This window comes from Gossypium hirsutum, chromosome D06, assembly GCF_007990345.1.
Source record: "Gossypium hirsutum isolate 1008001.06 chromosome D06, Gossypium_hirsutum_v2.1, whole genome shotgun sequence".
Lineage (NCBI taxonomy): Eukaryota > Viridiplantae > Streptophyta > Magnoliopsida > Malvales > Malvaceae > Gossypium > Gossypium hirsutum.
In genome coordinates, this window is record NC_053442.1 from 31906509 (window position 1) to 31978597 (window position 72089).

The window sequence follows — 72089 nt, forward strand, 5'->3', positions numbered from 1 at the left end:
ACAATTAATAGGCGAAAACCCAAAACTTAATTATAAATCATTTGATCCATAATTATATAATCCAATCGGTCCCTTCGCTAGCTCATTGAAACTAGAAATGAATTACGAGTTTGAATATAAATGAACAGAATGAATAGGAAAAGAGAAATGGAAAACATTCATGAATGATTATGGTTTTTTATGAAATGAAAAAATGGAGTCATTTGGAAATTAATATGGGTTTCCAAAAATGGAAATGGACATGGAAGTGATTCATTTTCAATTCTATATAGATTACTTAAAAATGAACGGAAGAATGAGTTTATGTTTTTGAGATGTTTTGAAGCCAAAAAATGATAACAAATAATTTAGTCACAGTGAACATGTTGAGTTATGAAATATTGAACTTATTTTCTCAAAGTTTTACCACGGGTAAAGTCATAAAAATTTTACTGGGGGTAAAATAGGGATGAGGAAATTGTTTATAATAGAATATTAAAGTTTACTTTTGGAAATAGAAAAATTAAATCGGGTTGGATCACATTAAAGAGTATTGAGTCAAAAGGCCTAGAAAGTACTTGTAATGAGACCCGATGTGAGAGAGGCTCGGATCCCCATCATAATACATATGAGGGGAAGCACACCCTATTAGCCCCTCTCCCTCTCCTATTTGGACTAAGAAGTCATTTTTCTATTTGAAATAAACCTCTACAATTTAACAAGGGTTCTAATTTTCTTAGTATAAATAGATGGCACTGGTAGAGCTCTTTACACAACTTTGAGAGATTATTACTCTACCGAAAAATTGAGAGAATTTATTCTCAATTGTTAAATATATTTTTCCAGAATAAAAATTCTACATGTTTCTATTAAGAAGAGAGAATGTTCGTTTTCACCCCAAAAAAGGAAAGAAAACTTTTTCTAGTTTTGTGTTTCAAATCAATTGGTTTGAGCCCACACTCGAAGCAATTCATGGCATGAGAATAATGGAGAAGATCATTTGGTTGAAAGCTGAAAAACACCAAGGATCCGCTTATCCAAAAACACAGGTACAATTTCAGTTTAAGGTTTATTACTATAAATATCACAAACCATGTTAGTTTTCATAATTTTAATTTTTTGCTGAGCAAGAAAATCATTTTCAAACTGAATTTTTTCCAATAATTGGTATCAGGGTCAAGTTGTGTTATGTTTATGGTGTAAATCGATACCAAATCTCTGCTTTCATCTTGTTTGATTAATATTTGTAAGATGTGGCATTCTTGTAATTATTCGCATGTTTAGGGGAATGTATGTGAATGAATGTGTTATTATATATTTGTTATATAATTATTATTTTTTTACCAAGGTTGTGGTTCTTAGGAAATAGATCGTGGACTATCATCTCCACGTAGGATTATTTATTTTATATAGAATTCTTGTAAGCTACAAACGGGCATAGGACATAACAAGGAAAAGATGGGGCGTTGGCGGTTGAAGACATAAGGAATGCCTTGTGGTGAAAAATTGTGTAATTTTTGGTTTTTCATTTCTTTTCTAGAAATAGAGCCGTGGAAACCTTGGCTGGCAATTTTATTTAATTAGTCATCTCATGTTTAGTATTTGTTAATAATATAATTATGATATATATGTATGATATGATCCACAGTTAACCAATTAAGATAAGAAGTGTGATAATGAGAAGGTGCATGTCTAGGATTTAATCTAGCAAGGAAAGACTTGGTTCTTAAGCGGTCGAATATGACTCACCTCCCTTTTCTGGGACCCTACCTGGTGCAAATTCGCATTCACTTCATCGTTTTTTTCTTAAATGAAAAACTGTGGAGAATCAAAATTGTTGATTTTCATAAATGTGAATATTATAAAATTTTCATAGCATGTCATGCATATATGAGAGAAGCATACCATATAGTTTAGGGAAGAATGGCACATGTACTTGTCGTGCATATGTTGATCATTCATGATTGAAACCAGAAATTAAAAACCTTGCATATTTTTAAAACATTGAGTGGGAGAATGACACTAAACAAGACCTACATCCATCAACGGTCACTTGTGATTGCATGAAATGGACCTACCCCAAGGCACATGTTATCATGCGGAATTCATTGAGGAGACTTCCTGAAAGTAACAATAATTATATTATGATCATATGATAGTCGGACCGGCCCCTTTGGTAGGTTTTATTATGCGATACATAAATAAATTATGTTTTCAAAGAGGACAACTAATCACAGCATGCTGCTCAGTGAGATTGTGCCAATATGACTCATTTGTGGTGCATGATGCAATAGGTGTTGAGTTGATTGTTATACACTCAAGACCATCTAGTTAAGTAACTCCCCAAGAAGCTATGCTTAAGTTAGAATGATTGTCAAATCTTACATGATTATTAGTACGTGTGAATGCCTAAGGAATTAGGTTCATTTACTAATTTGATGGAAATCCATGTTCTTACTAGTTGATCATGATCACCCAAGGTTTCTTGATTCAATAGGTGTAGGAACTATCATTGCAAAGGCTTACAAATGTTTCCAAGGTTTAATGTAAGACGCATGCATCATCTTAATGCATATTGTAATATTGCAAAAATTTTTCAAACATTTGCTTAATACAAAGATATTAATATATTAATATTTTATTTTTATTTCAAAAATGACATCAACTCCCTTATTAAACATACTCACTAAAAATAAACTGAATGGAAATAACTATAAGGAATGAGAAAAGAATCTAATAATTGTCCTGAGCTATGAGAAATTTAAAACAGTTATTGTTAATAAGTGTCCACCGGCCACTTAAGCTGAGGCTAGAAAACGTTGAGAGGAGTCTGATGAGATAGTTTGTTGCTATATGCTGGAAAGCATGACCAACACCCTATATAAGCAACTAGAGAGCTATAAGACTACCAAAGTGGTTCTAGATAAGCTAGAAAACATGTTTGGAGGTTAAGCTATCTTGGCTCGACAGTCTTTGCTATAACTAGCTTGATAAATGCCTAGCAAAAACCCGACACTCTGGTCAAGGACCATATAATCACTCTTATAGGCTAATTTTCTAATGATGCAGATAATTAGGCCAATTTGGACTAGAACGGTCAGATTGAGATGGTGTTCAAGAGCTTGTCTAAGGACTTTGCAGGCTTTTGGACCGCATATAATCTTGGGAATAAGAACATAACATTTACACAACTCATGAAGGAGTTACAATCCTATGAGTCGATGTTGAATGGTGATCAACCGGTCTGAAAACCAAAAGCAAACATAGATGTCACTTCTTCCTCAAAAGGGAAAGGTAAGTAGTGCAAGGCTAAGATCTCTGGCCACCACAAGTGGCAATGAAGAGAACCAAGAAGCCGAAAGACTTATCTAAGTCTAAATGTTTCTTAATACAAATTATTTTATTTTAAAATAAGTTAAATTTACTTTTTAGTATGTATATTTTTTATTAGCTATAATAATGTAAAACAAAAAATTGTATCTTAATATATAACTTATTTTCAAAATATGTAACATCCTCACCTAAATCGTTACCAGCCTGAATAAAACATATTACATTTGATACCAAAAATATCTTTCGATATTTTTATTCACTTTTCTAAATTCATTATATACAGTTTTTATATTATTAACTCCATTTTAATATTGTGGCCATCATCTCAATTTCCTTACTTTCATATCAACTTTCTTTTTCACTTTATTCACATCACATTATAAATTCAATTGCAAATCTCAAATTTATATATATAATATAAAATCAATCCTATGGAACTCATTAGGAGTAAATAAAAGAAATTTAGGTATTAAAAATTACAACTACAGATAATTTAGGTATTTAAAGTTAAGGGTAATCTAGATAATTTGACAAAAACTAATCAATTATTTTAATTATTTGTGCTTTCGATTTTTTTTTCAATTTGTTAGAAGTTTATGTTTATAGTATTTCTGTAACTTCTCCAATTCGGCCTAAGAAAATTATTTTCAAACCGATTTTTTCCAACAATTGTTTCATTCATTAATAAAAATTTCAACCTCTAAGTTAATTTCTTTCATGCAAGTTTGTTTTCTTGTAGTTTTAGATGCAGTTTTTCTTCTTGATTTTCTCGAAGGAGTCATGGGAATCCATTCTTCATCTTTCAATTTGCCAATAATAATTTCTTGGAGGGTTGATTAGAGCCATTAATTGAATTTATTGGAGTTTAACTAAAGGCTCAATTCGAAAACTATTTTCTATCCATATCCATCAGTTTATTCTATCCATCTTCCACATTTTAATTTTCATTTTCTTTATTTATCTATGTTTCAAATCTTTAATGTTTTTATTCTTGAATTTCTTATTTTAGTTGTTTTCATTTTCTTTGTTTCTAAATTTATTTTTTCTTTTCACAAGTTAGATCTGAATCTTTTTTTAGTCGAACAACTTAAATACGATCTTGTTTCGCTGCCCCTATCAACTTGAGTTTGAACTTCTATATCTCCAAATGATCATTTGAGTATGTGTTATGATTGTTTTGTAAAAAGGTGAATTAGAGTGTGTTAAAAGTGTTTTAAATTTAATTTTTTTGGTCCTCTGCATCAAGGTTTTAGAACCTTGATTTTATGTAACAGAACTTTGCAACTCAGTGACCAAAATTTGGTCACAGGAATCCAAGTTCTGGAATAAATGCTTTATGTATTGGAACTTTAGTTAACAGAAGCTAAAAAGCTACAATACAGGGCATATGTTTTGATCCATTGCCTCAATATACCAATACTATTTGGTCACCAAAATGCCTCATGGCGCAACGGAAAAAAATATTCTAACGATCCAAACCAAGAATCTGTGCACGAGGAATGAATCAGAGTGAAAAGGTTATGAACGATTACCTTTAATCATCTGAAAACTGAATATAACTATTGTGTAACTAATTACACAACTGTATGTCGATTCCAAGCCACTACAAAAAGTTTCGGCCTCTACATAATCCACTCGGCGTGACAACGAACGGCAAGAGCTCTCTAAAACTTTTTAAGAGATAATTCACTCCCTCATGGCTGCTAGACCTCACTCCTTTTTATTTAAGGTATAGTAGGTTTTATTAAAAACCTTATATTTCCTAATTCAAGAATAGTTGATATTTTAGTAATTAACCGAATATTATAAGTATAATTACCATAATTATAATAATGTTTGACCCAAAAAATTACAATTACAATAATTATAATAATATTCTATCAAAAATTATAATTACAATAATTATAACAAGGATTTCAATAAATTATGTTTAGTTAAATTTTATACGAATCAAATTCAAATATATTAATTTAACCATGTTTTCATTATATGTACAACATACTTGTACATATAACTCATATGATATTTAACTGCCCAATTAAATTAATTCTATAATCAATTTAATTCATGTAATAGCTAAAAACAATACCAACCATGTATGGATTCCGTTCATTTCAACCATAGGGTGTGACCCTTTAGGTTCTTGTAACATTAGCAGTAATACTAGAACGATTTTAATATTACAAACAATGAGTGGCATCTGGTAATGCATCACTGCTACCTAAGTTACAAGAAGTCATGATTTGACATAATCTCTCTATGATTAACCCTTCATGTATTAAATCTTTTTGTCCTTTATATCTAGAATGAACACAAGTCATGGAATAGTCACACTTGCATAGTCCATCTAATGTTTCTTGATATCCTGAGTAGACTATCATAAACAAATAAGTATGATATCTCATATCAATTTATTTGAGCATGGTCATGCATTTCTAGTCTCACTCAATCAAGTGGCCTATAATATTTCTCTCATTATGTAGGAGGATCAAATCCTATATTGATCAACCATATCCCTCTACATAGATTGTGGTATATCCAATATCAGCCTTTATAGAACAACTAGTTATGGTGGACGTTTGACTGTATCAAAATATATGACTCACGGTGTTGGGATAATGATGATCTCAAGTCTGAGGATCATATACATAGTAATCACTATGAGTAATGTTGTGACTATTACATAATAATCTAAGAAACATACTCATAACGGGTCATTCCAATATGTTGTTCTTTAACACACATACTCATGTATTGACTTTCACATCCCATGTTAATGACAACACTTTATCATCAATAAAGTACATGTTAGTCTTAATGCATTATTGTTGTCCAAGCCCACAATAATATTCAACTAAGGACCTTTTAAGAATAATCATATTATTCTCAGGACATTATTATAAAAAAATTATTTATATGCACAAAAAAGAAAATGAAATAATAATGGCAATGCCTTATATTAATAAACGAGGTAAAACAAGTATGTTACTATAATCATCTTATGATTGGTCATTGGGCATACTCTAACAGATACATACCTTTAGGTACCAGTACATAGCTCTTGGATAGTGCCACTGCACTGCTTTGAGTTTTTACGTTATCCAAAGCTCGTATTTGGTTCAATACACCTCCAATTACCCATGAAATTTTTCTTAATGATATTAGGATGATTATAAATCCTTCAAAGTGATTTTATCTCAATTTTATAATTTTATTAAATTTTTTCGAACTTTGAATTCCTAAATATTTTTTAGATTTGTATATGTATGTGCTCAGGTCGCATCTCTCATCTATATTAAATGTTGTGATAGGAGAGGAGTGTTACATTTAGTGCTAATAAAGCTTACATATATTTAATTCTAGGACTAAATTGGGTCTTACATTGAGCCTAGAAGCATATGCCAAATAGGGGATATGATAATGTGATGAGATTCTATCTTAAGCTAACTTCAATTTCCATTTAGATTTATGTTGTCAATAGATTCGAGACAAATGGTTTTCATAGAGGTAGAAAACAATGCTTCTACCCCCAATTCTAGTTCCTTCTTCGTAACTACTTCTCAAGCTCCCCAACCCCAAGCATCAACTCCACCATCTATTGCACCCTCTGCTCCTGTAGCTGTTCATCGGCCTCTACTCGGGAAACTCTATAAGTATCGATTAAAGGAATTCAAAGGTAAAAAAAACAAAGTGATGATCCATCTTTCGGGAGTATTTGTTGGAAAATACCAAAGGGTGTTAGAGGAAACATAGTGCACACTAGAGGATAGTCTGAGGTGTTCAATCTCATTGTTAAAGGAAGAGGCATGCCAATGGTGGGCTATCATGAATAGTGTAACTCCATGGGACCATGTGAACTAGGTTCCTTTTTGAACGAGGTCCAAAAAAAGTATGTGAGTCGCCCCTATCTGAAGAAGAAAAAGTGAGAGTTTGTCCAATTGAAACAACACAACATGTCCTTAGTAAAATGTGAAAGGATGTAACACCCTAAAAAATTTTGATATTGTTTTGGGATTGGATATAGTGAAGTTTCGAGAAAAATGTAAAATGAGTCAAATAGAGAATATTCATGGAAGTAAAATTTATATTGGAGATAGAAATCAACGAAAGATATTGTGGATGTGAAAATGTGTCAAAAATGATTAAAATGTAAATTTTGAAACGTTGGAAGACTAAATTACTAATTTTAACAAAAAATAAATATGAATTATAATTAATTATTTGACATGAGATATAAATTGAAAGATGAATTGGTGTGATGAAAACACTTCTGGACCAAATTTGAAAATATTTAAAAGTACAAGGACTAAATTATAATTTTTCCCGTTCTTACTAAGAAAAGGACATGAGTATAATTTTCACCACTTAAGGAATAATATTAAGATTCAAATGTGATTTTATGAGGTTTGAATTCGATAAATGCCTATTTATTGTTAAGAAATTATGTTAAGACGTAAAAAGGGGTAATATGATAATTTTGTCCCATAAAGGCATTTTGATCAATTCTCAAGTATTTTTTATTGGAAATATTATTTTGAAGAATTATTTGATATATGGAGTAAATGCACCATTGGATATGACCAAATTAAGGTGATTAAATGTTGGTCACGTAGTATCTTTTACTTGGACTTTTAACCAAACATTGACTTAGTCCTTTTAACTGCTTTAAAAATTGAAAAACATAAGAAGGAAATATTTTCCCAACCCTGTTGTCGTTGGAACGACAAAAATGTGCAAGTGTACACAATTGCAACAAGTAATAAAGTGACAAGTAAATATCGAGTTATTGTACCCACAAGAACTATGAAAGAAAAATATTTATGAAATGTAAATCAAACACTTTGGTGATTAAAAATATTTTGATTTTAAGGAAGTGATTAAAAACTAAAATTTAACTAAGTAAACTAAAGTAAAATAAAAATTTTAATGCACGATTTCAAAAGATGGTTTTAATAAAGATGACATAATTGTGTTAGATCAATTACATTCCTTAACTTAGAATTACTAAAATTATGTTCATGTTGTTACAGATATTTTCACAGCAACTTGGTAATTTGCTAACTACAGCTCATATGTACTTACTAAATCAACTCACCAATGCCTATAACAACACAAACATTATTTTAATAATTCAAGTGGACAAAATGCAATCAATCTAACACGATTTAATTTAAGTCATTTTAATTAGAACAATAACAACAACAAAAAATTATTCATGTTCATAATCACAACATAAACATGAAAATTAAAGAGAAAGGAACTAGAAAGCAAATCTTGTGTTTTCTCTGAAGCCAAACTAGTGCACTCCTCTTCTTCTCTACTCAAGCTGTTGAACCAAGGCCTTTACAAACAACTGAATGACATTATTCCAAGGTGGAAGAAGGATCATTTTCAAGAGGGAAATAAATAAGGGAAATGGACAAAAAATGAAAAAAAAACAAAGAAGAGAAAGTGAGTGAAAGAGAAAGAGATGTGTGGGAATGAAGGTGTGTAGAATGAAGTAGCAAAAGGGGGGTATTTATAGGTGGCAATGGAAGTTAAAAATATCAAATAATTAGCAGTCATACACTCCCCTTGGCCGGCCACACAAGGAGAAAAGTTTGAATGTTTCAAACTTTGCTAAATTTAGCTTGGGGCAAATCTTCAAAAGCACAAAAAGTGGAGAGGTTTGAATGGAGTTTAAGGAAACTTTGAGGGCTGTTTTGCAAGCATAAAAATCATAAGAAATTATCTGATTGGGTCAGCTTGTTGGACGATTTTGGGCTGCCATTTCTCTTGTTGGATCAGTCTTCTTTTATTAGCACAATTAGGTCACTTTCTCCTTCAGGCTAACTTTAGATAAAAATTAAATATAAAGTGCATAAAATAATCATCATTTGGACCTCCATTGGCTGGAAAAAATATTTAGCCTTGCTCTTGGTTCACTTGAAGCAAAAATTTCTCCAACAGTTCAAGCATTTTGAGGTGTCTGCCGAGCTAATTTTTACATTCTGTGCAAAACTGCCGAAAATAAACCAAATTTGTGAAAATTTATTATAAAAATAATTAAAATTCAATATGTTAATAATTTAAGTGTAAATTAATTATTTTATAATTAAAGTATGAATTTCGACAAAAAATTTACTATTAAACTGCATGAATTAGGGCTCAAAAGGTACTGAAAAAGTTATTTTTGTGTTTCCAGTCCTTCACCTCCCTTCACATTAGAGAAGATTCTCTTTTCTCTTCTCACCATTTTTCTCCAAATATCTTGAAAAATCTCAACACTCACCTTGAGCTTTTATCATAAGCACTCAAAAAACTTCTCCAAAACTCATTCCACCCTTAACTCTCTCCCTTTTCAGCAAGGGTTTCATGGTTCTTGAAATAGAAAGTTGAAGTTAAAGAGAGAGCTTTAATAAAGTAAGTAATCATGTTTTTCTCCTCTCTTAACTTGATATTTGATTTTATTTGTTATGAAAACACTTAGAAAGCTTAGATACTAATTTTTTTGTTATGTTCTTATGTATGAGAAAATGATGGTAGATGGAAAATCCAAGCTAGTTGAGGATGGATTCATGTAATGGGAGGATTGATTTTGTGTATATGTACATCCAAGAGGCAAGTATCCTTGGATACCCATACTTTCTTATGCTAATATGTCTTGAATTTAGTGAAAATGATGTGTTACATATGAAATTGATTGCAAAATTTTGAATATCTGGTGTCTTAGCATGTACCTAAGTTAATAGGTAGTTGTTGAAATTTGTTAGGCTATGTTAGATATTTTTGGTGTTTTGGATAATTTTATATGTAGAGCTAAATTATGTTTTGATGCGATCTTGTACTCGTAGGGCGAATCTGGCCGCTTGTGTTCCCGATCGTAAAATTAAGAAGTATAGGCTTAGTTTTTGGAAGAGTTGTAAATGAACAAAGTTGACTTGAAACAAAGGGATTTTTAGTGGATAGAGATAGCAAAGATAGGTTAGGCTTAACGCTAAAGAGAGAACCAATATTTTATGGTAATATTGACCCATTTCTTATAGTAGCTCTAAAGTTGAGAATGGAGTTGATAAATTAACCGTGACCCACTATCTATAAGAGATAGGAACCAATCGGTATAGGTTGAACGCCATACTTCAAAGAAGTGATAAGTTTAGGAAGAATCAAATTGACGCCACAAGATAAACTTGATAAGTCAATTTGAGTCAAGAGAGAACAAAGAGAGTTCAACACTCACAATAGTTATAAAATTCATCAAAGGTTCAAAATTTCTTTCTACATGATTTCAGCCTAGTATTTATAGGTTATACAAGGTCTAGCTGAATGGACATGTTTCAATCAGCATAATTGATCTGATGGCTATTGAATTATCCAACAAGTCCCTTGGAGACTCCTACGTGTGGAAGACGCCAACAGTCTTGTCATTTGTATTTCCCAATCAGCCAAACCATGTGGACTTTAAAGTTGAGATGAATGTGCAAGTAGCTGATCGGTTAGGGAGGTGTGAACACGGATTGATGCCTTCTTGGGAAGCCGAATGTACACCTATCACTTAATGACTGCTTGTGGCACATAGAGAGTCTTCAAGTGTGGACAGCAAGATTTTGACAGTCACTTTGGTGTGAACTTAGCATCCAGTTGATTAGTCAAGTGTGAAAACACTTGTGTCCATTGCCTTCCACGAAGAGTTGCTTGGAAGAAAGCAATCAACAGCTCCTTCATGCATGCACATCCAAATGCATGTCTCTCCATAAATGCCGCCCATTGAATATGCTTGTTGGGCAGCCAATGTGAATTACTTGCAAGACACATTTAAACTCAACTTAAATTCAATAATAATACATGATTTAAACATAATTTAATTTGTACAAACATTAGACAGAATTATGATGTCTGAACTAAGACCAAATTAAAAACATATATTAATGTTGTACAAAATAAGACGTAATTAATAGACTTAAAACATATTAAAGATGCTCAGATTATGACATATTTAAAACTTAAATTAATGATGTTCAAATTATGACACAATTTAAAGACTCAAACTATAATAACTAAAATGACTTAATGTTCTTATTCTAGCAACCAAAAATAGCAAGCTGAAAATTAAAGATTGGCTTAGAGCAAGCTGCATGGAACGCATGAGGTGCTTGTCCAAGATTGATCAATAAGTTCCACAACAGCTTCTCCCCAAATTCGATTGATGATGCCCAAAATAGCTTCCTTGAACCTTTTGGCTCGAGCACAAGTGATCGGCCCCATTGGTAGCTCAATTGGTTGCAGCCTTGGCTGAGTCCTTGCCCATGATCACATCATCCCTTCCCCCTTCGAAGCGATTTGTCCTCAAATTGTCACCTACATTGTAAGGAGAAAGATTAGAAACATTAAAGCTAGGACTGACGCTATACTCACCTAGAAAGTCTAGTTTGTATGAGCTGTCATTGATCTTTTCCAACACTTGAAAAGGACCATTGCCCCGTGGCAGCAACTTGGACCTTCTTTGTGCGGGGAACCTCTCCTTTCGCATATGTATCCAGACCCAATCTCAGGGTTCGAAGATTACTCGTTCGCATCCCTTGTTCACTTTGTACGCATACTATTCAGACCTCTTCTCTATATTTTCCCTTACTTTTTGATGTAGCTACTTCACGTACTCAGCCTTCCGTTTGCATCTACACGCACAAATTAATTAGTAGGTAAGGGAATTAAATCTAGAGGAGTTAGAGGATTGAACTAGTAAACAACTTCAAATGGGGAATGCTTAGTGGCTGAATCGACAGATCAATTGTAGGCAAATTCAATGTGCGGCAAGCATTCTTCCCATGACTTTAAGTTCTTCCTAATAATCGCCCTCAATAAGGTTGAGAAGTCTCGGTTCACCATTTCGGTTTGACCATCCGTTTGTGGGTGGCATGTTGTAGAAAATAATAGTTTTGTACCAAGCTTGCCCCACAAAGTTCTCCAAAAATGGCTAAGGAACTAGCATCATTACCCGACACAATAGTCCTTGGGTGTCCATGTAACCACACTACTTCCATGAAAAAAAATTTACTATATTCAAGGCATCATCAGTTTTATGACAAGCAATAAAATGAGCCATTTTAGAAAATCGATCAACCACTACAAAGATCGAGTCCTTTCCACCCTTGGTTCTAGGAAGACCTAGGATAAAATCTATAGAAATATCAACCCAAGGTTCTTCGAGAATGGGAAAAGGTGTGTACGGTCCATGAGGCTTTATGCGTGATTTGGCCTTCTTGTAGGCAACACAACAATCACAAACTCTCTCCACATCGGTTTTCATCTTTGGCCAAAAGAAATACTCTTGGAGCATGGCTAAGGTCTTGGTTACTTCAAAGTGTCTCATGAGGCCTCCACTATGCACCTCATTCACAAGCACCTCCCGAACAGACTCTTGAGGTATGCACAACTTACCCTCTCAAAATAGTTAACCATCATGCCTATAAAACTTTTCAAAGAGCCCTTGCTCACATGCTTTATACAATTCACCAAAATTAACATCATTTCATAAAGTTCTCTTAGATGCGCAAACCCAAGCAATTTTGAGTTCAAATGATTAAGAAGAGCGTACCTCCTTGACAACACATCTGCTACGACATTCTCTTCACCTTTTTTATATTTGATCACATAAGGGGATGACTCAAGAAACTCCACCCACTTGGCATGTCTTTTGTTCAGCTTATTTTTCCCCTTGAGGTGTTTCAACGCCTCGTGATCAGTATGGATGAAAAATTCCATGGGCCATAGGTAGTGTTGCCATGTTTCCAATGCTCGGATCAATGCGTACATTTCCTTGTCATACGTTGGGTATTTGAGGGTGGTACCATTTACTTTCTCACTGAAAAAGGCTATAAGGTGCTCATTTTGAGTTAGCATGGCTCCAATCCCTATTCCTGAGGCATCACACTCAATCTCAAAAGTTTTATTAAAATCGGGTAAGGAAAGTAAAGGAGCATTTGTCAAACAATCTTTAATTAACATAAAGGACTTCTCTTGTTCCTCACTCCAATAAAAATTAGAATTTTTATTAATGATTCCCGTCAAAAGAGCAGCCAAAGTACTAAAATTAGGAACAAACCTTCTATAAAAGCTTGCTAAGCCATAGAAACTTCTTACTTGGCTAATACTTGTAGGTCGTGGCCATTCTCGAATTGCCTTGACCTTCTCTTGGTTGACTTCGAGTCCTTCCTCACTAATCACAAATCCTAAGAAAATAAGTTTATTAGTACAAAAAGAACACTCTTTAATATTAGCAAACAAAGTTTCCTTACGCAACACTTCCAATACCAATCTCAAATGATGAATATGGTCTTCCAGAGACTTACTATAGATCAATATGTCATCAAAATAAACCACACAAAATTTACCAATGACAGCATGAAGTACATGATTCATTAAACGCATAAAAGTACTCGGTGCGTTAGTTAAGCCGAAAGGCATAACCAACCACTCATACAAACCATGCTTGGTCTTGAACGCTGTTTTCCACTCAGCTCCTTCTCTCATTTAGATTTGATGATAGCCACTTTTGACGTCTATTTTGGAGAAGAGTGGAGCTCCACTTAGCTCATTCAACATGTCGTCAAGGCGCGGAATCAGATGTCTATATTTGATGGTAATTTTGTTGATTGCTCGATAATCAACACACATGCACCAGGAACCATCCTTTTTAGGTACCAAGAGTAAGGGTACGGCACAAGAACTTAAACTCTCTATATGTACCCCTTTTCTATCAATTCAGTCACTTGCCTTTGTAGTTCGTTGGTTTCTTTGGGGTTACTTCGATAGGCTAGACAGTTTGGAGTTGTGGCTCCGGGTATGAAATTGATTTGATGTTCGATGCCTCTAATAGGCGGTAAACCACTTGGAACGTCTTCTAGAAACACATCTTTGAATTCCTGCAATAAAGTCACAATCGAAAACGGTAGAGTGACATCTAGTTCGTTAATTCCAAATAAACCTTCCTTTTACATGAGTACAAGCACGGGCTATTTCAACACAATGATTTTTGCACTTCTCTTTCTTTTGCATAGACACTCAACTCTTCAGTTTCACTTTCTTCTTTTCTTTCTTTTTCCCCTCAAGCTTTTAACTCGATTTCTTTTTTTTTCCTCTTATTTTTACCTTAATTTTTCCTTTTTTTTATTCTCTCTTCTTTTTCCTTCACACATTTTCGCTCTTGATCTTTTGCTCTCAATTTTTCAATAGAGTTTTTCAATTTGAGCTGGTCTTTATACACTTGTTTAGAGGTAAGTAGTGCTAGGGTTACATTTTTCCCTAGATATATGAACGTGTATCTATTGGTGTAACCATCATGGATCACTCGTCGGTCGAATTGCCACGATCTCCCCAACAACAAATGGCCAGCATGCATCGGCACCACATCACACACAACTTCATCACTATACTTACCAATGGAGAAGGCAACAATGGCTTGGTTGGTGACTTTGAGTTCTCTTGCATCTTTAAGCCATTGCAACTTGTAAGGATGTGGATGTTTGGTTGTTACTAGGCCAAGTTTTTCCACCAACATGTTGCTAGCAACATTCATGTAGCTACCTCCATCGATTATCATGCTACACATCTTACCTTGGACATAGTATCGAGTGTGGAAAATTTTTTCTCGTTGCTACTCATTTTTAGCACTTTGAAGACTCAAACTCCACTTGATAACGAGAATTTCCCCTTCTACGGCATATTCTAAATCTTCCTTCTCTTCGATGAGTGTTAGGTTCTTCTTCTTTTTCTTCTTCGGATTCAATCTCGCCATTGGCCCTAACCACCATCACACTCTGATTGGGGCATTGGCTAGCAATATGGTCCCTCCTAAGGCATTTGAAGCATTTCACATCCCGGGTGCGGTTAGGCACAACTTTATTTTTGCCTTTGCTTGATTCTCCACTTGGCTTGATAGGCTTTGTGGTTCCAACGAATTCCTTGGATTGAAAGGGGGCATCCTTTTTTATGACTCCTTGTCCCCACCTTGATGTAGAAGTGGAGTTAGGAAAGGTTCGGATGGCTCCCTTTCACTTCAATTGCTTCTCCACTTTGATTGTCATATGAACCATGTCAAAGATTACGACATAATGTTACAATTCCACCACATTGGCAATATCTCAATTGAGACCAGCAAGGAACCTTGCAATGGTAGCCTCTCAATCCTCCTCAACGTCAGCTCGAATCATGGCTACCTCCATCTCTTTGTAGTAGTCTTCTACACTTCGGTTTCCTTGAGTGAGGTTTTGCAACTTTTGGTACAATTCACGATGAAAATAAGAAGGAATAAATCTCTTTCACATGATTACTTTCATTTCGGCCCATGTAGACACAGGTCATTCTCCATTCCTCCTCCGGCTCATGGTAAGCTGGTCCCACCAAATGATATCATAATTGGAGAATTCTATGGTGGCAAGTTTAACTTTCTTGCTCTTCGAGTAGTTGTGACACTTGAAGACAAGTTCGATTTTCTTTTCCCACTCCAAATATGCTTCGAGATCGATTTTCCCTTAGCATAGGTGAATCACTATCTTGATATTTTTGAGGTCATCATCCACTCATTTTCGTTCTCACGGTCCTCAGTTCCTTTGACCTCGTCTCCTCTCGCTACGATCTAAGGCTTGATCACTTTCCATATCACTAGGCTCGTAGAAATCATCTCGGCTTAGCCTTTAACGACTCTCCTCTCTCCTAGGATTTTGTAAAGTCCTTTTAAGTTGGGATCGTTCTTCCAACTGTTGCAAATGCTCTTGTACGATTTCTAGACGTCGCTGGAGCATTCGATCCATCTCGCGGATGAGGGCTTGATATGTTAAGTTGGGTACACCACCACCAACAGCAATGTTTCTTACGGGGCGTACACCACCACCTTCCGCAACATTTCTTTCAAGACTACAAGACATGGTGTTTCTTTATAGCAAACCTCACTAATTCACTCAAAAGAAAAGAATACACTCTGCTCGTGTTTCACTCAATTTTTGGCTTTTGTCACTCTAATGCCCTCATACTCTCTTGCCTTTTTCCACTCTTGTTCGCTTCTCTAAGTTTTTTGATAACTACTGTAGACTTAGCAACAAATTTTTATGGAGTCGGCTTTAAAAGTAAGGTAACAGTGGGAGTTAATGTTGGGAAATAGGGTAGGCTAAACTAAAATAATTGAAGTGTGGCCGAGGGTGAAAGGGATAAAATGGAATCGGGTAGTAAATAGCACTTCTAAGCTAGCTTCTTCTTTTTTTAATTAAATTTCGAAACTCCCTCTAGTACTTTTGGACATGAATCTTGCAATGATGCTATAATTTTTTTGTTCGAATTTTTTTCTATTTACAACCCGGGAGTGATAAAAAATCAATACTTACTTAATTTTAACTAACTCTAATACCAAATGATGTGATCTCATACTCGTTGGGTAACAGCTTGTGTGAGTAGGTTCAGTTATGTCTCGAGAGAGAACATTGATACGAGATATGAGATTGTAGTGGTTTCAACCACATGTTGGCACATAGTGTGCGAGATACCCGCGTATCCGATAGTATTCCAAGTGGTTCAATGGGCACAGTGTTGTTACGAGGTTATACGAGTTCGATACGAACTAGTACAGGTATGTGCACGAAATACGTGGAAATGGTATACATTTATGACATATGAATACGTGGCATGGCTAACTTGGTTAATGATTATGTGTTAGGCTTTTGGGCCAAATTGAGTTGTGATATTCCTTGTTTTACTTACTTAAATTGTGGTTAAACATGTGTGAGAACAAGGAAAGATCAAAAAATGCTTCGATTAGAATTACTTTGAAAGCATGGGAAGGTATGAGTTATTAGATGATCAACATATGCTTAGACACATGCTTGAAAAGGTGAATGTACTTAAGTAGTGTGTACTTATGCTATGATGTTTTGATATGATTTGCTAGTTTATGTAATAATTAAAATTGAGAGGCTAATGTTGTTTAGGCTAAGGCCAAGATATGTCGGATTGAAAAAAGTAGATTATGCTTATAAATTGAAGTGGTAAGCTTTATTTTTGAATTACGAACTTACTAAGCATTACATGCTTACTTTGTGTTAATTTCTTTGCGTACTTAGATATTGGAAGCTCATTCGGGTTGGAAGTTGGCGGAGATTTCATCTCAGTATCTATCGGCTATTTTGGTATTTGTCGTTATATAATTTTGGTTATAATGGCATGTATAGGTCATTTTGGCTAATTATAGCCTACATGTTTTGTTATGTTTTTATTTGAGGTATATTGTGTATGTTTGTATGTGTAAATGGCCTTATTATAGGTGGTGTATGGTTGCCATGTAAATGCCTTGTTTGTGAATTGGTGTTTTGAGTATCAAATGGTTGAATTTGATAAGTAACTTACATGTTAAGCTTTAGGCACAATGAGGCATATATGTATTTGACCATTTAGGTATTTTGAGATGCATAGCTTGCTTGATTATAAGTGGTCAATTGGGGTGCTTATGGGCATCATGTTGTTATGTGTGGATATTACATGTTATAAGCTTGATGTTGGTTGATTTTGCATGCCTATTTATGTCATGGTTATATGCAACTTGTTGTGTTTAGGTTGGTACCTATTTGGGTGAGAAATGTGGCTTGGAAAATGGCCTACTTTCGTCCATACGGGCAGACACATGGGCGTTGTCTCAGCCGTGTGTGACACACGACCAGATGACCCAGTCGTGTGTCCCCTATAACTTCTATAGAAAACAAGTCAGTAGCTTTACACGGTCTGGCACATGGGCATGTGAGGCCATTTCAAAGGGTACACAACCTGGCACACGGGCGTGTGGTCTGGCTGTGTGCCCCAAGTCAGTATGCTCACTAATTTGCATAAGGGTAAGGACACAAGCGTGTGGCCCCATTCAAATGCCCACATGGCCTGGCCACACGGGCGTGTCCCTTGGTCGTGTGTGTGTGTGTCCTCTGCACTTTTGAAAATTTTTTTATGTTTTTCGAAAAATTCCTTAAGTACTCGATTTAGTCCTAAACCATTTTTAATGTCTATTTTGAACCTTGAGGGCTCGTATTAGGGACTATATGAATATTTATGAATGGTTTTTGTTTTGAATGAGAAATGAACATGAAATGTTTGATTGTTTGATCTGTAAATTCGGTAATTGCCCCGTAACACTGTTTCAGCGTCGGATACGGGTTAGGGGTGTTACATTTATTATTATGAAAGCTATGGTTTAGTCAATTCTCGGACTAAACGTAGCGTATGTGAGTCTATCTATACATGTCATTATATAACCTGTGATAGTGTGATATCTTCCGACTCTGATGAGATTTATTTTACTTAAACAGAGATGCTTTCCAACCGAGCTAATTGGGATAGTGTTGAAAGTGATACTCAAGTATTTGAGTAAAAATGTGTTATGATGAGTCAAAACTCATAAAGGTATGAATTAAAGTTCATAATATTATGTTGACGATAACTGTTATGTTATATGCATGTATATATGAGAGTCAAATTTTGAGGCTTTATGACCCTCACTCCTCACCAGTATAGTGTTATACAACGAAATTCACAAGATTTAGATTGAATAGGCTCACAAGTGTGAAACTAAAGAGTTCAGTGATTGAAGGATTAATAATGCTGTTAGAGCTAAGAATTAGTTAGCAAGTAAAGATAGTCCTAAAAGAGATATCAGATTTTTTTGAAGATCATTCGGATTACGCAATGTCGCTATTAAAGAAGAAGTTAACTTCGATTAATTGATTTATTCATGTATGATATCTAAAGAATGTATTACCCAGAATTTCTTCTGAATTGATTTTCGTTAGTGGATAGAATAATGTGGAATTAATGATGTTAGAAATAGTCAGTGGAATAATCTTTGAATTGTACAGATAACTGAGTGCAGCAGTATATTCAAGTAGTTTACGACGATCTCTTCTGGGTATTCTATGTGTTCATTTATTCTCAGAGGTATATGTAGCTGTTCATTTTCAGATGTAATTATTATCATATGAGAACGCTAACTAACCATAAATTTAGTCGAAAGCATTGATGGTCTGGCTGGTTTATGACCGCATTGCTCTATCTTTCTTTGGCATACTATTCCATTATGTTTGGTAGAAAATTTGACGGTAAAATTCATATGATGCTAGTATTCTATTTCTACTAGTTTTTGCCCTGTATTATATATATGGAAATTATATTGCTTTGATTCCCGTGCGTATGAGCAGTGTTTTTCTTTTAGATTTTCTCTAGGATATCATCGAGATCTTTATCATCTAATATGGGTTGTGTTCTCAAAAATTCAGTATAGCTTCATATCTTGGATTTCATTATCTCAGTTTTCTTTTCATCCTTATTATTGAATTTATAAGAGCATGGTGATACTGATCTCAGGTTTTTCTAGTTTTCGTGAAAGGGTTGACATCGGCAAAAGTGTAGACAGTGGAATATCAAGCTCAAATTTGTATATTGGTTTTCATTCTTCAGGTAACCTTAATTAAGGTCAATGAGTTAAATTGGTATGTTATGTTTCATTTGAGCTAATGCAGTTTGCAAAGATCTTTGACTAGAATTTGAGGGAATTATGAAAGATTGTAGGTTTGAGTTGTCTTTACAACAAGAAGAAGGGATTACTTTGAAATGTTATTATTTGATAGTTAAGATCGACTCAGTTGTTTTAATCAGAACGGGTTATTCAGTTGAAAAGTAATTTGAGTTATATGCATTTAAGTTTATCCTCAGGTTTGGAAATAAATTTTGTGCATTCACAGGTAAATAGACGGACAATATGAATGAAGAATTCATATTCTAGTAGATATGATACATAATAATATCTATCAGATCAGTTCTAATAGAGAAACGTTATTATAAATTTAAGTTGTTTCGATTATTGAAATTATTACACTTTTGAAGTTTGAATATTCTGATAAATGCCAGCAAAGTTTTAACCAGTTAAAAGCATTGTTAACCGAAGCACCAGTTCTGGTTCAGCCCGAATCGGGTAAAGAATTCGTGATTTTCAGTGACGCGTCATTGAACGGTTTGGGATGTGTTTTAATGTAAGAAGGCAAAGGGACAGCTTATGCTTCCAGACAGTTACAGCCACATGAAAAGAATTATCCGACATGCGACTTAGAGTTGGTCCCTATTGTGTTTGCATTGAAAATTTGGCAACACCATTTGTTCGGTGAGAAATGTCACCTGTTTAATGATCACAAGAGTTTAAAGTACCTGATGTCATAGAAAAATTTAAACCTGAGACAGCATAGATGGCTCGAACTGTGAAAGATTTATGAATTAGTTATTGATTATTATTCGGGAAAAGCAAATGTAGTTATGGATGGTTTGAGTAGAAAAATATTTGTTTGTTTGCGAACGATGAATACACGATTGACATTGTATGATGATGGCTCAATCTTAGCTGAGTTAAAAGCTAAACTGATGTTTCTATAGTACATCTGCGAAGCCCAGAAAAGTGATAATGAATTATAAGCTAAACGAGTAAAGTGTGAGTCGACTTCTGATTCAGAATTTCAGATGGGACCTGATGATTGTTTGTCATTCAGACGTAGGGTTTGTGTACCAAAAATCTAGAGTTTATATATAATTTTTTTCACGAAGCTCATAGTGGTAGCTTATCTATTCATCCGAGGAATAATTAAAATGTACAGTAATTTGAGACAGATGTACTGGTAGCCTGGGTATGAAACGAGAAAATTCTAACATAGTATCCAGATGTGTGATATGGCAGCAGGTTAAAGCTAAACATCAAGTACCTTCAAGACTGTTACAGCTAGTGATGATACTAAAGAGGAAATGAGATAGATTTACTATAGATTTCGTATCGAGATTACCCCTATCTCCAAAAAAGAGAGATGTTATTTGGGTTGTTGTTGATAGTTTGACAAAATCTACACATTTTATTTCGGTGCATACAAAATTTTCACTTGACAGATTAGCCAAGTTATATGTTTCTGAGATTTTCAGATTACTCAGAGTGCTAGTCTCCATTATTTCAGATTGAGATCCGAGGTTTACATCGTTATTCTGGAGAAAGTTACAGAAAGCTCTGAATACGCGGTTGCATTTTAGCACTGCATTTCACCCTTAGACTGATGATTAGCCTGAGAGAGTGATTTAGATTCTCAAACAGATGCTTCGTTACTGTGTTCTAGAGTTCGAAGGTAACTGAGAAAAATATTTACCGTTGGTCGAATTCGCGTATAATAATAGTTTTCAGTCGAGCATAAAGATGACACCTTATGAAGCTTTATATGGTCATAAATGCTTAACTTCGTTATACTAGACTGAGCTCAGTGAGAAAAATATACACGGGGTTAATTTGATTCGTGATACTGAGGAAAAAGTGAAAGTGATTTGTGAAAGTCTGAAAGCAGCTTCAGATCGACAGAAATTGTATGCAGATTTGAAACATAAAGATATTAGATTTCAGATCGGCGATAGAGTATTTTTAAAAGTATCATCTAGAAAGAGGATTCTTCATTTCAGTCAAAAAGAAAAGCTTAGTCCGGGATTTATCGAGCCGTATGAGATTATCGAGAGAATAAGGCCAGTGGCATATCGACTAGATTTATCGTCAGAACTTGAAAGGAATTATAATATGTTTCATGTATCCATGTTACGACCGTACCAATCAGACCCATCACATATAATTTCTCCGAAAGATGTTGAGATTCAGTCGACATGTCGTATAATGAAGAACCGATCAAAATTATGGCATGAGAGATTAAAGAGTTGAGAAACAAAAGCATAACTTTACTGAAGGTTCTTTGGCAACGTCACGAGATAGAGGAGACTACTTGGGAACCCAAGGAAACTATGAGAAAACAATACCCTAATCTATTTTCTGGTAAGACTTTTTGGGATGAAAATTTCTTAGGGGAGGAGAGTTGTAACAGCCCGTTTTTAGTGAAACTGAAATAGTGGTTTCAAAGCAACAAATCTGAAGTTAAAAAATTTATTTTAATATTATTTTGTGATCAACAACATGATAGTATTATCATGTAAAAATTTCGTTAAAAAATTTTAACGTTTGCATGTTCAATTTGATAAAAATGACTAAATCGCGTAAAGTACAAAAGTTGAGTTGTAATAGCTAAAGGTATTGAATAGCTATAAAACTTTAAGGTGGAAGTCCTTATTTGGTGAATAGACCATTAATGAGATAGTGGAAGATGTTGGCTTGACAATTGTGTAATTATTAAATGTTGTAAAGGTTAATTTGGTAAACAAATAATAAATGATAAAATAAATAAAACATTAAAAGGCATCATCTTTTAATGTTTCTTCTTCAACCAATTGTAAAGTGGAAAAATAAGCTGATTAAATGCTAAAAATACATATTTTATATAATTTATTGGTCAATTTACGAGAATGCACCACTGATTTTCTCCATTTTATATTGAATTTTATACAGGGGTGCAATTTGGGGTCAAAAGAGAAAAAGGAGAAGCAATTGGGCTAGATTGAAGAAAGGAGCAAAGAAGGCGGGCCAAAATAGAATTTTTCCAAGTTGTAATTAGCTGAAATTTTATTTTGACTTAGTGGGAGATTATGTAGGGATTTTTTTTTATATCATGAGAATATTTTATTTCTTTGATTTTCTAGGGCTAGTGGCTCTTAATTTAGCAAAGCCACTAGTATAAATAGGGGGCTACTTTGTTCATTTAATCATCAAGCCTTTCATCAAATGTTTCTCATCAAGTTTTTAAGCAAGTTTCCATCAAGTTTTTAATCAAGCTTTTATCTTTTGAGTTCAATCTTTCCTTTCATTTTTGCAAATTTATTTGCTGACATTGATTCCTTATATTTTTCCATTTATTAGTTTCCAGCTTTAGAAATACTGCATCCAAACCTTGCGCCACCCACATCCATCCATTTACATTTCTTTTTCATTTATCCAACCCTCTCCAAATATGCCCAACTCCAACATGCCCTAAACCTTAGTCAACTAAACCCATTTTAGCTTTAGGTCAGTGTTAACTTTGTCAAGACCCGTGAGTTACGAACCCAAGTAATTTAACTCCTAAATTCCAGTACTTATTATTTCTCCGGATTAAGATTATGATTTTGTGAACTCACAAAGTCAAATCAACACTAAGTAAAAAAAAACGTCGTTTGAGTTAGTGTGGTTAGACGTACAGTTGGAATTCCAAAAGGATAGATTGTCTAATTGGTTTTCTGTGAACACATTGGCGTGCCAAGTGAGGATTGTTGTTTGGTTCCGTCAAGGGAAGTAACTGGATTTAAATGTCCTACGCGGTTGAGGACATTGGTTCAAGCTAGGCTCTTCTAGAATGCAAAGCTGTCGAAGTTCTAAACCATGAACGTTTCGTTGGTTGTTCGATTGGTAAGGGTTAGTTATAGGACATTCCATAACTAATTTACACAAGGAAGAGTTGGTTTCCGAGGCGTCCTTGGTGGCTATAACTAGCTTATTGGAAAAGAGGAGTTCATCTAATTTCGAGGATCGGTTCAAAGACGAGGAAAAACCCATGCCTGAAGCTGAGCTAAGTTTAATTAATTTTTCTTCAGATTTATTTAATTTTTTTATTATTTTATTTTTAGCTTTTACTTTTCACGTATTTTTCCCTATTTATTTTAGGTTTTCAATTTTATCCTCCCCCCAAATTTATTAAGCACGACAACTGCCCAGACACGAATCTGGTCGAGAAAGATCAATAATTTTACGTGAACCCAATCTCTGAGTGATCGACCCTACTCCCTATACTTCTTAAATTGCAAATTAGGTGTAGGTTTATATTGGTGGACTCGACAACCATCAGAAGCCATTTTTTCTCCTTAGGGTTTGACATCTTTGAAGCTCAATTGGTGAGAGATTCTTGTCCCATTTTTGTTAATTTTTATGTTTCCGGAAACGTTATAGCTTAATCTAGCTAGCCCGGGGACTAACTTTTGAAATTGTAAAAGTGTTTGAGTTTTGTCATTAATGTGCATGTTAAGGTTTTGAAGTTTAATGGTAGAAAAATAATGGTTGTTGATAGATAAACAACTTTTGTAAAGAAATTTTTGATAAATTTGTCAATTAGGGGTTTAATTGAGAAATGTGATAAATTGTATGGTACAAGTGTGAAAATGTGAAATATATGGACTGATTTAAGCATATTTAAATTCAGCTAGGCTTAGGTAGGATAAAATTGAATGAATTTCATTTTCCGAGTCTTGGGACTAAATTGTAAAGAAATCAAAAATATAGCGGTAAAATGGTGATTTTGCCAAAATATGATTTTTGGACTAAATTGATTAGAATGAAATTTGAATTAGTTAAATTTAATTTAGATCGGGTAAAAGAAAAAGTACAAGATTAGTTGATCATTTTTCTCCGTACAAGTTTGAAGAAAGTTTGTATATTTAATTAGCATTAAATTATAATTGATTTAAATGCTTTTGTGTCATATTATTGATATAGCGACACTACGAAAAAATCTAATGAAGTTTCGGCGACTATCGAATCTCGTGTGAACCTTAGGAATATAGAGGATACAAATGACATGTCATTAGGGGTTACTGTGTTTTGGGTGCTGGTCTCGTACATCCTACTGGTGGCTAAGTTTCTAGCATGTGTTGCAGTTACTTTACAGCTTGAGTGAGTAGCACCGTGTAGCTACGTCTTGACTGACAGTTTGTATGAGCAGACCCAGTTATGGCTCAAGAGAGAGCATTGATACAAGATATGATATTGTAGTGGTTTCGACCACGTGTTGGCACATAGTGTGAGAGATGCCCGCGTATCCGATAGTATTCCAAGTGGTTCAACGGGAACAGTGTTGTTACGAGGTTATACGAGTTCGATATGAACTAGTACAGGTATGTGCGTGAAATACGTGGAAATGGTATACATTTATGACATATGAATACGTGGCATGGCTAACTTGGTTAATGATTATGTGTTAGGCTTTTGGGACAAATTGAGTTGTGATATGCCTTGTTTTAATTACTTAGATATTGGTTAAGCGGGTATAAGAAGAAGGAAAGATTGGCAAATGATTCAATTAGAATTGCTATGAAAGCATGGAAAGGTATGAGTTATTAGATGATCGAAATATGCTTAGACACATGCTTGAAAAGGTGAATGCATTGAAGTAGTGTGTACTTATGCTATGATTTTTTGATATGATTTGCTAGTTTATGTGATAATTAAAATTGAGAGGCTAATGATGTTTAAGCTAAGGCCAAGATATGTTGGATTGACTAAAGTGGATTATGCTTATAAATTGAACTGGTTAGCTTTATTTTTGAATTACGAACTTACTAAGCATTACATGTTTACTTTGTGTTAATTTCTTTGTGTACTTAGATATCAGAAGCTCTTTCGGGTTGGAAGTTGGCAGAGATTTCATCATAGTATCTATCGGCTATTTTGGTATTTGTGGTTTTATAATTTTGGTTATAATGGCATGTATAGGTCATTTTGGCTAATGATAGTCTTCATGTTTTGTTATGTTTTTTAGCCATTTGATTTGGCTTGTATGTGAGGTATATTGTGTATGTATATATGTGTAAATGGTCTTATTATAGGTGGTGTATGGTTGCCATGCCTTGTTTGTGAATTGGTGTTTTGAGTATGTAATGGTTGAATTTGACAAGTGACTTACATGTTAAGCTTTAGGCACAATGAGGCATATAACCATTTAGGTATGTTTAAGATGCATAGTTTGCTTGATTATAAGTGGTTAATTAGGGTGCTTATGGGCATCATGTTGTTATGTGTGGATATTACTTGTTATAAGCTTGATCTTGGTTGATTTTGCATGCCTATTTATGTCATGGTTATATGCAAATTGTTGTGTTTTAGTAGATACCTATTTGGGTGAGAAATGTGGCTTGGAAAATGACCTATTTTTGTCCACACGGGCACAGACACGGCTCTGTGTCTCATCCATGTGTACCCTGTAACTTTTATAAAAAATAAGTCAGTAGTTTCACATGGCCTAGCACACAAGCATGTGGCTTGGCCGTGTGGCACAAGTCAGTATACCCTCCAGTTTTCACACAGACTAGCACACGGCCTGACACACGGGCGTGTGAGGCCATTTCGAAGGGTACACGGGCGTGTGGTCTGGCCGTGTGACCCAAGTTATTATGCTCACTAATTTAGACATGGGCAAGGACATGGGAGTGTGGCCCCATTCGAATGCCCACACGGCCTGGCCACACGGGCGTGTGTCCCCTACACCTTTAAAAATTTTTCCATGTTTTTTGAAAAATTCCTTGAGTACTTGATTTAGTCCCGAACCATTTTTAATGTCTATTTTGAGCCTCGAAGGCTCGTATTAGGGACTATATGAATGTTTATGAATGGTTTTTTTTAATGAGAAATGAACTTGAAATGTTTGATTGTTTGATCTATAAGTCTGATAATGCTCCGAAACCTTTTTTTGGCGTCAGATACGGGTTAGGGGTGTTACAGACCCACACTTTGTTTACCACTCCTAAGCGATTCCAACCCATCACTGGAACCGCTTGGTTCTTAGCAAGGCCCTGCTTGTTTTGATGGTAAGTTTTTTTTTCTTTCTCTCAATTAGAGAAGTCAATCAATGGCTTATAGTCATATTCATTCAATAAGTTATCCATTATCTACATGGTCCAAAAACAAGATTGGTAAAGTTGAAACTTTCAGGTTTCATTTTCCTTTTTCAAGTTGCCATCTTAATTTATTAAACATTTGTAATTGAAAAAGGTTGAATTTTTTTTCTAGGTTCAAAATGAAGTAGCTTTTTCATTAGGTCATGGGTTTTCAATATCCAAAACTCCCTTATGTTAAATGTTCACAAAAGCTAGGTGAACAATCACTAAACATTTCTAAAGTAGTTGAGAAGAGGGTCTCCTTTAAAAGATTGAATTCAATTTATCAAAATCTTGAATTAAAAGCCCAAAGTCACTAAATTTTTGAAGGTGCAGGAAACCAGTGAAGAAGGTTGGAAAGAACAAGCATCACTTGTAAAAGAAAAGAGATTCAGCTAGCTCTGGAAAAAGGTGCTCAATCTTATTAGAATTGTAAGTTTAATTTGCTTATTTGTTTTATATTGGGTATAGTGTGTAGTTATAGTATGGATTTAGTATTTGAAGTTTAATTTCGATTTTTAATGATGTTTGTGTTGCATTTATTTTGTGATTTCACTGTTACTGTATACCCACTGATTGAAATCTATTTTGTACTAATGTTGTTGGAGTTATTCTATTATTTACTGAGAACCCATTTTGCTGAAATTTTAGGAGCCATTTTACTTTTTCCTACATAAACTAGGGCTATTGTTCCTTCTGCAGCTATGGAAGACTTTTGCTACTCATCAATAACACCATTTGCAACTTGAACCAAACTTGCTTTATTCTACGAGTGACTGCTTGAACCAAACTTACTTTATTCCAGGCATCACTTTTGATTCCAATCAATTTCTTTTTCTAGGCTTAATTTATATGCAATTTTAATTATAATGATTCTTAGGTTTGATTGACTGTATGATTAATTTGGTGCAGCGGATACAATATGCAAAGACAAAGTCAGATTGTATCACCAAAAATGATAGAAATTTTGTTCCCAGAGAAAAGAAGAAGTAAGAAAAAAATGTGACAACCTTGCATTTTAGTTCTTTGAATTGCTATATGCATAATGCATGGTCCTTGTTGACTTAAAGAAAATGGTTTATGATGTATTTCATTTTGTTATTGTGTGAATGTAATTATTGCAATTAATGTGTTTATACTTGCCCTTTTGATCATAAGAAAAACAATGGGTGTAATAGAAGATAGTTTTTAACTGCATGGTGCCTTTTTGGTTAGAAGTTAGAACTTGGATGTTTTAGTTTTTTTTTTTTAATTACACATTTCTGTATAACTACCTATTTGTTAATTTCTATGGGGATAAATGCCTTCATTGAAACATTGGGTTCTTGTTTAATGGTGCTATTCTGGGGCCAAATATTTTAACTTTTGGATTACTATTTGTAAAGAAAACAGTCTATATAAAGTTACTTTTTTGGGGGAAGTGGGCAGGGAACTTAAATTTTGCATCTTCCTCTGGTTTTCTCAAGCTAAAAGATTCATTGAATGATTATTTGGTGTGCTTCTATTGATTCAATCTATTTGTTCAAAATGCTATATAATTTAAGTTGTGGTTGTTGGCTTGGTTATGTTTAGTATTTTCTCAGGTTAAATTAGATTTCATGAAGTCGCTGATACTCAGGTGACAAAGTGGATATTAAGCAAAGGACAATGAGCTATGATGGGAACATATGAACCCTTCTACTTGCATTTGATATGGGTAACAGAGTGGATGAGGCCGAATCGTTGTGGAACATGGTTTTACATACACACAATCATTCTATCTCAAAGCGGTTATTTTCTAGGAACTATAAGTCCATGCAACTATAGGACTGCTTCAGTTATCTCCTTTTTATATTTATGCTCAAACAGCTCAAGGATGCTCTCTTTTAACAGGTGAACGATTCAATTAGATCGTGGGAAACCCATATTGCATGGCTCTAGAGGTTCTTAAACGTAATTATGGCCCAGAGGTTGGTATATAGAGTGCTAAAGTTATCGTCTATATTTTACTTTGTGGTGTGCCACCATTCTAGGCAGGTTTGCCTTTCTATTTTCAAGTACTTCCCTTTTTTTTCATCTGACATCATGAAGGTTATATCTCGAGATAAATGTAGAGACAATGTGTGCTTCCAGAGTTCGGATAAAGAAAAGAGAGATATAAAGAAAAAACTTTTAAATTATCTTTAATATTATGTATCAGGAGTTTGATGTATTCTTTTGCAGACAGTTCACTATCTACTCTTTTACTTTTAGAAAAATAGATATAAACTAGATTTCTCGTGTTTGCATATAGAGACTGAGCAAGAGTTGGCACAAGCAATTATTCGCCCTGCTATTGACTTTAAGAGGGACCCATGGCCTAAGGTTTTGGACAATGCAAAGGACCTTGTAAAGAAAATGCTTAATCTTGATCCAAAGCAGCGTCTTACAACACAAGAAGTGCTTGGTAACCTTCTGTACATATTACATGTTTTATTTATGTTGATATATATTTTCTAAGCATGAAAAATCATCCCAACTATTGTATGCAGAACATTCATGGCTACAAAATGCCAAGAAAGCACCCAATGTTCTATTAGGTGAGATTGTGAAAGTTAGGCTCAAACAATTTTCTGTAATGAACAAGGTGAAGAAGAGAGCTCTAAGGGTAATAATCCAAATAACTATTGTAGTTTATTTGCTTTTAAGTTGCATGGACCTATAGTTTCTACATTTAAGACAAGCAGAAGTTGTTTCTTAAAAGATACATGAGCAAATGGAAATACATCCACTTTAATGGTGAACGTGTTAGAGTAAAAAGATATACATCAGATAAAGATTGATGTTCAATTTAGTGAGTGCATTCTCTTGGCATCAATGGCATAATATGAGTATGTATTTGTTGAACTGGACCTTGCCAATCAGGTATTGCATCAACAAGGCATCGTACTCACTTTCCTTGAGATAGGCTACATACACTTGAATGCTATATGAATAGTTTATCATTTCTGGGGGGTTATTCCCTGTATATAATTGTAGCTTGGATGTTGCAAACCTCTTCTTTAATTTCTGGGGATATATATGCTGTGAAAGTGTCGAAAAGGGTTTTTGTTGTTAATGTAGGACGTTGTTTTAAGATTTTGTCCTTATAAAACTCTTACGTCTCCAAATCATCATTTATTCAATTGAAATATTAAATAGTTTTTGAAGAAGTCTCCAATATGAATTATTTGTTATTTTATTTGTTACTTTCAGACTGTCATCACAATGTTTCTAGAGTGGCATAACACAAATTGATGACTGTGATATGTGCTTGTAATGGAATTGTTGGATGTAAAATATAATTATTTTCACAAAAATAAAAACATAGCGCTTTTAAAAACATAATTATATTAAAAATGTTATTACAAAAATAAAAACATTATTATTAAATTATATATTTTATTAAATTATATTTAATAATAATTATATTAAAATATGATTAAATTATTTATTTTTATTTTTATTAAATTATATTTAATAATAATCTAATTAAAATTTAATAACAATCATCAACTTAAAAAAATCTATTAAGGGTGTTCCGGTCATTTCAACTTTTTTCATATGCTATTACAATCTCTATTTCATTCAACCAATCACAATAATACCATTACAATTCTATTTTATTCCATTCAACCAAACAATTGATTACAACTTTATTCCATTGCATCTCTATTATAGCTCTATTCCATTACATCTCTAGTATAGCTCTATTTCAATGAACCAAACATGGTATAAAAGAAAATAATGAGTTGTGACAATCTTTAATTGAAGTATACAAATTAGTAAATATAGACCATTAAAACCAAACCACTATAAATTAAAGTGTCCAAACTTTTAATTCCTATCCTTTTAATTTAAAAAATTATAACAATTTTCAAAATCTAAATTCACCCATTTTTTATATTTCTGGGTCTAAATTACTTCGACAACAATGTGTCAAAATTCTAAATAGGCATTTCATTAAAAAAAACGTGATTAAACTATTGTTTCCAAATTCTAAATTATATGAATATTTTTTTTTAGTTTAATAAAATTTAAAGATAAAATAAGATGAAGCACTTTATTGACTGAATTTTGCGGATTCAACACTTTCATTAACACCATTAGACATTAGTCACCTGTGCATTTTATAAATAGAATTGAACCATAAATCCATAGTTGTCACTTCTTTTATTCCATATTGAAGCCTTATTTCTAATGTTTCCCCACATGGTCTTTCATCCCCCATGCATTTTCTTCAACCTCTTTCTGATATTAGAACTGCAAACCGACATGGTTTTGGAACAGACAGTATGTGATATTTTATTACAAATAGGATGAACAACAAACCTGTAATGGAAGCAAAAAGACAACAATCTCTTTTCCCCACATTCTCTGAGAAATCAACTGCTTTGTCAATCTATATAGTCTTTTTCACATGGTTCCAGTTGAGAGATCGCCTACATAGTTGCTTTAGATGTTCATGTTCAGAAACAGGATATGTCGGCAAAAGATCATTTCAGATTCCATGAACATGCAACAAAGCTTCCATATTTGTAAAAGATGAAACAAAGTTTTGGCAGAAGTAGGAACAATTGCAATGCAAATGCACGTGCAGCAATGCATAGCCTATTTCTTTCTCAATTGGACAGTCAATCTTAATCGCCCAACATAAACCAAGATCACATCCCTGAGTTTGTTAAAGATACAACTAACTGGACCAAGCCCGGGTTCAATAGACATTATATTCGCTTTTAAAAATTAAGTAAAAGAAGTGATGCAACATCGACCAAGTAGTAGTAAGGTATAAGACATGGTAAACATATGTAGCACCCAATGTATAAAACTCATAAGAATCTTGTCACTGAGTGATTCAAAGGTAGAACAATGAGAGACACTTCACAACAAACTTTTAAGCCAACAAAAAAGTTTAAGAACAAAAAACAAACAAATCCTGCATGAAGAAAACACAAGGGGGGAAGGATAATAGAAATCCATATCATAAACTTCCCAGACTTGATAACAAATCATACACCGTTGAAGATACTAGGGGAAACAAAACATCTCATCCTCTGGATCCTTCCTTTCTACTTATTATCTCGGATCATCTTTCTGAAACAAACACATGTCCTTGAAGCTAGTATGATTCCTCAAATAGCTTCTAATTTATCTCAAAATTAGGTATCAAAGTGAAAAGTTTTAAACACAGAATTCTTTTCCTTGTAAAGCATTGGTTATCACAAGTGTGACTAGTAAAAATTGCACAAGTGAATTGAAGTAATTCATTGAAGAAATTGTTGTAGCATGTGCGACAATAGGGAAAGCTTAAAATCCTGGACTTTTCATTATCTAGAGACAAAAAAAAAAAAAAGATCACTGCCTTGAGAATGCACTTAGAAAATCTCCTGCCACCAAAGTTTTACAAGTATTTATTAAACAGCTGAAGAAATTGCTACAAAAGCATTACAAAGTTCACTATAGGTCACTTGTCACCAAACTTCACTCTACTAACAGAAATATTGAAGTGACAGAGCAACAAGAGAGTTTGAATGTTAAGTCCCTGTAAAACCTTTCCACTACATAAACTCTCAATGCAATGTGCAACTTTAAGGTATCATTAACCTTTCAAGATCAAGTTACCGCTAATGGGAATATACACACAAAGTAATACCTCAGATGTTATTGAACCTTTCAGGGGCTCTACTTTTTATACTTTTTGTGAGGACATCAACGATTTACAATTGTCAGCATGGATGATGCTATATTTGGGCAATCTAATACACATTAGCTTCTTTCTAGGAAGAACCCATATCTGAAACATACAGTCACAAACACTAAGTGCAAACTTGCTATCTCTATTGACTTGCAGATTAGCAAGAGGATTGTAGGTTCAAAACAAGCAAAACTAATCTATCGAACTAGTAATTTAGAGTGATTACATTGATACAAGACCAAGTATTCAAACTAAGTCATAAATAAAGCTTGACTCATTTTGGGTAATGTACTAATAACAGCAGATCTGTTTACAGACGAGCAATTTATTTCTTAAACCATTAGAAAATACATAAATTTTGTGGTTCACAAGAAAGAGAAGAGAGAAGTATAGAATGCCTGGCTCTATGTCACTTGGATTTGGACATAAGTGTGATGCAAGTATGAATTGGACAAAGGTAGGTTCAATTTCTTCAAAGCTTTTCCTCATATTTGGAGGATGACTTCCATATCCACCTCTGTAAGACTTGAGAGAAATGAGAAGTCAAATAATAATAAAAAATTAATGCTCAGGTTAAAAGGCAAGCAGAAAAAAAAATAGTGAAGGAAGGTTCTTCTTAAAGTATTTCAAGTTATCAAAATCACAAAAAATTCTTTTATAACAGAATATTTGGAGTATGTACTGAGTGTTTAGAAACTGAGACAAAGAAAAAGTAAAGGTCAGTTTTCTGAAGCACCTTTAAATGAAGGTCCTCGTGGTAGACCATAGGATATGAACATGAATCTGTGCTTAGAAAGGACTCAAAAAAGTATATATCCCTTGCAAATGAAATCAAAGAATTCAAGCTAACATATGCAGATGAGAAAGAAGCCAAGTTCGTATCTGCTACATAATATTTGTATAACACCAACAACCTAAAGGAGTACTTACTTGAAGCTTTATAATTGCACCCTAAGGTCCAGGGTTCAAGTCTTGGCAATGGCATCCCCTCCCCCAATTGGTAATGTACCAAAAGTTCTTTTCTTTTTCTTTTTTTTTTGTACAGCATACTTTCAAGTTTAACAATATTTTAAAGTATAGTTCATTTCTTTTTATTAAAAATGACAAAAAGTACAACACTTTTCTACAACTTTAGAATAATCAGTCATAATCTTAGAACCAAAACATAAACTTTTTAACACTTTTTCTTCATAAACTGGAAAAAGAAAAATCAAATTTCTTCCTCCTTCAGTTATTTCTTCAAACCATTATTATGTTACATACCAAAAAGGAAATCCTTAGCAAATATATCAAGATATGTTATGCACTAAGATGTTCGTTCACACACAACCATAGTTATTATAGAAGTGATCTTTTTTCCTTTTTCTATTTGGGGGGGGGGGAGGGGGGGATACTAAAACGATGCTTAGTTCCCTTTCCACAAAAATATATGTATGTATACGTGGTAATGGACAAATGAAAAAAAGCTGAAGTTGCAGCATTTGTAAGTAACAACACAATTGTGAGGTTTCAGCCTAGACTTGAAGGGAGCCATAAGAAAGGACTAATTTGTTCAGTAACATCAAATGGTATTTGATTTCATCATTCAAATATTACTTACAAGTTCTGGTGCAACTGAAGCTCAGAACTAGTTCATTCAGCCAAGGTATCTATTTGCACGTAAAGACTGCTAAAACATGCACAAAAAAAGTTGGCAACTCTGGAAAAAATTGATGCAGGAGCATTGAATTTAGATTAACTGTCTATGCTTATGTTCTTAGTTATTATGTTTGAGTCTGTATTATATCTTCTCATGTGATTGCGTGTGACTCTTACTAAGAGTTATAGTATAATACACTATTAAAGGGTTAGTAACTAATTTCCTTATCATTAACTTAGGATAGTTTTAATAGAAGGTTTCCGGAAAAATCAGAACCTTATTCATTTGTCCAACTTCAATTACAACAGTAATTCCTTTCAATTTCTTTGCCGTTCTGACCCCTCACTTCATCAAACAAGCTATCAAGTCTTATGATTTACTCTTAAGATGTATTGCTCTTGCCAATGTACAAACCATGACTGATTGGGTAAATCCAAGTTTCTGTTCATCTGTTCTACAGCCTCTTGGCCTAAAAAAGAGTAACCTACTCCAGAATGCCCATGCCTACTTAGCTTGCCTAATAAATGAGTTCCCTACCAAAAACTTAACTAATGGCAAAAGTTTATGTCATTTTAAGTAATGTTCAATTGAAGTTGGGATTGGCTTGCCGTGATTAAGTGCCAGAAAAAGAATGATTAGTTAAAGAGTTGCAGCATTTTGGACCATTGGCTATACTATCCTTCAAACATAGAACAAAAGGAACCAAAAGTGGATAATGAAAACTCTCTGTGCTTTAATCTAGTTTAAGCAAAAACATGCCAACCTGACTCAGGTTTCCAGCATTTCAGCTAATATTTCGAAGTAACACAATTGGGTAAAATTTACTGCCAAATAAGCTAACAAATCATAAGGTAAAAAGAGAGAGAGAGATAAATTATCATCTAATTATAGCTGATACAAGTTCACAAATATTCTCAATTGTTCCCTCTGAATGCTACAGTTTTCCTTTATCATCACCTTCAAAATGATAACCACAGAATGTAAACCATACTAACCCGTTATTCAAAATCATATCTTTCAATTCAATCGAATGTTACAGCTAAAATCACTAAATCCCTCAGCTATGTTATGAAAAATGAAGTAAGACAAAGCCAAAAATATATATTTTGAGGAAAATCCATTTAAACAAACCTCATCAATCATCCAACTGTTGAAGCTCAGCCTTGAGCTGCTCAATCTTAAGTCCCATTGAACGTTGCAAAGCAGCCTTTTCGGCCTCTGGTAGCTTTCCTAAAAGCCCTTCAAACATGTCCAAAACCTCTTTAACAACAGCACGAGCACACTCTGCTTCTTCGTTGAAATAAACGGTCTCTTTAGACTCCATTGCCATCTCTATCTCTTCTCTTGCCTCTGCAAACTTGAGGTTGATCGAGTCCACCTCCTTGTTCACATCCAACTTGGATGCTGGTGACTCAGAACTGTACTTCCTCAGGATGTGGTAAATTGGGTGCTGAACTTGTGAGGTTTGGAAGACTGGGAATCGAAAAGAGGCAGGTCTCGGAGATGGGACAGAGTTGGCCGCGAGTTGAGTTTGAAACGGAGAAAGGGATTTAAAGAGAAAAGGAGACGTGGGTTTTGCAGATGATTGAAAAGGGTGCCTGAAAAGGAACTTGTAAAGGGAAACTAGAGAACGATTAGCCATTTCTTGGAACCTTTTTTCAATTCCAACTCAATAGAGGTGAAGAAGGAATAAATCGAGAAATGAGATGTGAACAACTGAGGCCTATAATAAGAATAGACCTGTTTAGATTCGACCTTAAGCCCATATGTGAGTGTTAAATGGGCCTACTTGTTTGGGCAAATTACACATAAAAGTGCTATTTTTTAAAAATTTATCGAAATAGGCCTGGTAATAATTATTTATCAAAATGGGCTCATTTTTCCGAAAGCGCGTCCACGTCAGCACAATGTCAGGGTACGTGACAGGAAAATGCGTCACTGTGTGAGCGTTTTGCCTGTTTTGAGGTTTTAGGGTTTATGGTTTAGTGTTTTAAGGTTTAGGGTTTAGGGTTTAGGGTTTGGGGTTTAATGTTAAAAATTAAATAAATAAAGGATTAGAGTTTAGGGTAGAGGTGTTCATGGGCCGGGTAGCGCCTGGTTCGGGCGGGGCCCAAAAAAAAATTTGGACCGCTTCCTAGGCCCGAGGCCGGCCCAGCCTGAAATATGGGCCTGAAATTTTGTCCAGGCCCGGTGCGGGAAAAAATTTCTAAGCCCGAGCTCGGCCTGCCCTGGCCCATTTTTTAATAAACACTAAAAAAATTATTTTAAAAATAAAAAGAATAAAAAAGTATTTTAAAAATATTTTAAAATTAAAGAATAAAAATTATTTATTTATTATATATTCGGGCTGGGCCGTGCCAGGCTTGAGCCAAAAAAGTGGTGCCCGAGTCTCGGCCCGTTTTCTAAACGGGTCTCGCTTTTTTGCCCAAACCCATATTTCGGGCCTATATTTTTACCCGAATCCTCCCATTTTTTTTGCTCGGCCCATGAACACCTCTAGTTTAGGGTTTGTCAATTAAATCATTTAAAAAATTTTAAAAATTGGATTTGTTTTCGTGTTTATTATTTTTAAGAAAAAATCAATTAAATTAGGGTTTAGGATTACTTGAGTAATTTAATTAAAAAAATTTTAAAAATCAGATTAGGGTTAGTGTTAAGGTTAGGGTTAGGGTTAGGGTTAGGGTTTTTGTTAGGGTTTTGGTGTTTTTAAGGGTTTTTAAGAAAAAATCAAATAAGTTAGGGTTTAGAGTTTAGGGTTTATCAATTAAATTATTTATAAATTTTTCAAAATTGGATTAGTTTTCGTGTTTATTATTTTAAAAAATCAATTAAATTAGGGTTTAGGGTTACTTGAGTAATTTAATTAAAAAAAATTTAAAATTAGATTAGGGTTAGGGTTAGGGTTAGGATTTTTGTTAGGGTTTTGGTGTTTTTAAGTTAAGGGTTTTAAGAAAAAATCAAATAAGTTAGGGTTTAGAGTTTAGGGTTTGTCAATTAAATTATTTATAAAGTTTTCAAAATTAGATTAGTTTTCGTGTTTATTATTTTTTAGGAAAATATGAATTAAATTAGGGTTTTGGTGTTTTTAAGCAGGATGCTTTGTTAGCAGAAGTACTGAAAAAATTAAAGCATTTCTGAACAAAGTAAAGCAGGATGCTTTAACTTATGCATATGTTATACTCAAAAAATTTGATCCGAAAACATAATTTTTTTAAAAGAAAAGGCAAATTAAATTAAAAGTAAAGTTTATATGTCATAAAAAATTCTGAATAAAATAAAACATTTCTACAAGAATAATTCTTTGCTTTCAAAGTAAATTTTGTTCTTTTCTTGCAACTTGTTATCTAATTGGTCCATCAATTGAGTTTACCGATTGACTATAAATAAGGCAAAATTTTCCCTCAGATTGCATAAGTTAAAGCAAAAAAAATTTAGAGAGGCTAAAAATGATAGAAATTGAAGATGAGTAAATGTATTAGTGTTGTTATTTACTATGATGGTGAGGTTTGCCACACCGAAAACGGTGTTATTTTTTTATTGGAGAATACAGTGCGACTGGTTTTTAACCAGAACATAGATTTGACAGAACTTCGTAAAAGAATTAGGTGTAAAATATTTGGAACGACGCCAATGAAAGTTCTGTCTATTAGTATCGATTTTGTTCTTCTATTGATCCGGTGACATATGACTCGTTCGACATAAGAGGTGCTCGTAGCTTGGAGGCAATGGTGCAGACTTATCTCACTAGTGGAGCACCGTATATTGAGTTTGACAGACTGCACCAAGGTGTTATTAGCGGGAAATATCGAGTACACTTGCGAAATAGGACTTGCGACTGTGGGATGTTTGACGCACTTCATTATCCATGCGCTCATGTAATTGTAGCTTGTTAGAATCTCCGTCTGGATCTGATGAGCTATGTCGACGAAGTGTACAAATTAGAAAACATGTACAACGTCTGGAGACACGTATTCCCACCGGTCCCAGATGAACGTAAGCGGCCGTCTATATTGCTTGCTCCCTTTAAGCTGTTACCGGATAGAGAATTGCGTCACAAACCAAAGGGTCGACCTTGCTCGACTAGAATACATAACAATATGGATATCCGAGAAACAGCCAGTCAACATAAGTTGTGCGAATGGTGTAGGAACCTAGGCCATACAAGCCGATCATGCCCAAATTGCAATAGTTGATCGTTATTGTAAAAAAACATTGTATTATTTATATTTTTTAAATCGAAAATTGGTACAAATATTCAAAATATTGACTTATTTAAAAGAAATCTATTTTATTAAAAATATTAAAGTAAATTACAATTACTTTATTTAAAACAACGTTTTATTTTATTAAATGAAATAATATAGAAATATTCAACATATTGTCTTATTTAAATGAATTTCTATTATATTAAAAATGTAAAAGTAAATTTCTATTTTAGTACATGAAATAATATAGAAGAATTTCTATTTTATTACATCAAATAATATCAAAATATTCAAAATGTTTGTACAAATATATTAAAATAAAAATCAATCTCCATGCCTGTCGGATTCAGTGCCACATGGCGGCTGTCGACGGTTACGCGCTGGATTCCTCCTTTGTTCAGCTTCTAGCGGGGGTTGTGGTTGCTCCGACGTGGATTCTGGTTCCTCCGGTAGGGTATCTTGTTGTTGGTGTTGGGACGATGAGCCACCTTAATAGAATAGTGACTGTGGAGGTGTTTCCATCACCAATGACGAAGCTGTTTGAAACCCATACGGTGATGGGGATTGGTAAAAAGAAGAGCTCCCCGACGGCCCCTCTTGCGATCCCTCGTGTGATGCTAGCCTATACATCAGCGGTCCACTCGGCGTAACGGAAAATGGAGATGAACTAGGTCATGGGCTCCAACCTGCCATAAGACTCAAAAAAGGAAACATATAAGGGTTAGGATACATAAAAGGGCTAGGATACGCACCTGGCATCATCTGAAAAGGCTGTGTCGTGGGTATCGTCGGTTGAACTGCTGGGTCGGGTGACTGTATCGGTGTTATCGCTGGGCCTGGTGATTGAATGGCCGCTGATGATGGGTCGGGTGAATGTCTGGGCCTCGTTGATGGGCCTACGTCATCGTCCCTTCGTCTTGGATTTAAAGGCCCACGTGGTTCCCTTTGGACACGTAATTGCCGCTGCCTCTCCTCTGCCGACAGTAAATACGACTTGCCATGGATCCTAAACCATGGCATGTATTCCGGCACGCACGCTAACTCCGGAACGATGATCGGTTCCCGAGTAGGTATATAATCATACCGATCTTCCCATATTTGGATTAGTACGACCAGAATCTCAGCCAATCCATATGCAATTGCCGTAGGTCGATTTTGTGCTGATCATCAAACACCTCAGGTGCCACGGAAATCGGTTGCCTACATCCAAATTGTCGTAATACTCTGTCTGACTGGTGCATCTCCACGGTCGCATAGTTGACCAATGGTACTTTCGCATGCCAAGCGTTAGGATTCTGGAGGTACTCATCTAGAATTACTGCCTGAATTGTCAGATCCTCGTATGGTGTCCATTGAAACTATATGAACATGATGGAAATATTAGTTATATACATAATACATAATAATAAATACTAAATACCAATCGACTAGCTCAACAAATAAATATCAATTTTATTTAATACTTGTGCTTTCGACTGTTGGCCTAATAGAAGCCGTATATCTTCAAGAGAGGTAGGTAATCGAGCATAACTTGCCGGATGGTTCCGCCTAATTAAATAAATTTTTAGCATACAAAAATTTTTAAAATCTACGTAATAATTGTAAAATCTAATATAAAATTTACCTCGTTATGAGTGGGAATGTATATGGGTGGTCCACTCGAGGACGTAAAAATGGAAAGCGAAACCGTGCCCATGACTGCAGTAGTGACAGGCAACCTCCGATTTTCGCTTTACTCGGTCGCGTCGTCCCGCACATCTCATGATATAATGTTGCCAACACGGTAAGCCCCCAACTTAATTCACTAGCTGCTCTAAAATCAACTAGTTTTAGCATCCATCTTAGATGTACGAGGTTCCGTGACAAGTCCGGCATCAAATAACCGCCAATTATCTGAAGAATGTATGACCGAGCATACGGATTGTTTCTACTTCAGTTGAATCATCATCCGGATCCGGGAATGTGTCTCGTAACCAGCCCATCTTGATCCGACCTCCGTTAATTTTCTCTGGAATAACACCCAAAAGCTCGTAGCATACCGCTCCCCAATCGTCAGATTGAATAGACCCGGTGACTAGGTACCCCTCCACCGGCAATCCCAATTGCAGATTGACATCTTCCAAAGTGATAGTGCACTCTCCACATGGAAGATGGAATGTGTGCGTCTCGGGTCTCCACCTCTTAATCAACGCACTGATAAGTTTCGAGTCCAACTTGCATCCCCGGCCTACCGTCGCCACGTGCCAAAAACCCGCTTCCCGCAGGTAATTCTCTACCAACGGTGATGGAGGACCACGCATATTACAGATATAGCATTCCAATATCCGATCTACAGACTTTTATAACAAATAACAAGTTAATAATTTTTTAAAAATGCATAAATAAAAAAATCTTAAATAGTATTTAAAAAATAAATTTAACACTTACCATTTTCATTTGTTCGACGGATATGTGCTTGTTATCAAGATGAATCAAATCTCCGGCCATTGCTAAATTCGTACAAATTTTTATGATTTAAAAAAAATTAAAAAATTAATTTTTTTTAAAAATAATTAAAAAATAGGGATTTAAGAGAAATTTGAGAGCAAATTGAGAGCAAATTGAGATTAAATAGGGATTTGAGAGAAATTTGGAAAGAAATTGAGAGGAAATTGAGAGAATAATAGAGAAAGGATTAATTTGTGAAAAAAATGAAAGGGTGAGGGGTTTTTATAGTTTTTTTTAACGTTGGGGGATTCACCAATGGTCAAAAAATAGCCGTTGCACTGTTCACGCGCGAGGAAAATGCGTCCCCAGGGACGCACTGACGTGGCAGGAAAACACGTCCACGTCAGCGCGCTTTCTGTCCACGTGGACAAAGCGCGCCCTTGAGGACGTGTTTTCTTGTCACGTACTCTGACATCGCGCTGATGTGGACACGCTTTTTCGGTATGGGCCCATTCCGGTAAATAATTATTTATCGAGCCCATTTTTGTAAATTTAAAAAAAAAAGGTGGCTTTTTTATGTAATTTGCCCTACTTGTTTAAAGAATAGCCGATAATTTGATATTTAATATATTACACACTAAAAATAAGTAGGCGGTTATTTAAGATATACTCCACACGTTTATGTATCAATTTTATAGAAAATTGATATAAAAATTAAATATAGTTTGGTTGAAATGATACACTTGAGATAGTAAAAATTGTTATGTTTTTTTTTGTCAAAAAATGCTATATTTTGAGTTTAAATTTTATTATGTATATCTAATTTTATACAAAAACAAAAATAACTTTAAAATAATATTTGTTGTACAAATAATAGATTTTTGGTAATTTTACAACTAAATTAGAGCTCACTTGATAAATAACAAAAACTCAATTAAACTCCTAACTAATAGTATAGATATAAAAAAAACATTAAATTTCTTGTTGATATTGTAATTATAATGCTCAAAACCCAATATAGTGAATTTTTAAAGAAATTCGAAGACAAGTTCAATAAATGAAGTCCTAAAGGATTAACATGAGTTGTGGAAAAGAGATTTAAAGGGAATGATGGTGAATACAAGATTATGTGAAATTGATTGAAAATGAAAGTTTAGGGACTAAACCCTAAATTTTTATTTCTACTGAGAAAGACCCTAAATGTAAATTTATGTATGAATAATTGATTGTTATGGATGATAAGTGCAAATTATGAAAAATTTGAGGTACTAAAGTTAAATGGAATAAAGAAAGGTGATGAGACAAAAAGGGACTAAAGTGAAATTTACCTCATAAGGGGGCATTTTGATCATTTTATATGAAATCTAAATTAAAAATATTATATTTTGAGATATTAAATTACTAGAAATAATTTGGAGTCATGGAATTAATTTTTAACATAGAGATGAAATGTAAACCACATATTTGAATAATTTTGACTGGTTGACTTTAATCTCATATATATGGTAAATAAAAGGAGAAAAAATTAGATATTTTCTCTCTTATTTCTTGCAACAACATGAGAGGGGAGGAGAGGTCCTCCTATGGCTTTTTTTCTTCCTTTCTCTTTCAATCAACACCCACCCACTAAGTTTTGTTCCATTAAATCTTACTACTAGAAAATAAAGTTTTGCTTGATTTCCACAATTGTTTTCTTTATTTGAGGCTAAGATTTCAAGTGAGTTAATCAAATAAAGCTATGCTAGAGAGGCAAAGCTCCAAAGTAAGAAAATATGTTTTCTTCGTATCACCTTAATTATTTAAGGTATTTAATATCATAAATGTGATGAAGGATGTGTATTAATATTTTGTTTATATTTTGTACTAAAAAATGTTGAATGGATGTAGAAGAAGACTTTCAGTGGATGAATGGGTGGATCCACGTGTTGAGAAAGCTAAGAGAAGCTTTTTTTTGAAACTTTTGCTATTAAAGAGGTAAGTATCATGTATTCTTTTAACCTCCCTTTAATAAAATGATCATGAAAATTATTAAAATGGTGAAATACAATATAATAGATATATGTATATTTAAAAAGTGATTAAAGTGCTTATATGATAAAAATAATAGTTTAGTGAGTTGTGGTAATTGGAAGAAATGTAGTAAAATTTATGAACTTGGCTTTATGGCACTTAAATAGACTAAAAAAGTGTCAAGATAATTATAGTTATGTCATAGTGGTAAAATGTGAATTATTACTAAAATGAGTTAAAAGTTGAAATTTGATATAATGATTTTTCATTAAAAAGAGAGTAAAAATAACTGAAAATGTTCAATATTGTTAGAGAACTAAGTGCTTGAATATATTAATAAATGAATGTATTAAATTAAAAAAACATGAGATAAAGAATGGATGTTCAAAGAGCTCCTAATTATGTGATCTTGAAAAGTGTTTAATATCATAAAACATGATATACCTTTTCTTGTGTAACACCCTTCACCTGTCCCACTGTCCAGCCGAAATGGGAGATATTGTCAGAATATATATGAACAAGAAATCTTGAATATATTTTTTTCCTTTTTATCGTTTCCAATTTAAAACATTTTTATAATATCAATAAATCAACTTTACGAAAATTTAGAGGCTTTAGAATCAATTTAAAATCATTGAGGAGTGGTTCGGGAACATTGAATGTGTTTGGGACTCAAAACAAGTTAAATAATGAAATGGGAATAAGGTTGTGCACAATGCTGGGACAGTACATGAGGTCGTAATGTCACTTGCTATTTGGGCAAAGTCACAATGCCGTAGGTGAATGTCGTGATGCTGCAAGGACAAAGTCACGACATCACCTTTTGAGCTACAATGTCATGACATTACAAAAGTCAAGGTCGTGACATCGAAGCAAAGCAACCCAAAAACACTCCAAATTCTCCTCAAATCACCTTCAAACATAGTATACACAAAACATGCTTAAAGATAATCCAAATACATGTAAAAATAATTCCCTAAATATTTTCAACCAAACAGTACATACATAAAATCATTAAAAAAGATATTTAAAACATATTAAGCCTTCATGGATTCATTCAAAACAAATTTAATCTTTTATATATCACTTCCCGCATCATTTCTGCATAACTTACAACATTATAATGTCAAATTCAAACCAACCAACTTGGTACTAGATAAGAGTTCAACCTATGTATATACCAAACCTATAGGAGACAACACTTAAAGAATTTATACCTACTCTTCAAGCTTTGCTAAGGTGATGAAATCTCTTGAAGTGGGCATGGGTTCTATTGGAATGTCGATATACCTCGTGGCACAACGAAAAAATAATTTTGATGATCACAACCCATGGTCTAAGCAAGTGACATATTAAGAATATCAGAACCACCATAAGGTAATAGTAAACCCACAATCAAGCCTTCATCCCAACAAGAACCATCAACTCTCAATAGCTCACTGAACTCCATATCTTCCAGCCCATCCAATTGAACCAAGTCAACCAAAAAATTGTTAAGAGTTCAACCTATGTATATACCAAACCTATAGGAGACAACACTTAAAGAATTTATACCTACTCTTCAAGCTTTGTTAAGGTGATGAAATCTCCTGAAGTGGGCATGGGTTCTATTAGAACGTCAGTATGCCTCGTGGCACAACGAAAAAATAATTTCGGTGATCATAACCCATGGTATAAGCAAGTGACATATTAAGAATACGAGCACCACCATAAGGTAACAGTAAACCCACAATCAAGCCTTCATCCCAACAAGAACCATCAAACACTCAATAGCTCATTGAACTCCATATCTTCCAACCCATCCAACGGAACCAAGTCAACCAAAAAATTGTTATCATAAAAAACCCACGAATCCTTAAATAACACAACAGAACCTTGACTTGTCGTCAAATGTAGTAGTTATTTTAGGTCATTTTTGCACTTAACGAGCTTGTTTTCTCGGAATTTTATAATTAATTGTTATATTTTTAGTATTAGTAGGTTAGGAATGAAATATTAATAAAATAAGTGTTTTTACGTATTTTATACTATTTCAATGACTCCTAAGGCCAACTCAAGCCTCGTGAGTGACTAATAGGTCATTTAAGCGTGTAGAATGTCAATTTAGGTCAAAGAATACAAGGGATGATGATTGGGTCCCGAGACAAGAAAGCCCGATAGCACAATGAAGTTGCTGAGGTTAGGAAAACACTTAACATCGTGACAAAAGTTTCCTCTCATCACGACGACACGATGAAGATAGGAATGTATTCACGGTGGTGACTTTATGACGAGGAGCCTTCCCATGTCATGATGACGGGCCAAAATATGGTTGATTGTTTGGATGGTACTTTTGGGATATTTCCTTATTTGGACCCTAGCATTTATCAGAATATTGTATTAATTGGTTTCTAAGTGTATCTATGGTATAGTGGTCACCAAGTAGCCCGTTGCCTATATAAGTAACCTTAAGGTCATCAAATTAGAGTGCAGACTTAGATAGACGATTTTTCCTATTCAATTTTCTTAGTATTTTCTTTTTATTTTCATGTAATTGGAACTTTTTTATTTTGATGTGAAGACAATTACGAGTGGAGATTGCTACGGGATCATGTTTCAATATATATTCATGAGCTTTCTCCTATCTCTTATTCTTTCATTTATATTTTCGTTAACATTATCATTTAGCTTTTGTATAAATAATTGAATAATTTCTTGTGCTTATTTCATATCTCGCATAATTCAATTAATAAACTAATTTATCCATTAAGTAATTAGTTATCCAAAATTGGTTGTTTATTCAAGAGTACTTAGTCATATAAGGAAATGATGCCTCTGACAGAATATCGAGACAGGTGAGATCGAAAGGCTATTTGTATGCCTAGGAAGAGACCGAAATGTTTAACGAAGATGAGCTCGAGATGGTATTCTTAGCTAATGGTGATAAATAACTCAATTTAGGATAATTAATTATTTAATTAGATAATTAGAGATTTAATTGATCATAGGCTAGAGGCTCGCATTGTCGACACTAGGAATAGGAAACTCCATTAGGTCAATTTAGGTTTAATAGTTTAATTAGTTTAATAAATCTATTAATTTGGACTAACACTAATAATTCGTGACTCGATTAGATTAGTAATTATTTTTCTGTAATTAATTTAATAATAGTTTCTCCAATTTGCAATCCCTTTGGTACGATCCCCGGAATACTTACCAGTGTTTAGCTGTAAACTTTATTATATTACAATTTAACCCGTATGCTTGCGGACACTGCCGATTTAATTATATATATTTTGATGCGAAACCCCGGATCTAGACACAAGAGAAACACAAATTAGAAATAAAAACGAGAATAAATAAAATTAGTTAAATAATAATAATAATAAAAAGGATAGATTTGTCCTATGGAACCCTTGGTTAACTTGCAACCAAAAACGCCAATAATTGAGTGGCTCCCTACGAAACCCCTAGAAGAAGAACCTCTAGAAACACCGATGAATGGGAAAGAAATTTGAATATTTGTAACTCCGAAATACCCTCAAAAGTAACAAACTCCAAACTAAATAGCAAGAGAAGAATCACTCTACTCTCAAAAATTTGCCTCACACAAATTTGGAAGAAAACAAATACTCTCTTTTTTATGTCCTCCAATGTGTATAAAACAAGTCTATTTATAAGCAAATTACAAGAGTAATTGAATCCTAATAAAAACTCTTTAAAGAGTAATTGAATCCTAATAAAACTCTTTAAAATTATCTAAGAAAATAAATAAATAATAACCTAACCAATAAAATTACTTAACTTATAAATGATGTGTCCCAACCAATGAGAATTAAGTAAATAATAATAATAAGATACATAAAATATTAATCCACCAATTTATGGGCTTTTCACTATTCCAAGATTGGTCCAGTGAATTGCATTCCCGTATTTGTCAATGTCGCGAACATGATGAATTAAATTTGTAGCAACAAAGTCTTGGACAAAAGCATTCATCTTTGATTTTAATTGTCGTGCCCTGCTTCGAGTGATTGGACCATAAGGAAAAAGAACCCCTTGAGTGTCACCTCTTTGGCTCGTATAATTCTCCCCCTCTTCAAGAAGATTCGTCCTCGAATCTGAACCTACATCAAATTCAAAAGGAGAAATATCAGAAACATTGAAAGTAGCACTAACACTATACTCAGCAGGAAGATCGATGCGATAAGCATTGTCATTTATTTTCTCGAGTACTTGGAATGGTCCATCTCCTCGTGCATCAAGTTTATTCTTTCTCTTAGAAGGAAATCGTTCCTTCCTCATATGCACCCATACCCAATCATCAGGTTCAAACAAGACTTGCTTTCGCCCTTTATTAGCTCGATGTGCATTGGACTCATTCTTTTTCTCAATGGCTTTACGAGCCTTCTCATGGATCTCTTTCACTAAATCAGCTTTCCTTTCACCATCTAAATTAGCGATCTCATTCAAAGGTAAATGAAGCAAATCTAAAACAGTAAGTGGATTAAAGCCATATACAATCTCAAAAGGAGTAAAACCTGTGGAAGAATGAACAGAACGATTTGAAGCAAACTCAACATAGGGTATCCATTCTTCCCAAGATTTAACATTCTTACCTATTATGGCTCTAAGCAAAGATCCCAAAACTCGATTTACCACCTCGGTTTGACCATTAGTTTGAGGGTGGCATGTAGTAGAGTAAAGTAGTTTAGTACCTAACTTACCCCATAACACCTTCCAAAAGTGACTAAGAAAAGTGACTAAGAAATTTTGCATCTCTATCGGAAACGATAGTCCTTGGGATTCCATGTAATCTCACAATTTCACGGAAAAATAGATCGGCAACATGGGTTGCATCATCAGTCTTATGGCATGGAATGAAATGAGCCATTTTAGAAAATCGATCCACAACCACAAAGATGTTATCTCGTCCACGCTTTGTCATTGGTAAACCTATTACAAAATCCATTGAAATGTTAGTCCAAGGTGAACTAGGAATAGGAAGAGGAGTATATAGACTGTAGGACTCAATTTATGCCCGGGCCCAAAATTAAATGACCCATGTACAACAGGCCTAAAACGGCCCAAATTCTAAAAAACCTAGACGGCCCATTAGAGCCCAAAAATCAAGCAAGCACCAGGGAACCCTAGGCTTCCCTCCCCTCTCGCGCCATTCCCGCCTTTTTCGGGCCACCTGAGGTGCTTCGTCCCGAGGTCTGCCTCCCCTTTGCACCGAAATGACAAGGTCACCTCCATTGACCTTGCCTAACCCTGCAAAATAAAGCCAAAAGAGGACAGAAACACAAAGAAAAAGGAGAGAAACTTTGTAATCGGCTATAAAGCCTGAAGAAAAATGTAATCTTTACACACAACAAGAGAATACAAAAACAGAAAAATCAATCAAAGCGTCAAAGGTTGATATTTTTCTTACTTCAAGCCTCTGCTTCTTTTTTAGATTTTTATTTTTATTTTTGCGCACCGTGTAGATAAAAAAATAACAAAATAAATATAGATAAGGAGTTTTGAAACGTACCTAAGGTTCGGCCACAAACCACCGTTGGAGATCTTCTCCGTTCGTCGAGATCACGGAAGCCTTTAGGGTTTCGCTAGGACCATGACTGAAAGGACGGTGAGGCCGAAAGGTCACCCTTCTATTTAGTGTTTATTTTTTTAAAAGGGAAGGGGAACCTTTCTCTAAAAAACTATTTTGGGCCTTCCGACACGGTGGAGCTATGGCAGTGAGTGGCGGAGCCACCGTGCAAGCTCGCCGGTGGCTTAGGTCGGGCTTGAAAACCTAGAAAGAATGGGGATAGTTTGATTTTTTTTAGAAATTGGGGCTGAAATGAGGGTAAAAAAAGATTTTAGTTTAAATAATAAAAATGAAACGGCGTCGTTTTGGCCTTTAAGATCCGTGCGCGACCCGACCCGTTCCAGGGGATCCTCGCATTTCTGTTGAATGGGTCATTTGCGCCCTCGGTCCCTTTCATTTTGGTTTTGTTTTAATTTGATTCTTCTGCTTGTTTCTTTATTATTTAATTTGGTCCCGCAAATTTGCTGCATGTTACAGTTAAGTCCGCGCATAAATGCTACGCTTCAGGGCTTGGGCATATTGCCGGATCAATCCTTCACCCTTACAGCATATTTTACCTTGGTCCCTGGGAGCCATTTTCCGTTTATTTGCACTCTAGACCCCATATTTTGTTTCTAAATTCAATTTAGTTGATTTGTTTTATTATTTTACTTATTTTGTTAATAATATTAATAAATCAGATGTTATTATGGTCATTATTATTCTACTATCCTTATATGTATTTATACTAACTAGTTTAAACATTAAAGATATTTGTCTTTATATTAATCATTATATTTATATTATATTGATGTTACGTATATCTTTCTTATTCTTCTAACTTTGTTATATATTTGTAATGAATATGTCTATATGCATAGGTTTTTATTATTATTTCATAACATATATATACATACATATATTCGTTATATATTTTATAATCTTAAACTATGTACATCTATACATTTTATAATACGTATATATACCTATATCTTATAATTCACATATTTGTTATATTTTATTAATTTAAAATACGTATATAGAAACACACATTTCATTTTTTTTGTTCTTTTGTGTTACTCGATGTTCATTTATTTGTTTGCGTATATATTCATTATTATTTTAAAAGAACATTTTAATTCTATTTGTTTATTTACTTGTTATTAAGTGATTGATTCATCTCTTATATTTATTTATGCCATTTTTAATGATGGTTTGTATTATTTATCCTTAACTTGTTATATTCATTATTGTTTTGTCATATTAACACCAAACATCAAAAGGAATGTTTTTCTAAATAAGGCAATATTTCGCATTTGGAAAATCGAGGAAACGTACCCTAACGTGTTGGGTTTCGACTTCTCGTTCGACCAAATAGCCAAATATCCTTTTAAAATTTCAAAGCGAGGCAATATTTGCGTTTGGAAAATTGAGAAAACATGCCCTAACGTGTTAGGTTTCGATTTCTCGTTCGACCAAATAGCCAAATATCCTTTTTAAACTTTTAAAATAAGGCAATATTTCGCATTTGGAAAATTGAGGAAATGTGCCCTAACGTGTTGGGTTTCGACTTCTCGTTCGACCAAATAGCTAAATATCCTTTTAAAAATTCTCAAATAAGGCAATGTTTTGCGTTTGGAAATTCGAGGAACGTGCCCTAATGTGCTGGGTTTTGATTTCTCGTTTAACTAAATAGCCAAATATCCTTTTGAATTTCAATCCATATCGTCCGAGTTTTTTTAAAGATCGTATTTTAAATCTCTTTAAAATTTTCAGTTTTTCGACACTAAGACATTAAGTAATCAACTAGGTACCAATTTTGGGCGTATCGAGGGTGCTAATCCTTCCTCGTGTGTAACCGACTCCCGAACCCATTTTTCTGAATTTCGTGGACCAAAACTTGTTGTTTTAATAAAATCAAATCATTTATTAAAAACAACCACTTTTCGAGGTGATCCAATCACACCTTATCAAAAAGGATCGGTGGCGACTCCCATTTTAATTTTCATTTTCAAAATCCAAGTCGACCCCGTTTTCATCCAAAAAAATGGTGTCAACAGCTTGGCGACTCCACTGGGGACAGTCACAATAAGAGAGTCAAGCCACGAGTTGATTATTTCTTGTCTTTTTGTCGAAAGTTGAAAATTTGATTTAAATATACGATCCTCTCATTACATTTCATTTGTTTTGAGTTATAGTTTTCATCATGTTTTGTATTTTAAATTTTTATATCTTTCTGCACATTTGCATTGCATGACCGTCGGTCACACCTTTTAAGTGAGAGTGAGAAACTACTCCTTCGTGAGGTTTTCACCTCCGTGCAGGATAGTGGATCGCTTTCGGAATACATCCGTACCTATGTCTTCGTGAGATTTTCATCTCCGTGCAGCCATAGGGAAATGTATTCCCCTAGACCGAACTCGATCTATATGAGCCTATAATGGGTGAAGATCGAGGAATCCGCTGGTTTGGGTACCTTTACTTTAGAACCAAACCACATGTAGTGAACCCTATGAACCCAGCCTAGATAGAACTACTTCAAACCCATAGTAGATATCCAAATAGGTGCTCTATTATTTCTTGCTTGTATCGGATTTTAATTTTGATACTAACTTATTTTGTTTTGATTGCATGGCATTTTGACTGCATGGAATTTCATTATAAAAGGCGTTGATTCACATTCAGTTACTAGATAGAAAAGCCAATCTTGGAAAGTGAATTTCTTAGCAAGGTGGAAGATAATGCGGTTATCCGAATATGGTTAGAAAAGTCGCAACTCGAGAAAGGTGATAGCCTGACAATGGGGTATGCATCAGAGTTATGGGATTAAAGCAGCATCAATGTGACTCAGAACAATCTTCAGGAGTTGAAAGAAATTTGGGCTCAATGGGATGATGAAGTCAAACAATTGTTTTACTATAATTACGGTGATTTACCCCACTTGCTTGACATCAATGTAGATGAACATTTATTTCGAGCTCTGGCCCAATTTTGGCATTCCGCTTATAGCTGCTTCACATTTGGGGAGGTAGACATGGTGCCTACTGTGGAGGAGTATACAACTTTACTTTGTTGTTCAAGAATCCAAGTGGATAAAGTTTATTCTAGAGCTGCTAATGTTTCGAATTTTACAAAGAAATTAACGAGAATTACCAGAATGAGTGAGCAATGGGTCACCACACGAATCAAACGAAAGGGAGAAAATAGATGTATCCCTTGGAGAAGTTTGCGAGATCAGATTTTGGCACACCCGGATACGAAGAAAAAGGTTGATGTTTTTGCTTTAAGTATATATGGGCTGGTTATTTTTCCTAAAGCATTGGGGCATATAGACGAAGCTGTTACAGATTTGTTTGATCAACTTGATAGGAGGGTCACACCCGTTCCAGCAATTTTGGCCGAAACGTTTAGGTCCTTAAATGCATGTCGAAGAACGGGGAGGGAAGATTCGTTGGTTGTGCACAACTCCTGTTGGTTTGGTTTCACAGCCACTTCTGGAAGGTGGATAAGATTTCTTATCAAGTTTTCTTAGAAAATTACTCGCCTTTAAAGGAATTAGCAGTGACACCAGGACGTAATGACATCATGGAGGAAAAGTGGATGACGATCCTTCATAATCTATGAGATGAAGATGTTGAATGGAGAGCTTCTTGGATAGTGCCCGACGAGATCTTGTACCGATGTGGGGACTTTGACTGGGTCCCTTTGCTTGGAATTTGGGGAGCTGTCGGATATGCCCCTTTGCTCGTGTTAAGACAATATAGGTCAAGGCAATTCGTACCGGCAACACAAGGGCTAGCCGAGTGTGAGTTTTCTTATAAAGGTAATAACTACAGGGGAAAGATTCGAGAGATGTCTAACGCTTGGAAACGAATTCACCGGATGAAAAGAATTACCGTAGGAGCAACGACAACTCCCGAATATCACGGGTGGCAGAGTAAGAGGATCGATGATAACATCCCAAATCCAAGAGAAGAATGTGGTCGTCCTATAGAAGAGCATTTACAAGTAGTCCCTTCAGAACTAGAGATCATCAAGCAAGACTTCGAAAAAAGAAGTTCAGAGTTTGGAAAGAGGATAGAACAGCTAGAAGAGGAAAAGATGCGTTTGGGACTAGATGTTGATATCCACAAGTTGGAAGCTGAAAAGTTAAGAAAAGGGAAGAATAAGGCTGAAGAGAATTTAGATAGTTTAAAAACGGATTATAAGAGGCTGCGATTGTCAATGCGAACTGCGGGTTTGGGGAAAACATCGGAACAATGGAAACAGGAGATCGAGGAAGAAAAGACCAAAGCTGATCTGTGGGAGAAGAAATTTCAAGGTGCTCGAGCTCGAGAGAGCGCCTTGGAAAAAAGTTTATTAGAATGCCAAAATGAAGAAGCAAGTTGAAAGATCGGGTAGCGGAGTTAGAAAGGTCGCTTCACTTGTGCCGTAGTCGCAACTCTGTGATCGAGCTAAAAGTAAGTTTGAATAAGATTGAAGAATTGAAGAAAAAATAGGAGAACTTGAAGACGCACTGCAAAGCTCTAAATTGCGAGAGGAAATTCTTGAAAGGCGTAACGAACAATGCCAAGAGCAGCTCCTCCATTCTCAAAATCAGATTAGAGATAGGGATTACGTGATGGGTGAAGCTATAACTCAAATTCGGGAAGTAGCTGATCATTTGCAAGCTTTAGCAGTTCAGGTCGATGTATTGAGTTTGAAATATGAATCGGAATCAAGTCGGGGTCGAGAGTTAGCTTGGCTCCTTAGGAGAGTTAAGGCTTTGAGCATAAAGGCAAAGCCGTATATGTAATCCACTTTATGTAAAAGAAATTTGTTTTCTAGTTGAGTTTTTTCTAATGAAATTGAATTATAATCAATGCCTCTTTCTGCATCCATTCATCCTCATTACATTTTATTATGCATTGAAGTTTCAAAAAAGAGTCCTAATTAATTAAAATTATGACAGTTATCTTGGAAACCAACAAAAACTTGCCGACTGAACATTGTTACGATACCCGTGCTAAGTCAAAAATTATGGATCAAAGGTTGGAAAAGCTAGAACGACTTCAAAAGGAAATGCAAGACCAGATGCAGACGCAAATGAAAGAACAAATGGAAAAAATTCTGCATGACATGGCACAAAAGATGCAGGAGTCTCAAAATGATCTGATAACTAAGATGACGCAATTATTAAAGGGAGTAGATAAGGTGAAAGGTCCCGTGATTATTAATGAAGAAGAAAACAATGGTGAACCACTTTATCCTCTAGGTTTCACGCCTCTACATGCGCAAGTTCAGACTGAGTCGCATCCGCGAAGACCCTTTATGTTGGTTAGGCCTTAGCAGTTCCAAGGCGATACCTCAATACCGATGAATTTTCAACCCGGAGCGGGCTCTAATCCCGGTGATAGCCCGAATAATATTGCTATCCCAGATCTTGATGAGATGGCTGAAAAGGACAAGGCGAAAGAGGAACTTCCAAAGCAATTTGAGGAGAAATAGAAATGGATAGAAGAGAAGTTTAGGGCAATAGAAAGCATCGAAAGTTATCATGGAATAGATGCAAAAGATCTGAGCTTGGTTCCAGACTTGGTGCTACCTTACAAATTTAGAATGCCGGAATTCAAGAAATATAACGGGACCAGTTGCCCAGAAGCCCACATTACTATGTTTTGTAGAAGAATGACGGGGTATATTAATAATGATCAATTATTAATACATTGCTTTTAAAAAAGTCTTACAGGAGCGGCGTCAAAGTGGTACAATCAGCTGAGTCGAACCAAAATTGCTACTTGGAGGGATTTAGCATAGGCTTTCATGAGACAGTACAATCATGTCTCGGAAATGATGCCTGACAGGATAACTCTGCAGAATTTAGAGAAGAAATCGAACGAAAACTTCAGACAGTATGCGTAAAGGTGGAAAGAGGTGGCAGTTCAGGTGCAACCACCGCTTTTGGAAAAAGAGATTACGACGCTTTTTATTAATACATTAAAAGCCCCGTTCATCACTCACATGTTGGGAAGTGCTTCAAAGAATTTCTCGGATATAATCATGAATGGTGAAATGGTCGAGCATGCCATCAAAAGTGGAAGAATAGATGGAGGAGAGAATAATAGGAGGGCAGCCCCGAGGAAAAGAGAAAATGAAGTGAATAATGTGAATGCCTACGGTAGGTCAATTATCGTGAATCAACCAAAGAAAGTGGTTGCTAATCAACCGGGATCATCAAGACAAGAGTCGGGAGCTAGGCAAACTATTGAAAAGCCCCAATTCATGCCAATCCCAATGTCATACAATGAGTTGTATAAAACTTTATTTAATGCACATGTTGTTGCCCCTCGTTACTTGAGTCCTTTACAACCCCCGTATCCAAAATGGTATGACCCGAACGCACAATGTGATTATCATGTGGGAATTTCAGGGCACTCAATAGAAAATTGTACTACTTTCAAGAAGGTAGTGGAAGGACTTATCAAATTAGGTGTCGTCAAACTTGACGACTCACCTAACGCAGAAAATTCGTTGCCTAATCACGCTGATAAGGGGGTGAATATGGTGAGCGAAGGTACGAGAGAAGAAGTCAAGACTGACATTGCTGAAGTAAAAACTCCATTGAAACGGGTCTGGAAAGAAATGGCAAAAAGAGGGTTGGTTATTGCAGATTCTGAGGAAGGGTATGAGATGGGAAATTATTGTGAATTCCACCGTAAAACAGGGCACAAAATCCAAGAATGTGAAGGAATCAGGGCTTTGGTTCAAAGCATGATGGATAACAAGGAGATGAGGTTTTATGAAGAGGTGGAAGAAAGGAGGAGCTTATGCGCGACAGAGTCAGGAACAGGAACTCCGAAAATAAATCATCCTGTGGTCATTATCTCATGCCCTAAGTGTAATGAGGCTAGGGCTAAGGTAACACCAAAAGTTGTAATTCAAAAACCCTCAAATTTCTTATATAAGGATAGCAAAATGGTGCCGTGGAATTATGGGTGCAATGTGACCATCTTGGGAAAAGAAGCGAAAGAAAGCCAGGAAATAGGTTCTTACACGCGCAATAGGAAACGATATGACACTCAAGCAGAGTCGTCCAGGGAAGAGAATTGGAAGAAAGAACAGAGGAAAGGGAAAGCAGCAGAAGTTGAGCCATTGGTTAATGAACCAATAAAAGAATAGGAGGCAAAAGAGTTTTTGAAGTTTCTGAAACACAGTGAATACAGTGTTTTAGAGCAACTGCACAAACAGCCAGCCCGCATTTTTGTATTAGCTTTACTCCTAAGCTCAGAAATACATCGGAATGTGCTTCTGAAGGTACTAAACGAAACATATGTGGCCAACGATATTTCGGTAAACAAGCTAGATCGGTTGATTAACAATATAGGCGCTGACAATTTTATCTTCTTCAATGATGACGAAATACCATCCGGAGGAAGGGGTTCTACTAAAGCATTGCACGTTACTGTCCGATGCAAAGGGTACACACTACCAGGGGCCCTGGTTGATAATGGATCTGCACTAAATGTATTGCCTCTATCCACTCTTGGTCGATTACCGGTGGATAGTTCGCACGTGAAAGCATGCCAGAGTATAGTAAGGGCATTTGATGGGACGGAAAAGAAGGTTATGGGGAGAATTGAGGTACCGTTAAGGATTGGCCCAATCAATTATGAGGCGGACTTCTTGGTAATAGATATTAAGCCTTCCTACAACTGTCTATTGGGAAGACCGTGGATACACTCAGCGGGGGCAGTACCTTCATCATTACATCAGAAGGTAAAGTTGGTATCGGAGGGTCAGTTGGTAACAATAGATGCAGAGGAGGATATTATCGCAATGATGACTAGTGATGCACCTTATGTGGACATCAACGATGAGGCACTGGAATGTTCTTTTCGGTCGTTAGAATTTGTGAACGCGATGTTTATTGCAGAGGGAAGCAGAATTCCAATACCGAAAATATCCAGGACCACCGAAATGAGGTTGCGATTGATGGTAGGAAGAGGAGCCTCACCAGGGAAAAGACTGGGAAAATATCTTCAGGGAAGGATTGAAGCTCCAATGCTGAAGGAAAAGTCCGATAGTTTTGGCTTAGGATACAAGCCAGACATGAAGCAGAAAAAGAAAGAAATAGAGAAGAGACAAGAGAAAAGAAGGGCGCGTTTGAGCGGATATGAAGCTAAGTGGGAGCCTTTAACCTTTCCCCACATATCTACATCTTTCGTGTCGGGAGGATTTATTCATTCTGAGTGTGGAGTGTCCGGTAACAAAGGCATTGAAGGAATGCTGGAAAATGTTTATATCAACGCTATAGAAGCAGCGGAAAAAAGGGCCTTGTTGGAGATCTGCTCTTATGAGTCGGGGAGCGAGCTAAACAATTGGACTGCTGAAGAAATCCCTGTAGTCTTTAGGGCTTATTCAGAGTAATGCTCAAAACATTCCTGTTGTTTTTGGCCTAAGAACGATATGAAATCTTTTGTGAAATAGGCTTTGGGCCTAAATATCATCATTTTAATGAAATACATATCTACATTCATCTCGATCAGTCACTCTCTTTTTTTCCCTTTACATGCAAATAAATATTTTCCATTTCATTAATTGTCTTACAAATAATTCTTTCATTTGTAACTCTTTTGCACAAATATTTATTCATAAATTTATATATTCTTGGTATATTCTTTGATATGCCTTCACAGGTCTTCAGATATCAACGACATGAGTGACGCTGCTTCAAACACGGAGCCTATTTTTGAGCAAGAAATGTGTTTAGAGGGATCTCACGACTTTGAAAATGACAAAGATTATGGTGTGTCTCCGGACTTGTTAAGAATGGTGGAACAAGAGGATAAACAGATCCTACCTCATAAGGAATTATTAGAAATCGTGAGCCTAGAGGATGGAAAAGAGGTGAAAATTGGTACTGAAATCACTACAAAGACAAAACAAGACCTCATTAATTTGCTCCAAAAGTTCAAAGATGTTTTCGAGTGGTCGTACCAAGACATGCCCGGGCTAAGTACTAACATTGTGGTGCATCGTCTGCCCATAAAAGAGGATTGTAAACCCGTTCAACAGAAGCTCAGGAGAATGAGACCTGATATTGTGTTGAAAATAAAAGAAGAAGTCAAAAGGCAATTCGACGCCGGATTCTTACAAGAGGTCAAGTATTCGGATTGGGTAGCAAACATCGTCCCTGTTCCCAAAAAAGATGGAAAGGTACGAATGTGTGTGGATTATAGGGATTTGAACAAGGCGAGTCCAAAAGACAATTTTCTGCTGCCTCACATTGATACATTGGTAGATAACACGGCGGGCTATTCATTGTTTTCTTTCATGGATGGCTTCTCTGGATACAATCAAATAAAGATGCATCCTGAAGACATGAGGAAAACCACATTCATTACATTATGAGGAACATTTTGTTACAAGGTAATGCCCTTCGGATTGAAAAATGCGGGAGCAACATATCAAAGAGCTATGGTGACTTTGTTTCACGACATGATGCACAAGGAGATCGAAGTCTAGAACGGAAGAAGAGCATGTTCAAGTCTTGAAAAAGTTATTTTTGAGATTGAGGAAATTTCGACTCAAACTTAACCCGGCAAAATGCACATTTGGAGCCAGATCAGGGAAGTTATTAGGCTTCATAGTTAGCAAAAAAGGGATTGAGGTTGACCCAGACAAAGTAAAAGCAATACGAGATTTACCTACCCCATGCACTCAGAAGGAAGTTCGAGGTTTCCTAGGGAGATTGAATTACATTGCTCGATTCATCTCACAACTGACGGAGAAATGTGATCCAGTATTCCGTCTCTTAAAGAAGCATAATCCAGGTGAATGGGATGAAGAATGCCAGAGAGCTTTCGATAAGATAAAGTAGTACTTGGTTAATACTCCAGTCTTATCGCCGCCAAGTCCAGATAGGCCATTGATATTATATCTAACAGTGTTGGAGAATTCCATGGGATGCGTATTGGGCCAACATGATGAGACGGGAAAGAAAGAAAAGGAAATATACTATCTCAGCAAGAAATTTACTGATTGCGAAATGAGATACTCATCAATTGAGAAGTTGTGTTGCGCTTTAATCTGGGCAACCCGAAGACTAAGGCAGTATATGTTGTATCATACGACTTGGCTGATTTCAAAGTTGGATCCTTTAAAGTATATGATGGAATCTACTGCTTTAAACGGGAGAATGGCTAGATGGCAGATCCTGCTCTCGGAATTTGACATAGTATATGTGAGTCAGAAGGCCATAAAGGGAAGTGCGATAGCTGACTTCTTAGCTAGTAAAGCTTTGGAAGACTATGAGTCTTTGAACTTCGATTTTCCAAATGATGACCTGAAGTATGTGGCGAACACTGAAGAGAATCCTCAAATGGATAGCATATGGAGGTTAAATTTCGATGGAGCTTCGAATGCTACGGGTAATGGAATTGGGGCAATCTTGGTATCCCCAAAAAGAGATCATTATCCTGTTGCTAGCAAGTTGGACTTCGATTGTACTAATAATATGGCAGAATATGAAGCATGCATTATGGGCATTCGTGCAACCATTGAACGAAACATCAAAGTGCTAAGAGTATATGGGGATTCTGCATTGGTGATATACCAACTCAAATGGGAATGGAAAACTAGGGACCCTAAGCTAATCGATTATAGAAAACTAGTCCTCGAATTGGCTAGTGAGTTTGATGATATCACCTTCTGTTATCTCCTATGAGAGGAAAACAAGATGGCTGACGCATTAGCTACCCTAGCTTCGATGATTCAGGTGAATAGACTCGAGGCAATGAGGCATATTCAGATGAGTATCTATGAGACCCCAGCTTATTGCTGCAATATTGAAGAGGAGGGAAAAGATGATTGTCCTTGGTATAAGAATATCCTACAGTACGTGAAGAATCGGGAGTACCCTAATCAAGCGACAGAGAATGACAAAAGAACTCTGAGAAGAACAGCCATCGAATATGTCCTAGATGGGGAAGTGTTATACAAAAGAAGGAAGGATCAGGTACTGTTAAGATGTGTGGATGCCATGGAAGCCAAGAAAATTTTGGAGGAAGTACATGAGGGTATTTGTGGGACGCACGCCAATGGTTTTACGATGGCCAGACAGATCATGAGATTTGGGTACTATTGGCCCACCATGGAAGGAGATTGCATTGATTATGTCAAGAAATGCCACAAATGTCAAATTTACGGAGACAAAATACATGCGCCTCATTCACCTCTTCATGTCATAACCTCTCATTGGCCGTTTTCCATGTGGGGTATGGATGTTATTGGGCCAATATCACCAAAGGCTTCTAATGGGCATCGCTTCATCTTCGTGGTCATTGATTACTTTACCAAGTGGGTAGAAGCTGCTTCATATGCAAATGTCACGAAGTCAGCAGTCAGCAAATTCTTGAGGAAAGAAATTATTTGTCGATATGGAATGCGTGAAAAAATCATATCCGACAATGTGTTAAATTTGAATAATAGCACAATAGCTGAGGTTTGCAGCCAATTTAAAATCAGACATCATAACTCGTCGCCGTATCGTCCAAAAATGAATGGTGCAGTGGAGGCGGCCAATAAGAATATTAAAAGGATTGTGGGGAAAATGACTGAAACTTACAAGGATTGGCATGAGAAGTTATCATTTGCTCTTCTTGCCTATCGAACATCTGTTAGAACTTCTACCGGGGCAACACCTTTTTCTCTGGTATATGGAATAGAGGCGGTATTACCCATTGAAGTTGAAATCCCTTCTCTACGGGTGCTATCTGAACTACAGTTGGACGAAGCCGATTGGGTCCAATCTCGGTACGATCAGTTGAACCTAATAGAAGAAAAGAGGCTAAGAGCTATTCACCACGGGCAAATGTACCAGAAATGAATGATGCGAGCCTATAATAAAAATGTCCACCCTAGAGAGTTTCATGAAGGAGACTTGGTGCTAAAAAAGATTCTCCCCATGCAAAAAGATTCAAGAGGAAAATGGATGCCAAATTGGGAAGGTCCTTATGTTGTAAAGAAGGCCTTTTCTGGTGGGGCTTTAATCCTATGTGAGATGGATGGAAAAAGTTTGCCAAATCCTGTAAACGCAGACTACGTTAAGAAATACTTCACTTGAGAGAAAAGGGAACCAAAGTGAAAACCCGCAAAGGGCACTTTGCTTCCTAAAAAAAAACTTTGGAGAGGCCAGGGTGAAAACCCGCAAAGGGCACCTTAAGACCAAAGGGGGCTTAAGTCGAAAACCCGAAAAGGGTGGCTCAAGTATTGATCGAATTGGGGCATAAGGTGATTTGAGCAGATCAAATTTTGATCAGGGGCATGTGAAGATCTTGCTTTACCCGAACCAACAAGAAAGGATATGCGACGTCTTGGAGCATTGACAGAGTATTGCAGATCTCTTAAACACATGTCAAACTCCGAATGATCTTCAGAAAGTTTGTACAGAGAAATTCAAGCTGCGATAACTGGGGCACCTAGCTCTTATTCTCTTTATATGTATATTCTTGAAAATACATTTTTTCTTTTTGCTAAGATACACATTCTCAATCCACTTCTTTGTTATCTTTCTTTCACTATCATCGATGTTTTATTTCTTTTGAGTTATGATCAGAACCAGCTTTATTCTTATCCATTGTTGGGTTTCGACTTCTCGTTCGACCAAATAGCCAAATATCCTTTTAAAATTTCAAAGCGAGGCAATATTTGCGTTTGGAAAATTGAGAAAACGTGCCCTAACGTGTTGGGTTTCGATTTCTCGTTCGACCAAATAGCCAAATATCCTTTTTAAACTTTTAAAATAAGGCAATATTTTGCATTTGGAAAATCGAGGAAACGTGCCCTAACGTGTTGGGTTTCGACTTCTCGTTCGACCAAATAGCTAAATATCCTTTTAAAAATTCTCAAATAAGGCAATGTTTCGCGTTTGGAAATTCGAGGAACGTGCCCTAATGTGCTGGGTTTTGATTTCTCGTTTAACTAAATAGCCAAATATCCTTTTGAATTTCAATCCGTATCGTCCGAGTTTTTTTAAAGATCGTATTTTAAATCTCTTTAAAATTTTCAGTTTTTTGACACTAAGACATTAAGTAATCAACTAGGTACGAATTTTGGGCGTATCGAGGGTGCTAATCCTTCCTCGTGCGTAACCGACTCCCGAACCCATTTTTCTGAATTTCGTGGACCAAAACTTGTTGTTTTAAAAAAATCAAATCATTTATTAAAAACAACCACTTTTCGAGGTGATCCGATCACACCTTATCAAAAAGGATCGGTGGCGACTCCCATTTTAATTTTCATTTTCAAAATCCAAGTCGACCTCGTTTTTATCCAAAAAAATGGTGTCAACATAGACCATGAGGCATCACAGTGGATTTAGCTTGTTTACAAGTAATGCAAGTAGAGAAATTTTCTCAACAAGTTTTCGCATGTTAGGCCAATAAAAATGCTCATGTAAAACATCATAAGTCTTAGTGACTCCAAAATGACCCATAAGACCACCACTACGAGCCTCTCGAACCAACAATTCTCGCATTGAACCCTTTGGTAAGCATAGTCTATTATTTCGAAAAAGATAGCCATCATGCTTATAAAATTTGTGAAATGCACCATGTTCACATGCGTCATAAATGCTTGCAAAATCAGAATCAGTGGCATATAAATCTTTGAGATACTCAAAACCTAATAACTTAGTATGTAAAGTACTAAGTAAAGTGTACCTCCTTGATAGAGCATCAGCCACAATATTATCTTTACCTTTCTTATACCTTATAACATAATAAAAAGATTCAATGAATTCAACCCACCTCGCATGTCGCTTGTTCAACTTACCTTGTCCTTTTAAGTGCTTAAGTGATTCATGGTCAGTGTGAATCACAAACTCCTTTGGTAAAAGGTAATGTTGCCAAACTTCTAGTGCCCTTACCAAGGCATACAACTCTTTATCATAGGTCGAATAGTTCAAATGTGCTCCACCAAGTTTCTCACTAAAGTAGGCTAGTGGTTTACTATCTTGCATGAGGACGGCACCTATACCTACACCAGAAGCATCACATTCAATCTCAAAGGTCTTTTCAAAATTAGGTAAAACAAGAATAGGAGCATTACACAATTTATCTTTAAGTTCATTAAATGCTAATTCTTGCTTATCTGTCCAATGAAAAGATACATCCTTTTTAATAAGTGCAGTCAAAGGCGAAGCAGTTGTGGAAAAGTTACAAACAAACCTGCGGTAGAAACCGGCTAACCCAAGGAAAGACCTTACCTCAGAAACAATTTTAGGGATAGGCCATTCTTTAATTGCCTTTACCTTCTCCTCATCCACATAGATTCCTGTAGAACTTATCACAAAACCCAAAAAAACAAGCTTATCCATACAAAAGGTGCATTTTTCAAGATTAGCAAAGAGTCGTTCATGCCTTAACACATCCAATACTAATTTAACATGCCCAACATGATCATTCAAAGTTTTGCTATAAATCAGTATGTCATCAAAATACACAACGACCAATTTTCCTAAAAAAGGTCTAAGTATGTGGTTCATTAATCTCATGAATGTGCTAGGAGCATTAGTTAAGCCAAATAGCATGACTAACCACTCATACAGGCCATACTTAGTCTTAAAAGCAGTTTTCCATTCATCACCTTGTTTCATTCTTATTTGATGGTAACCACTTTTTAAGTCAATTTTAGAGAAAATGAATGCACCATTAAGCTCATCCAACATATCATCTAATCGAGGAATTGGATATTGATACTTTACCGTAATCTTGTTGACAGCATGACAATCAACACACATTCTCCAAGAACCATTTTTTTTGGGATGAGAAGTACAGGGACCGCACAAGGGCTTAGACTCTCACGAATCAACCCTTTCTCTAAGAGATCTTCAACTTGCCTTTGCAACTCCTTAGTTTCTTCAGGATTTCTTCGATAGACTGGTCTATTCGGAATACTCGAACCAGGCACAAAGTCAATTTGATGTTCAATCCCTCGTAAAGGAGGTAATCCCTTAGGCATTTCAGAAGGAAATACATCCTCAAAATCCTGCAAAAGATCAACAAAACAACTAGGCAAATGTGTATTAGGCTTAGTCAAAACAAAGTTTTCTCTAAACCTAATAATTACAAATGTTTGTTTTGTACAAAGAACAAATTTGATATCTCGAAACCTAGCGAATAAACTCACTCTCTCATCTCGTGACTTGTGTGTGCAATCACTTACCAATGTTGGGCCTTTAAGTTGGCTTTTAACACTAAGGGTCTCTTTACTCTCAGCCTTTTTCACTGAATTGCCCTCACTTCCCTTACCCATCTCACTAGCAAGTTTGAGTTGATCATTGTAGACTTCTTGAGGAGGAAGTGGAGCCAAAGTAAACTTCTTTCCAAGGAACACAAAGGTATATTGGTTAAGGAAACCATCATGATTTACTCGTCGATCAAACTGCCATGGCGGTCCAAGTAATATGTGCCCAGCTTGCATTGGAACAACATCACACAAAACTTTATCAAAGTATCTACCAATGGAAAATGAAACTAAGCATTGTTTAGATACTTTTACCTCCCCACTATCATTCAGCCATTGCAAGCCGTATGGCCTTGGATGCTTCACACAAGGTAGGCCAAGTTTCTCAACAAGGGAAGAACTTACCACATTGATGCAACTTCCACTATCGATGATTAATGAACTAGGTTGTCCACCAATCAAACATCTCGTGTGGAAAATGTTATCTCTTTGTTCGCGCCCTTCCTCTTTAAACTGGACATTTAAAGCCCTTCGAGCAATAAGTGCTTTAGCACCATACTCCAAGTATTCTTCATGCTCATCATGAGTATGCACATCATCAGCATCTTCCAAAGGAGGCATCTCATCTTCGTTATCAGACTCAAAATCAACCTCGCCATCTTCTCGAATCACCAATGAATTTTTATTAAGCCATTCTCGATCATAGTGACCCCTTCCTTGGCATTTGAAGCAGGTAATATCTTTGGGCTGCTTAATGGCACTAGGAGAAGTAGAAGAAGAAGATGGAGCTCGATTAGTAGAAGTAGAACCTTTAAATGAATTAGGCGTACCTCTATCTTTGGAGTAAGTTTTAGGCTCATTTGGCTTGAACCGTGTATCTCTCCCATTCCACAATCTATCATTTTGTTTTTGCCAATTTCCTCTCCAAGCAGGATTAGAAACTGAACTAGCACCCCTCGGTGTCCCTTTCTTTCGTAATTGCTTTTCAATGGTGAGTGCGGTTTGAAGCATCTCTTCAACATCCATGTAGTGTTGTAACTCAACTCGATTTGCAATCTCAGGCTTTAGGCCGGCAAGGAATCTAGCCATAGTCACCTCAACCTCTTCAACAAGATTAGCTCTAATCTGAATAGTCTCCATCTCTTTGTGGTAGTCATCCACAGATCTATCTCCTTAAACAAGATGTTGGAGTCTTTGATGGAGTTCTCGATAATAGTATGGTGGAACAAACTGTTTTCACAAGATGCGCTTCATTTCAACCCAAGTAATAACAGGTTGCTCTCTATAAAGAATCCTGCTTTTACATAATTGATTCCACCATGTTAGTGCATAATCAATGAACTCAGCGACAGCGTATGTTACCTTTTTCTCATCAAAGTAATTGTAACAAGCAAAGACTGCTTCCATCTTTTCCTCCTAATCAAGGTAAGCATCAGGATCATTCTTCCCTGAAAAAGAAGGAAAATTTGGTTTGGGGGTGTCATTGTTTCGCTCCAATCTTTCTCTAGGTACATACTCGGACTCAAAGTCATCATCAAAAACATGGTCCTCCCTTCGTTTAAAAGTTCGATCTCACGAATTTGATCGGCTTATAAAGGCTTCGTTCAACTTCTTGTGATTATCGGAAATGTATCTCTCTTGAGTTGTAAGTTTTGTATCAAGATACTCCCTTTGCTCTTGTAACATCTGGGTCATGCGATGTTCGAATTGAGTTTGCAACTTTTTCATCTATTTTTGTAACAACTCGACCAAAGGATCGTTCTCTCTTTTTCGCTCATCCTCTTCATTTTTACTAGTTTGGGATCTAGTGATCGGCATGGTATCTGTGAAAAAAATCACACAAACAGGAACAAGAAAGAAATAATAATAATAACCTCACTCGTTAGCTCTCAAAAGAATAACTCTCTGAATGATTCAAAACTTGTAAATATGTTTGGAGAGGGTTACTAATCAAGATCAAATAACGGAGGTGCAAACTTCAAAGAAACAATGAAGATCCTAATTGCTTTAAGAGGCCAATAAACTTGACGAGGCAATTTGTAATGGAGGCTACACGGATGAAGGAATTGTGTGTGCCTTTAATATCTGCTAACACAAGAAGAAACAAAGTGTTAGAAAGCGTAAGAGAAAAAAAAACGTAGACCTGCAACGATCCCTAACTCTAGAGTCAAAGAAAAGCTTTAATAAGAAGAAAACTTAAGAAAACTCTACCCAATTTTTAAAAAAAAACAAAAATCAGAAACGTTCGGTGTCTTAAGATTTTCAAAAAAAAAAATTGAAGCTTTAATTATACTTGAGTCAAGAAAAGATGAAGGAAAAGAAATTCAATTTTGGGAAAAATAAAAAATAATAACAATAATAGGAAAAGAAGAAACCTACGTATGAAAGGTAGGCAACTCTTTTTTTTGCGCTTTTTGCTTTTTTCTGTTTTTTTTAAGAATAAGAGGAGAATAAACACAAACTTCCAAAAAAAAGAATCGACGAAATCGATGAAAAGTGTTTTTGGTATTTTGACTCGTTTCGGGTTTGATTTTAGCTTCAAAAATAACACCGAATGGCCTGAAACTGATACCAACTAATGCGGAACCCCGGATCTAGACACAAGAGAAACACAAATTAAAAATAAAAATGAGAATAAATAAAATTAGTTAAATAATAATAATAAAAGGATAGATTTGCCCTATGGAACCCTTGGTTAACTTGCAACCAAAAACGCCAATGATTGAGCGGCTCCCTACGAAACCCCTAGAAGAAGAACCTCTAGAAACACCGATGAACGGGAAAGAAATTTGAATATTTGTAACTCCGAAATACCCTCAAAAGTAACAAACTCCAAACTAAATAGCAAGAGAAGAATCACTCTACTCTCAAAAATTTGCCTCACACAAATTTGGAAGAAAACAAATACTCTCTTTTTTATGTCCTCCAATGTGTAGAAAACAAGCCTATTTATAGGCAAATTACAAGAGTAATTGAATCCTAATAAAAAATCTTTAAAGAGTAATTGAATCCTAATAAAACTTTTTAAAATTATCTAAGAAAATAAATAAATAATAACCTAACCAATAAAATTACTTAACTTATAAATGATGTGTCCCAACCAATGAGAATTAAGTAAATAATAATAATAAGATACATAAAAGATTAATCCACCAATTTATGGGCTTTCACTATTCCAAGATTGGTCCAGTGAATTGCATTCCCGTATTTGTCAATGTCACGAACATGATGAATTAAATTTGTAGCAACAAAGTCTTGGACAAAAGCATTCATCTTTGATTTTAATTGTCGTGCCTTGCTTCGAGTGATTGGACCACAAGGAAAAACAACCCCTTGAGTGTCACCTCTTTGGCTCGTATCATATTTGGTATGATATTTATACTATAAGCGATAACACGTTGATAACCGATCAAACCTCCATCACCAGTTCACATGTTAACACCTTTAGTCAAAATTTATTTAGCTACAACAATGCTCTTCAAAATAAAAGAAGGGTTTCTACCTTCATCTACTTTAAGAAAACCACACTTAGGGAAATATTTAGCTATGAAAATCTAAAACGAAAGAGACTTAGATTCGAAGAAATCTCCGACCTTGTTTAGCCAACATTGAAACATTAAAATAAACAAGGTTCCGAAAGCCTATACCTTCGAACTTCTTCAAAACATGCAAGTTCTCTCAAGAAGCCCAATGAATTTTCTTATGCTTGTCGACCCCTGAACCCCTCCAAAAAAATTTCATCATTTTTTAAGGGCATCACATTTACTAAACGAAAGTGAAAATATGCTCATACAATAGGTAGGAAGAGCTTGAGCAATTATTTTCAACACCACCTTTTTACCTAGCTTTGACAGAAGTTTATTTTTCCAACTAAAAATACACGCTTACACAGACGATCTCGAATAAATGAAAAATTTTGCTTTTTATTTCTCCTTGCCAGAGTAGGCAAACCTAAATAACGACTACGATCCAATGAGGATTGAACCCCCAAAATCGAGCAGATCGCTTGCCTATTAGTCAACTTAGTATTCAAAGGAAAAAATACTCATCTTATGAAATTTAATAGCTTGACCTGAAGATTTTTCATAGGCCACCAAAATGTTCTTAATGTACTGACCTTTAATTGACCGCTTGTGCGCGCGCGTAGAAAACAAAAAACATATAAAACAATTTAAAAGCAATTTTTAGCTGCAAACATACAATGTCGAGTTGTAATATAGAAATTTATAACGAAATGTGGAAGTATTTCAAGGACCAATCCCAATGGATTGTCAAATTTGGTGAATGTCATTGTTAAATCAATTATTACAAAACAATTTTTAGTCTAATAAATTTATGAATTATTAATGCAACCAAATGTACAATTAATATAAACTACTGCTAAGGTAACAACTAATAAGCATAAAATAATTCTCTACTTCTTACTAGAACATGGCACACAATTAAACAAAGGTAAATTAATATACTAAATGCTAATTAAGCTAGTATAAGTATTCTAATCGAGTTGCTTATTACTCCTAATGAGGATTATCCATTATCCCCCTCCTAATTAAGAGTTACCACCTAAGCTCTCCTCTCAGTCTCACTTAGGCATACAGTTCTCCTCTTAGTCTCACCACTCGGCACAATCCTACCAAATCATTGCATGACAAATTCTCCTCTTAGTCTCATTTGCCTAAATATTCTACTAGAGTCATCAATTATAGTGTATTGTACAATATGGTATAATCAAATAAAACAACCAATCGAATATAAATAAACACTTAATCAAAAATCCAAATACTTAATAAACCAATACAAGATAACCATAATAGCCCATAATCCATTCAAATTCTCATACAAACATTTTATCAAACATATGATAAACAACATATTAAAATAATGATTGGGTGAAGAAATGCTCATGTATAAATATCGAATGAAGCATAAAAAACCAAGCAACCTTTAGTGCAAAACCCAATAAAAAGTAGAAAGGATTGACCAAGTCGAAATTAAAATAAAAGGAGCAGAAAAATAAACCCTAATCTAATAAAAATAAGAAGAAAGAAAAAGAAAATTCTAAAGTTTAATTATCTAACCTACTTATCTACTTAGCCTAGCCACCCTCACATAATTATATAAGGTGGTATTTATAAGGAAAAATCATAATAAATCCTCAATTGTAAAATATCCTTGTTTATAAACTTAAGTATGAAAAGTTTGACCACTGTTGCCTTCAAATTGCCCTTTAAAATTTAGCCTCGTCAGATGTCGATGTTACGATACCCATAAGCTAGTGTTGTGACATCCTCAACAATTTAGGCATTTGGAGCTTTTGGTCACTTGATGTCGCAACAATGGTAGCTTTTGTCACGACATTGTGCTCAAACTAGCTCGACTTCTTCAACTTCATAGACTGTGGTCAGTATTGCAACATCACCAACTCAATGTCGTGATCCTGAAAGTTAGTATCACCACATCAACCCCTTGGTGTCGCAACCTTGGTGGCAATCCACTTGAGGGTGCAATTTCTTGAGAGCTCGCTCTTTAGTTACTGGAAAGTGTGTTGGTGTCACGACATTGACTCTTCGATGTCGCAACTTTAGTTCCATTTTAAGTTTATCTTTTCACTTTTGAATCAATTAAGTCTCTGAAATGGTCTCCTCCACAAGTTAAGTCTATAATGGCATGAAATTGCCATTTTATTCTAAAAAAAATAAAATTAACTAAAAATTTCCATAAAATATGAAATTTAACCTAAGTACATAAAAGCATTAAAATTCTCTACTAATCACCCAGAAACAAGCTCCTTAAGTGTTTAAAGAGCATAATTTGTCATATCAAAAAATGACACCTATAGCCCAAAAGAAAAAAAAAGCTATCATCAACAAAAAATAGATGAGACACTCGTGAGCTACCTCTACAAACAGAAACACCATGAATATTACCCTACAACTTAACTTCTCTAGGCAAAAAAAAAACTAAACCTTTTTAGTACAGATAATGAACAGGTAAGGTGACAATGGGTCCCCATATCTAAGTCTCATACCTGGGGCAATCGAAACAATTTCAATCTCATTAAAAGCAACTTTATACTAAACTATAGAGACTCAAAGCATTAACCAATTCACCCACATCTCCTGCAAACCCAATTTACAAAGCACAAAGCGTAAAAACTCCAATCGACCTGATCATAAGCCTTACTAATGTCTCTTTGTTTTTTTTTTATAATTTTGCCTCACCAACCTTACTTCTCCCCTTATTTTTTATATGATGCACCACCTCAAAAGCCACCAACATATTATTGGTAATAAGTCGACTCAACACAAACACAAACTGTTGGAGTATGCCCAAAGACAAATCATTAGATAATCGTAATCGCATACTTGTTCACCTAGTTTATTAATAAAAGGCATTGTCATTGTTATTTCAATTTTTATTTATGTGTGTTAAATAAACTATTTAATTACTAAGTCATAAGAATAATATGATTATTCGTAAATATCCTTAGTCAAATATCATTGTGGGCTTAGACAATAATAATGCATTGAGACTAATATGTAACTGATTGATGAAAAAATATTGTCAATGACATAAGGATGTTAAATTCAATGCATAAGTACATGTTAAAGAACAACATATTGGACTGACCTCCTATGAGAATGTGTAATGACCTGATTTTAAGTGATTTCGGAACCCCATTTTTGTAAACCAAGTTCGTTAAGATAAAATAGGAATAATTATATAGTTAATGTGTTAATATATTAAAGATCAATTTAGTAATTTAACCATGAAAATTGTTAATTAAAGCTCAGGGACTAAATTATAAAATTTCAATCACTATTGAGTTTTAATTTAGAAAATACTTAGGGACCTAGCTAGCAATTATTCAAAGGGCCTAAAATGGTTATTTAACCATTATAGTGAATTAATTTAGTGGATGTTGATGGTATTCCACTTACTTATGGTTAGTAATGTTAATTAGTTAACTAAATAAGATTAAAGGTTAAAATTAGAATTAAATTAGTTAATTAAGATTGATTAATCAATTAATCTTAGCATAAATATTATATAATGGAGAGAGAAATATGAAAACTTCATCTTTTCAAACTCGTTGTCGTCCAAGCTAAAAGAAATAAAGAAGGAAACATCAAGCTAGTAATTAAAAATTCAACCATTCAATTTTCTAAGGTAATCAAGCTAAATCTTTTAATTTTTTATGGAATTTGAATCATGGGAGCTTGATCTAGCAAGCCCATGTGTTAATTTGTTCAATTAGTTGATGTTTAGTAAGTTGTCATTAGAATGGAATTGATGAATCGGGCTTGAAATTGCAGAGATTATTAAATAGTGAACTTAAATTTTGTTAAGGACTAAGTTAGAAATTAAGTTAAGCTTGTTAGATAACTTTGTGACATTAGGGACTAAATTTAATAAATTGAAAAATGACATGAACTAATGTTATAGATAGAAAGTGTAAGGTCCCTAATAAGAGGATATGAAATTGGATTTTAATCTGATGTTAGATATGAAAAAATATAAGTATCCCGGTTATAGGGACTAAAAAAAATCAAATGAAAAATATGTTTGACTATGTATTTTGATGTTATTTGGATGTGAACTAATATTGTTTTTATAACCGAATCATCGAATATAGCTAAAGACGATGTTGGGCCGTTTTGAGAGAAGGGAAAAATGAGAGTCGTAGATGAGTAATGAAAACTTAGTTTGTACTTTTATGATTCAAGTTCAATATATATACATATATGATTGTTGCATACTAGCTATCGAGGCAAGATTATTACTTGTCTCATGAATTGATTTGTATTTGAAGGTTTTGAATATAGAGAATTGAATTAATTTTAGCATAGTAAAAATGAGCATGACATGAACTTGCTATATGATTTTTGATATGAAATGATTATGAAAATGATATGGAACTATGATATGTGAACATGTAAATGATGTGTAATTGGAACATTAGTTACCCTATTAATTGTCTTAGGCATATAGATATAGTTGGCATGTCATAAGATTAGATTGTGTACAGGTTATACTTCAATTATATATCGATGAGTGTTGGGCGCATATTACTTCAGACGTTTCGTTGAGTGCTAAGCACACATTTTACTTCAAATATACCAATGAGCGTTAGGTACAAATTATACTTCGAACGTTCCAATAAGGCATTGCGTGCCAAATTGGTGTGATGTTCGGATGATCCGTGTACCTGTCCTCAGTCCATGTTTAGTTAATAAGGGTTATAAAACACGAACTTTCTTAACGATGGTTGATATGAAATGTCATTTGAAAATGAAATGTTTTGCATGCATATGAAATGTGATAATTGAGAACATGTAAAAGATCATGTGAACTGGTTAAAAATGAGCCCTGAAGGCTAATTTGAATATAAATGAGCCAATAGTGTAACACCCCACACCTGACCCGATTGTTGGGTCCAAGCTATAT

General features: G+C 35.1%; 1 protein-coding gene and 1 long non-coding RNA gene across 7 annotated transcripts; one reads left to right on the top strand and one right to left on the bottom strand.

The window, feature by feature from the left end:
• Positions 1–27013: 27013 nt before the first annotated feature.
• Positions 27014–29593, top strand: LOC107901754 (uncharacterized). 3 transcript variants are annotated; one of them, XR_005914842.1, is made up of 6 exons: positions 27014–27324; positions 27595–27881; positions 28465–28661; positions 28765–28841; positions 29165–29317; positions 29403–29593. It is a non-coding gene; the product is annotated as an uncharacterized lncRNA (long non-coding RNA). The 3 variants fall into 3 exon arrangements; XR_005914841.1 differs by having other exon boundaries at positions 28465–28841; XR_005914843.1 differs by having other exon boundaries at positions 28511–28841.
• Positions 29594–31165: 1572 nt separating this feature from the next.
• Positions 31166–35969, bottom strand: LOC107901755 (uncharacterized). 4 transcript variants are annotated; one of them, XM_016827888.2, is made up of 2 exons: positions 35355–35969; positions 31166–31331 (listed from the first exon to the last, which is right to left on the bottom strand). In XM_016827888.2, the coding sequence occupies exon 1, from the start codon at positions 35863–35865 to the stop codon at positions 35359–35361; it is 507 nt and encodes a 168-aa protein (XP_016683377.1). In that variant the 5' UTR covers positions 35866–35969; the 3' UTR covers positions 31166–31331; positions 35355–35358. The 4 variants fall into 4 exon arrangements, with proteins under 4 accessions (XP_016683377.1, XP_016683378.1, XP_016683375.1 ...); XM_016827889.2 differs by having other exon boundaries at positions 31166–31342; positions 35355–35929; XM_016827886.2 differs by lacking the exon at positions 31166–31331 and adding an exon at positions 32707–33101 and having other exon boundaries at positions 35355–35964.
• Positions 35970–72089: the final 36120 nt, after the last annotated feature.

Excerpts from the sequence above, each read along its gene's own strand:
- LOC107901755 (XM_016827888.2), bottom strand. The coding sequence starts at position 35,865 with ATGGCTAATCGTTCTCTAGTTTCCCTTTACAAGTTCCTTTTCAGGCAC.